The sequence below is a fragment of the Hermetia illucens genome, chromosome 3 (assembly GCF_905115235.1).
Source record: "Hermetia illucens chromosome 3, iHerIll2.2.curated.20191125, whole genome shotgun sequence".
Taxonomy (NCBI): Eukaryota; Metazoa; Arthropoda; class Insecta; order Diptera; family Stratiomyidae; genus Hermetia; species Hermetia illucens.
This window is the reverse complement of record NC_051851.1, coordinates 131,439,252-131,511,340: the sequence shown is the minus strand read 5'-3', so window position 1 is coordinate 131,511,340 and position 72,089 is coordinate 131,439,252. Positions and strand designations below refer to the sequence as shown.

The 72,089-nt window shown below is 43.6% G+C and overlaps 2 protein-coding genes across 2 annotated transcripts; both read left to right on the top strand.

The window, feature by feature from the left end:
• Positions 1 to 11,215: 11,215 nt before the first annotated feature.
• On the top strand, positions 11,216 to 12,659 carry LOC119652304 (odorant receptor 2a-like). The gene is made up of 3 exons (XM_038056314.1): positions 11,216 to 11,943; positions 12,006 to 12,366; positions 12,429 to 12,659. The coding sequence occupies exons 1-3, from the start codon at positions 11,216 to 11,218 to the stop codon at positions 12,477 to 12,479; spliced, it is 1,140 nt and encodes a 379-aa protein (XP_037912242.1). The 3' UTR covers positions 12,480 to 12,659.
• A 26,025-nt stretch (positions 12,660 to 38,684) lies between these two features.
• Positions 38,685 to 71,673, top strand: LOC119651601 (protein rhomboid). The gene is made up of 4 exons (XM_038055250.1): positions 38,685 to 39,299; positions 65,707 to 65,850; positions 65,924 to 66,103; positions 71,329 to 71,673. The coding sequence occupies exons 1-4, from the start codon at positions 39,015 to 39,017 to the stop codon at positions 71,605 to 71,607; spliced, it is 888 nt and encodes a 295-aa protein (XP_037911178.1). The 5' UTR covers positions 38,685 to 39,014; the 3' UTR covers positions 71,608 to 71,673.
• The last annotated feature ends 416 nt before the right edge of the window (positions 71,674 to 72,089 follow it).

Here is a 72,089-nt window from a genome sequence, read left to right as displayed (position 1 = left end):
CTACAGTGATTAGCAGGCTATAGTCTTTGACCTGAAAAGCAAGTTAAGCGGTTGAAAATCTGTTCGTCCAAAAATGAGGAGAACGTCAGATTGGTATGCAAAAGCAACTGATGAGCAAACATCCATAGATGTGTAATTGGTACTGGACACTATACCAAGCACACCCTCGGAAACAGCCACCCATATTACAAAGTGCATCGTGACGGGATGCGCTCGTCAATTCCAAGACATAAAAGCCTCAATTGCTGGTTTTATCTTCGGTTGGCCTGTCATAGGTAATGAGTAGGATTGACAAGGAGTTGAAGCTTCATGCCTATAAGGAAGCTCTAAGAAACCTGAAGCTGGGGCTGCTTCAAACAACTCTATGCAGAGGCGGATACAGAACCATGAGGAAGTGCCTACAGGATTGCTATGGGGAGATTCAAAGGTCAGGCAGCCCCGCAAGTTGTTTCCCCAGGAGAAATGGGTGATACTGGAGATTTGCGGTTGGCAGCAAGACAACAAACCACCAGGCCTCGACGATATACCGAACAGACCCCTTAAGCTTTCGGTTAAGTCCAGATCAAACATAGAGAGAGAGAGTTATCTGAAACGATTTGTAGAACTATCAAAAGCAGGATCGGCTCGTCATGATCAGTTGCGCCATTTATGTTTGTCATTTGCCTGATCTGGATGCAGTCCCGAGACTTTCAAATCACTATTCAGCGTATCCAGCCAAAGTGGTTTTGCCGGCCTTTTGTTCAGGCCAGTTGGAACATTATAAGGAGATTTCTGGCCACGATTGGTATACCCAGTTACTTTACTGCGCTCGTCGACAGCCATTTAAAAGGTGGAAAGTGCTGATACGACACAGGCAACGAACCCTGAGAATATACTATATTTGCGGGTTTTTCTCAGGGCTTTGTGCTGGTATCATAATTGTGGAGCGTCATAATCGGCTGCTGATAGCTGAAATAGTGAGGTCTATATGACATCAGTTTGGCATTACCTATCACATGCAACGCTTAAAAGATGAGCGCGGTTTATTGAAAGGTCGCCTTAAGAGTGTGCTGCGGTTTTAGAACTGTCACAGATGAAGCGGCCTACGTAGAAGTCGCAGTGATGCGGATCGCATTCTGGCCGCTCATCTAAGGCAGATTCGATTCTTTATCTCATCGGCACATGAAAAATGCAGAAGCGAATCGTTAAGTGGATGGCAACAACGGTACCCAATAGGAAAACGCAACTAGAACTTTTAAAAAGCAGCACGGAGCGCTTCTTTTCCACTTCCACTTTATCTACTTTTTATCATTGCGTGCCATTGCCGGTAAGCGTTCCTTTTTGCGCCAGTAAATAAGTGCTTCCTGAAAAGCATGTTATATCATACATGGAAGGGGAGCAGACTAATTTCACCTTAGAGAAGAATTGAATGCAAGCATATAAGTGCTGCTCGAGAAGCATTTTTGGAAATGGATGAGAAACACTTGCATTTGGTTTCCAAAAAAAGCGTTTCTATAGTTTACCATTGAGTAGGAATGGGGGGAAAGGGTCAATGGACCTACATATTCCCGACACAGGAAATGCATGGTATCTCACCTAATTGTCCAAGTTTCGACTGCATTCCAGGCAACCCGGAGCATGTTTCTTCCGTTGTCCTATCTTCGCAGAGGAAAGGAAGAGGCTAGAAGAGGCATTGGGAGGAATATTAGGACCACAAAGTCAAATTGGGAAGATGGTTGAGTGTCAATCGAACCAAAATGCAGTTAACTAACAGGTTGGGGGGGTTCCGCGGGGAAGAGGACAGGAGTTAGGGGGTGATTTTGGTGGAAAGTAATCCTACACGATGGAATATGTGGACCTTAAAAAAGTTAACTTTATTAACTCCATGAGACGATCTGAACGGACACTCAAAATAACTAAGATACTTCAATGTTATTTCAAATTAATTTTATAATAAAAGGCCCAAGAACAGACCAGAAGATCGATGAATCATTGAAGAAGATAATTACATAGACTGCGTGCAAACCGAAGCATGCGAGCCCCTATTAGTATTCATTCATTTTTGTAAAGGGCTCGCCTGACTGTAAGTTCAACCACACTCTGGTTTTATAGCCACACAAAATGCCATGAGCGGAATTGATTTGTTCATTCGATAATTACTTACCTTATCAGGAAACTTAAAGCTGGTTTCGATACGAATCAAAACCGGTTCGGCTGATTAATTTCATCTCATCGAACTATGAAAATGGCAACTATAATGTATGATGAATTCATGATGATCATCAGCGTGGATTGATGATCTTGTTTTCCCAAATTAGGCTTTACTATCAATCTTTGATATTTGGATTAAGGTTCATTGATCGGAAAAGATCCATTCCAGTACATCCAGACCCTTACAAACATATGAATGCATATGAACTAACTACTAAATATTCTTGATTAATATTGGAAAATTGCTTCAACCTCTTCGCAAACTATATATAGTTTTTGATGGCATCTTGTGAAGCTAGCGTTAGCGTTACCATTCTTGTTCAAAGGACCAACATATAAATTGCGTAAAGTCCGATATGGTTGGTAATAAATTATAATACACTGTCGCCAACAACCTTTAAAGATCAAGTATCATACTAAATCCCAGGAGATAACAATACGCATGATGGTTTTGAAACAACTTAGATACATAGGATGAGGTCGAATATTTACTGAAGAATTTTTTTTCCTAAAATACAATTATCAGATATCTCCTGAGAACCATAGCACACTTCGTCATTCTTCATAAACTCCTTTACCTATGCGTTGTCTATGCGTTCTTGTATTTCAGGATCATTTTCCAATCGCAAGTGGGTATACAATAATATTATAAATTAAACGTTGACCTGATTGTGTTGCGATATGGTGTGACGTTCACATACTTTTAAGTTGATATCAAAACTCTAAATTACTTCTCGAGTGTTGATAAAGCGTATTCCAGCAACCCTTCCTACTATAGAATGTATGCAATAATAATTTAAATTCAAGTTTTCATTATTTTATATAAATTCTTTTTAGATACTTAAATTCTTTTGGATTAAATATGATCTATTAAAATAAAAAATATATTTTATTAAATGTTACTCCTTCTTCAAATGGCAGGCGAAATATCCATTCCTCTTTTACGTTGATAATCTAGCTTCATATTTCTTCTTTTTCTTCAGCCTTTGTCCCGTTCACAAGCGGGGTCGGCTCGTCGTGATCGGCTTCGCCATTTGGCTCTATCGAATGCCTGATCTGGGTGCAATCTCGAGGCTTTTTAATTCCCATCCAACGTATCAAGCCACCCTTGCTTCGGCCTGCCTTTTGGTCGTTTACCATCGACTTCGATGTTCAGACCAATCTTGGCAAGTGAATTCTCGTTTGCACGAATTGCGTGACCATACCATCGAAGACGCCTCTCTCGCAACTTTTCCAGGATCGATGCAACCCCATAACGATCGCGGATATCCTCATTTCCGATGTAATTAAAACGTGTCACGCCACTAGTCCAACGTAACATGTTCGTCTCCATTACCGCAAGACGCCGTTCATTGTCTTTTATAGTTGGCCAACACTCAGAACCATATAGAGCGACAGGACGGACGAGATTGCGGTAAATTTTCGATTTGAGACGTTCGTTGATACATCGATCACAATGAACACCGGTTGTGGAACGCCACTTCATCCAGGGTGCGTTAATACGTGAAGCAATTTCATAACGCAGTTCTCTATTGGCTGATAGCATTGATCCGAAGATTGTGCCTGTTTCATGGGGATCGGTCGTCAAAAATTCAGTTTTGGTTTGATTCAATCTGAGACTGTGTTGCATGAGGCGATCATTCCATTTTTGGACAAGTTGCTCGAGATTATTTTTGCTATCAGATGCTGGGAAAACATCATCTGCATAGAGCAGTGTACAGGGCGCTAGACGTTGGATATCCCGTGTGGCGGTGTCCATAACAAGAACAAGGAGGAGTGGTGAGAGGGCGCTTCCTTGATGAATACCAACAGAGACACGAAGCGGTTTTGATACACCCGCCATACTCCGAAATTTACTTTTCGGATCCTGGCAGAGTGTTTTCGTAAAGCATACCAGATGAGTTGGTGTGACACACGGTGAAACGCGTTCTCTAGACCCAGAAATGCAATGTAAATAGGGCGATGCTGACAGTGTTTCTCCATGAGTAACCGCGCAGCGTGTATTGCATCAGTAGTTCCGCAGTTTTTGACAAATCCGACTTGATTCACGGTTATTTCAACGATTTCGCGAATACGGTTGTCAAGAATGTGTTCAAAAATCTTGATGGTATGGGAAAGTAATCGGATAAGACGGTAATTTGAACATTCTGCTGGGCTACCTTTCTTTTTCCGTTCCCATTAACGCAACAGAAGTGTTAGATATCCTGTGTACGTTCATTACGGCTTTTAGCAAGCCGATACAGATCTCTCTCGCCATCCCGAGTGCCCATTTTATCGTAAAGATTTTTGAAATGGTTCGCTCAAGTGACAGCGACCGCTTTCTTTACTTCCCGGTTGGCATTCTTATAAATTTGCCAATTAGCAGGCGTTTTATCGTCGATAAATTTGTGGTAGAGGCGTTTCTTTTCACGGACCTTCATTTCGTCATCATCATTCCAGTCAAGTATCTCGGTTGATGTACCGCTTACCCGGCTTGGTAATCCCGAGGGTTGCAGAGGCCGCTTTGTGGATCGTGTCTTTCATTTGGTTCCATGATTCTTCCACATTTGTAATGGTCGGCAATCGTGGGAGCGAAATCGTTTCTTCTTTCTTCTCACGAAATCGCCACCATTTAATGCGTCGCGGGTCAGTGCGTTCCTCACGCCGTTTTATCGGTGGCTTAATTCGCAGGGCGGCAACCAACGGCCGATGTTGAGGTGCTGTGGTCTCATAGGGAACGACTTTGCAATCAGTGGCAGTGGGAAATGTTGCCGTCTTATGAGAATATAGTCGATTTCCGTTTTACTATTCCCACTATAAAATGTAGGAAGATGAGACAATCGTCTGATGAACCATGTATTCATAAGTACAAGGTCATGGGTGTCCACAAAATCGATTATACGCTCGCCACCCTCAATGCGCGTTCCGAACCCCTTTCCTCCATGGCATCTGTTACCGTCTGCCTTTTCACCTACATGACCATTAAGGTCGCCGGCAATGATTATATAGTCGCTAGCAGGCACGTGACAAGTCTTTTCATCGATAAGTTGCCAGAAGGCATGTTTCTCGTCATCAGGTCGACCTGTCTGTGGTGCATACGCAGTGAAGAAGTGAATAATGCGATCAGCTGATATAATGGTGACCTTCATCAGCCGATAGCTGAGTGGTTAGAGCGCAAGGCTGTCGTACGGAGGGTCTCGGTTCAAATCTCCCTAGTGACAGTGGGATTTGTATCGCGATTTGCCGTCGGATACCAGTCGACTCAGCTGTGAATGAGTACCTGAGTCAAATCAGGGTAATAATCTCGGGCGAGCGCAATGCTGACCACATTGCCTCCTACAGTCTACTGTGGTGTACCGTTACGGTCTTGAATGAAGTGCTCTAACACACTTCAAGGCCCTGATCCAACATGGATTGTTGCGCCAACGATTATTATTATTATTATTCATCAGCCGATCATAAAATCGTTCGACTTCTTTGATGGCATCACGGAAACCCTCTGAGATGGCAATGCCAACACCATCTTGAGTGTGTGGATTACCAAAATAGAGAAGTTTGTAGCTATTTTTATCGCGTTCGCGTTCAATGTCGCAGCTTTGGCACCAGACCATCGGATTTCTTGCAGAGCGCAGATATCAATGCGGCTTTTTCGAAGGGCTCTTGCGAGTTCCTCCGTCCAACATTTAGCATGCAGACACGTATTTGTTTTGTTCGGACTAACTTGCTTACGTCCTGACGCCATCCATGCGTCAAGAACCCTTGCCCATTTCTCGACAGGACCGGGGCCCGACCTGCTGCGTCGACTGAGGTGGACGCCCTAGCATTTCTCCGAGGTTTGTGACACAATCCGATCATCATGTTTCTAACGACATTGTATGCATTTTTTTCGTCGGCCTGTCGCGGGACCTGAGAGAGGGGAGAGAGAGAGAGATCTGGTAGGATTTAGCATAGTGGAATAACTCCCACTATACTCTATTTATCTCTTTCCCTGTTCCCAGCATTTCATTTTTGTTTTACTGAGGATAGTACAGAGTACGTTGCCTTAAACACTCCTCCTTTACCTGGGCTGGGACCAGCATAATATGTTAATAGTGTACTGACTCCAATTAAAAATGAAAAAACTCAAAATATGCTCTGTAATGGATGCCTTGCAGCCGAATCTGACTTCGCTTCAACGTGGTTACCTCGCTGCAGAGACTGGACGTCAAAACGGATGCGGTTTTTAGTTTTCCTTCTAGTGGCGTCTGTTCTCCGGAGGAAAGGTTTTAGCCAGGTCCAAGGAGATGGTGTTTGGCTCAGTCAATGTATAGTCTAAGCGAGTGCTTTCCACGTTCAAGGACATTAAAGGTCTTCATATTGTGCTTGATGCTTTCCCCGGGTGGTGTCATTCCTCACCAGGACTAGAATGCAGACTTCTAGCCGCTTACAAGTGTTGACCACTGGCTGTGGGTGACGCAATGGTGGAAGCGACTTCAATTTGGCAACGGCTTCCTGTAGTAGGTGCAGCAATCCGGTCTCAGTTGCAGTTGTCCGATGACGTTTGAAATCTAGAAGAGAGCAGATTCGAACTGCATTCCTTGATCTTTGACACGGCTAGAACTCCGCAAAATCCATTCTCGCCAGAAAGGCCTAGCACATAACTGTGCTGTAGTGTACTCTAGAGGTATTGCCTTAGACGGCCACGTAAACCGATTAATGATCGCGGGTAATAGCTGCACCTATGCAAGTCTCGCCAAAGGATCCGACATCACCTGATGTGCAGATACTACTAGTGCGATTAAATGTGAAAACAGCAGTAATATGGGAAGCCCAGATAGCACCGACAAGATCAGTGTCATCTGATGCAAATCAGTAACGCGTTTGCCTGTTTTGACCAATTACTTCCATTTCAAATCTCACTGGTGGCAGTGGGATTTGTATCGTGATTTGACGTCGGATACCAGTCGACTCAGCTGTGAATGAGTACCTGAGTAATAATCTCGGGTGGGCGCAGTGCTGACCACATTGCCTCCTACAGTGTATTGCAGTGTCCCGTTACGGTCTTGAATGAAGTGCTCTAACACACCTCAATGCCCTGATCCAATTGGATTGTTGCGCCAACGATTGTTATTATTATTAATTCCACTTCGAAAGTATTCCGTTCCAACGGTACGGCTACATTGATTATGAAGCACGCTCTCTCACCCTTGAGAAGCAGATCTAGATCGGGTCTATTGTGATTAACGCTGTGGTCGGCAGCGATAGTGTGGTCCCACAGCAGTTTGGTATAATCATTTTTCAAGATACTCTGTGGAGTATACTTATAATGAGGATTATAGGTTGCCGTTAAGTTACTTCTCCGCAAGATTTTGATGGAGAATCTTGCAGACGGAGTTATGGAGACTGGTCTACTTGGTACTATTCAACATCTTGCATGCAGATATTATATGTCGGATGATCACCTCTTCACAGTTGCATAACCTGCAATTGGAGTTGGTGATTATGTGACTTCTGTCCACCAGAAACGACATATCTCGATAGCCTGCATCGATTATAAATCAGCTTTTTATTTCATATCACATTCGTGGTTACTACTACTAAATCAACCAGAATGTCGTCCCTCTGCTGAAAAGTGATGAAGAATTGGAGCACGGACCTACCGGTATCCACACAAACATCAGGAGAGATACCAATTAGGCGTGGAATCTTCCTAGGCGACTTTCCAAGCCCGCTGTAATTTTATTTGGCCTTGAATCTATTATTCCATCTTGTGCGTGAAAGCAGGTAAGTGCCCCAAGTCAAACATGGTATATTGTCGAAATTTGCATTAAGCTATTTAGTGTACAGTGGGTGGCCAAATTATTAAAGTCACTAACATTTTTCATCTAATCTGAAGAATATGATCGCAAAAAGAATCAAACGTCCATTCAGTACTATAGCCCGGTTAATGATTGGTAACAAAAGTACTGGGCGCCTATAAATTGTCCAAAATGGTTATGAAATGGAAACTTTACATTTGTATAAGACTTGGCTCCATGCCAAAGGGCCACCATTTTTTAGAAAAAAGTCAAACTAGAGCTTTTGTAATTCACTGGAACTTAACCCCACTAAAAAGCTTTTGGGGACCAATGAGAAGCACAAAATTTTCAAAAAAAATATAATGAATAAGATACATTCATGATATGCATTTAACCTGGGGTTCACAGAGAATTAAAATAGTAGAAATTATAGTAATATATTATTATTAACTTCATTTGGACAGATACCGGTATGGAGCGCGTTTCGGAGCCTAGGCATCGTATAGTGCCAGCTCCGTGAACTTCTTCAGATTTTTCAGTTGGGTGGGTTGCTGCTGCTTTTATCTGGCCTCGCACATTGGTGGGGGTCAGTTTAGTCAGGAATATCAATTTCTCTGACAGTCGCTTACAGTGTTGCCCTGGCTGTGTTATCATACGCGGCTCATATGTCGTGAGTTCTGTTTTTATCAATGGGACACATAATAACTCGTTGCAAATCGTCAGACATTGAGACGCCAACCGGCACCTTGAGTAGGAGTTCATTAACCGCTTGGTGTAGTTGGTTGCCTCCATATTTAACCAGTTCGACTCTAATTCCATCAGCCCCTGGCGACTTATGATTTATAAGCCGATGAATAGCACCGAATGTTTCTTCCATGCTTGGTGGTGGTCGCATTTGTCCGTCGACTTCTTTTTGCGGGACCTTTAACTCGCCGATGTTCTGGTTGTTGAACAATTCATCAAAGCACTGAACCCATTGTTCCAATACATACTACACACTATCGGAAATCAGATAAGAATCTTTGTCTCAGCAGGATGGATCAAGGTGTATAACGCTTCATCCTGCTGACTTCTTGGTAAAACTTTTGTGCCTGGTGCGGTTGCTCTTCGTACTTTCCTAGTTCACAGACTTGTTGGTTTTTCCACGCTTCCTTTATTTTTTTCTGTAAAGTCGCTTCTTCTCTCGACGGAGTTCGTGATAAATTCCTGGGCGTGCTAACGATATTTAAGAGTGCAGCATTGCTCTGTATGCGGCGTTTTTTCGTTCCGTTGCTAGCTTACATTCATCGTCGAACCAGCTGTTCCAACCTGTATTTTAGGGCTGCACCAATAGTAATGTTTTTCTATTGATCGTGAAGATCATTTTCTGATGCTTCATCTGCAGGACCTCTGTTAGCTGCGGTCATTGCGGTATCAATTTCCCTTTTATAGGTGTAACGGAGGACTCTGTTATGGATGGCTTCCACGTTCACTCTCATCTGGTTGTCAGAGGGGGTTCTAGGTGGTATTGTTATTGGAGCTCAGAGCATTATGCCAAGTGAAAGTGGGCTTGTCTGCCACCACCCATTTTGTGCGACACTGCTAGTTGGATAGTCCACAGTGGGTTACTATTGGTGTCCCTATGTAAGCTATAGGAACCAACATATCGCCTGAATACGGGCTCCGCGTCTACTTGGCTATTTAAATCTCCAAATATGATTTTTATATCGTACCTTAGACAGGCTTGCAGGGTTTTTTCCATTGCCTTGCAGAGGGTATCCTTCTCCGAGTCTGCAGCCTCCTCTGGGGGGCATGAATATTAATAAGGTTTAAATTTTGAAATTTGCTTCGGAAGAGTCGAGTGAATAGCCGGCTGTTTATGTTTTCAAATATTTTAATAGCAGGTTGCATTTTTTCGCTGACTAAGAAACTTATTCCGAACACATGGTTTACTGGATGGCCACGTTGATATATGATGTGGTGTCTCTTCTCCGGGAAACCGGCCCTTGTCCAACGCACCTCTTGTAACACTGTCATATTAGCCTTATATTGGGATAAGGTATTGGCTTACTGATTGGCAGTTCCTTTTCTGTACAAGGAGCGCAGGTTCAATGAGAGAATGCACAAATCGTTAGTCTGCTTTCGTCGTTGAATTTGTCATTGTGTTATCAATCCAGTCCAAGGCTCCTTTTGTGGCTTCGTAACTTTGGTTTTACTTGTAGGGTTGTCAGTCATACCCAACCCCCAACCTGGAGGTTCAGTTGTTACAATTTGTCCCGCTTTAGGCACGGTAAACTCGTCTTCATCTTTCTTCATCTGCAGATAGGGTTTGGTATTAGCGCTGTTGGTGTTGGTTCAGCACGCGTTTCCCAGGTTTTATACTCCAAGTGTAAACCAATCCACGATTCGCCTTGGGATCTATACTACCCTCTGACTAGAATTTTTTGGTTTTTGCCAACCAAAACAAACAACATGTTGAACAAACACTATCAACGGAATACACCCAGGATGATACATGTGTACATATATAGGTTAAATTAATCAAGACGAATCGTTATTTTTAAAAAAAATTCTGTCTTTATTAACATTATTAATAATGAAAAATTAATAACTGAACTGTTTGCTTAATCGAACGCTAAATTTATATTGTAACGGGGCTGATGCGGTGTTCAATTGAATGCGTGGTAAATGTATTTGCACCTGTCGATGACCTGGCTCGAGTTGCTGACGATATTGGTTATTTGTCGATGACCTTTTTTCTTGCTGAGAACCGTGTGGTTGGCTCTAGTTATTTCTTGATGAATCGCAATACACCCATAATGATATATGTGTATATATATATTTCGGAGATCTGAATAGCACGAAGGAATATTTCGAATATATAGATATGCAGGAATGGAAGACAATTTCTCAAATCTACAAAAGCTTCCAGCTTGCGACTTTTTTTAAAAGTACGCTTAGTCACATTCTCATCATAAACGGGTCGCATTATTTCCACACAACCATGTTCTGAGAAAATGTAATATCTGCAATCCATTGATTTCCCAAGTGCCAATCAAATCCACAACATAATTATAGAGTCCACTCCTAGCAAACTGTTGACATGTGAAAGGCATCAGTTGTTAACTATCTAATAATAGAAGACACCTCCAGAGTATCGTCCTTATTCTACTGGGGAAAATTATATAACGACTATTTATAATACATTATTAATGGACCATGGGACATGCCACAGCTTTTATTCTGGTGCAATTGCAAAACCTAATTCAGTTGACTGTTATTCTCACGATATGTCGAACAAAGTGGAAGTCTCGAAGAAAGTTGTAAGCAGTGATGCTTTCAAGGGTCAATTTAAGTTTTGGCGAATCCTGGGTGTCTATCCCGCCAACGGTTGCAGATTTTCATATATTTTTATATTAACTCTAACTGTCAGTTTATCAGTTGGCATGACAATTTTCCTATTCCATTTGGACCATCTAAAGGACATTTTGCTAAATCTGTCGGTGAATCTTACTTCCATCGCAATCAACTTGAAGTTCGCCAATATCCTATTTAGACGGCGAAATATTCTGGATGTAAACACTTGGGTTCACCAGTTGGATACTCGCGTCTCTTCTGCACAGGAGCAAGAGTGTATTCGTTCAGCAGTTCGAATAGCGCATAAAATGTTTTATTTGACATGTGTCATGTACAGCGGCTCAATAATTTTAGGCGAATTCAACGCTCTTCTTTCACATGAAAACAAACTGCTGGGCCCCGCCTGGTATCCTTTCGATTGGCAGCATTCTACCTGGAAATATTGTATTGTGCATGTGCACCAAAGTGTGGTCTCGGTATTATATATGTTGCAGAATGTTTCCAATGATACTTTTCCGGCGATCTACATGATTGTCCTAACGAGTCATATTAAAACCCTGAACATTCGTATCAGGAAATTGGGCGTGGAGTCAACTGAATCCTGGCAAGTCACCAATGCGAAATTGATACAATGCATAAAGGATCAGCAAATGTTAGTTAAGTAAGTTGATTTCATCAAATCTAGCCCCATAAAAGAATTTAGATTTAGTCATTAATATCTAGGTATTTTGACACAGTCCGAAAAGCCACTTCCATTGCAATTTTCCTTCAGTTTTTTGTCACTGGGATGGAAGCCTGTATCATTGCTGTTTGTGTTTTCTGTGTCGAGGGCAATTTATTTGAACTAATGTTCCTCGGAGAATACTTCTTTTGCGTAATCCTGGAAATATTTCTTTATTGTCATTTCGGAAATCAACTTGCAGATGAAAGTGATCGCATGACTAATGCTATTTATTCATGTAATTGGATGGAAAGAGACAAAACCTTTAAAAAAAATTTGATAATATTTATGCAATCAACACAACAAAGTATGACAATTGTTGCTGGAGGAATTTTTCCTGTCAATTTGGCGACATTTGTTTCGGTAAAGGATTTACTTTATTTGTATAAATTTTAGCGGCAAATTATCGGATTCGTGTGTTTCAGGTTTTGAAAAGTTCATATTCGCTATTCGCGCTGCTAATGAGTATGACATGAAATGCAATTTTCACCATTAATGTTAGCATTGAGTTGTGCAACAATAATGTCACACATTATCTTTTGGAGCATTCCGAATGAGAAACGTCACAGCGATAGGTTTTGTTTGGACAGAAAACAATAAAAAATATATTTACAAATGTAATCCTTAATAAAATTGAGAATATTATAAATCCCCAATATGCAATTTTGGTTTTATGGGATTGCAAACCACCACTTCTTGAAAGAAAATAGAAACAAGTCGTGAAACCGGAAGCGGGACGTTTCAGATATGAAAAGTTTCGTGTATTTCTTTTATAAAAACATGTGAGTGGACATTTGTCTTATTAGTAACTAGTACGTAAAATATGCGTGTATTATTTGAGAATATCCACTTTCGCGTGATAATAATATCCAAAATTTTGAGTGTGTAAAGAAACGACAAATTTAGTCTATTATAACTTTGTTAATAATAGTGTGATTCCCACCAAACTTGGTGAAATCATGCTCTATGTAATTATTATTATTCTGTTAAGGGAAAGTCGCACCGCGTCCTTGAAGAACTATTGTGCCCCTTTTACTGGTTATAGTGTACCTGTTGATCATAGTATCTCAAGCAGGCCAGTAACCGTTAGGAACTTTAGTATGTTCCCCACTTCCAGAAGTTTCAGCTTTGCATCTGGTATTAAGTGTTCTCCCAGATGTATCGACCTACTTTGCACAAGTGCTGGACACTGTCCCAGGACGTGCATAGAGGTTTCGTCCTCCTCCTCACAGAACCTGCAGGCAGTGTCCGTAGATATCCCTAGCTTCCCTAGGTGGTAGTTCAGCCGACAATGACCAGTGAGAATTCCCACTATGATTCGGAGGTTCTTTTTGGTGAGGTTTAAGCAATCCTTTGTGCGCATGGGTTCGTATCCCCCAATAAGCACACTGGACTGCTCCATCCCTGGTAGGCCCGCCCAATATAGTTCCCTCAACCGTTTTTCTTCGTTTCTTAGATTCATAGCCATGAAACCGTTTCCGATTCCACAGAAGGGTTCTGGCCCGTATAAAGGCATCCCTGCTCCCTTCTTGGCTAGTTCATCCGCTGCCTCATTGCCTTCCAGCCCAGCATGGCCTGGAACCCAAAGTATCCAGACCTTGTTGGACGAGCCGAGTGTATTCAGTCTCTCAAGGCATTCCCATACCAGTTTAGAGTTCACCTGGTTGGACCTAAGTGCCTTGATCGCTGCTTGGCTATCGGTGAGAATAGCTATGTTCTGCCCCCTGTAGTTCCTTTGCAGATTAAAGGAGGCACATTTGTCTATGGCGTAAATTTCCGCCTGGAATATGCTAGTGTACCTGCCCATTGGCTCAAAGTACATTTTCCTTGGACCAATGACACCGGCACCCGCTCCCTCTGCTGTGAGGGATCCGTCAGTGTACCAAGTAATCAGTTGCTGGTTTAAGCCTTATGTCGCAGCCACGCTTTCCCAGTTTGTCTTGTTACTCCAGCGTGTTTCTTATCGAAGTGAAACCTCGTTGTCATGTTGTCCCTCGGTATCAGTAATTCGGGATACCGCCTAGAAAGGATATCAATCTTCCTTCGATTTAGGCAGCTCCCCGCCTCACTCATGCTACCGGCCATCCTGAATATTGATCTCCTTGCCTGCATCTGTATGTGCAGATGGAGAGGGGTTAATCCCAGAAGGACCTCCAGGGATGCCGTTGGGCATGTCCTCATTGCCCCACTGATACACACGCAAGCCAGCCTTTGGAGCTTATGTAATTCCCTGGCTTGTGTGCTGAGTTGGGTTCTTTCTGCCCAGATTACCGCTCCATAGGTAATCATTGGTCTTACTATTGCAGTATATATCCAAAGTAGTATCTTCGGGCTACAACCCCATTTTTTTCCTGCTATGGATCTGCAAGTCATCAGAGCCCTCGTGGCTTTCCGACAAGTGTTTCCGACATGTGTCTTCCAGAGTAATTTTTGGTCTAGCGTGATTCCCAAGTATTTGACCTCTGTTTCTCGTTTCACCTCTATATCATGTAATGTTATGGCTTTCAGGTGATCCAGCTTACGCCTCCTAGTGAATGGTACTATGGTGGTTTTGGTTGGGTTGATCCGCAGTCCCACTTTCCTTGCACCAGGCACTAGTAACCCTTAATCCAGTTTGAATTCTATCACATAGGGGTATCTTCAATATTTGCCCCTACAGATAGAACAATGTCGTCCGCGTAGCCCTGGACTTGTATTCCAGTATTAGTTACACGTCCAGGAGTTCATCCACTACCATACTCCCAACGTCAGCGGCGATAGTACTCCGCCCTGAGGACAGCCTTGAGTGGTGTTCATGATAATAGAATTTGTACCGTTGTACCTCTATTTGTTGCTTTCTAGCATTTTGCCCCATCCAGAGTGCCAGGGTGTTTCCACTCCTTGCGGCTCAGGGCATCCTGTATCTCTGTGTGCGATGTGTTGTCGAATGCTCCTTCGATACCAAAAACGCGCCACAGTGCAATTTCTTTTGTTCAATGCGTCCCGTAGTACCTCTGTCAGCTGATACAGAGCAGTTTTCAGTTGGACTCCTGCCGGTAGGCGTGTTGACAGTGATGTAAGGATTACGCTTTAGAACGTTAGTTCTATATAGTTGTCTATGACCTTCTCCACCGTTTTGAGTACGAACGATGTTAGGCAGATTGGTCTGAAAGATTTAGGGTGAAAAGGATCCTTTTTACCCGCCTTCGGAATAAAGACCACTTTTGCCCGTCTCCATGCCCTTGGTATGTAACCCAGTGCCTATGCTCACCCATTACCACCCTCAGAAGAGACTCTAGGATAATCCTAGGCCTCTCTGGATAAGTGCTGAGAAATGCCATCTGCTCCGGGAGATTTCATTGGTTGAAAGGTTCCCACTGCCCATCTTAGCCTAGCTTCTGAGCATACCTCTTTTGCTAGTTTCCAGCTCTCTTCCTTCCCCTTTTATTCGTTGTTGGGGTGTCAGGCAGATCATTGTCGCCTGCCGCCGAGGGGTAGGACCCCGGGAAATGAGTTCTGAGAAGCAGGTGTACCCTGTCCTCCTCATTCCCGGTGAATGTCCCATCTTCCTTTTTCAAGCAGACAGAGGATATTCTCCCGTCTTTGGCTACAGCCTTGAACGCCTAGTTGCTTCTGTGATCTGTTCAATCCCTTCACAGAATTCCCTAAAGCTGTTCCGTTTCGCTTCCCTGATGGCGTTGCTATACGCAGTCAGTGCATTTTTATACCTCCGCCAGTCCCCGGTTCGTTTTGCCCGGTTAAAGAGTTTTCGTACCTCCGTTCTCATTCTGGCTAAGTTTCTGTTCCACCATGGTACATCCCTTGATGACTTGACTGTCTTGGCCGGACAGCTGGCCTCATATGCGTCAATGACGATTGTGTGAGGTCTTCCAACACCGTTTCTAATTCTAATTCGCTCCTGATGTCACCGCTCCCTTGAAGGTGGGCAATGTTGTTGCTCAGGTGCATTGTGTAGGATTCCCAATCCGTTCTCTTGGATTCCTTATTATTCTTTTTATTTCGGAGTTACCCTCAATGTCGAATCTGATTATCCTGTGATCAGACATTGAGGGTTCATCCGACACCCTCCAATTCCTGACCATCCCGTTCATTAGGGTATTTCCTAGAGTATATCTAGTACTCTTGTCTGGTGCTGGTCACAAATGTTGGAGTGTTCCCTACGTTGTATATTTCTAACTTATTACTAAGAATAAATTCGAGAAGGTACTCACCTCTACGATTAGTGTCACTGCTTCCCCACACTTCGTGGTGGGCGTTGGCATCACAGCCGAGAAGAAGTGGTAACGCCCTCTCCTCGCAATACTCCGTCAGCTTTACGACTTGTTCCGGTGGAGCCCGGCTCTCGTCTCCTGGAAGTATCCTGATGCTACCACTACCTTTCGAGTGCTCCTCCCGGCTTCCAATGAGACTTGGATAGTCACAAGGTCCCCGGTTAAGAACTCTGAAAGACATATGTATTTTAGATTACGTTTGAGAATTATGCAAGCTCTTGGTTTTTCACAAGAGGAGTCCCAAATTACCTGCATATCTCCTCCTTGCAGACCGCGAATCTGCCCCCGGTACACCCAGGGCTCCTGAGCCAGCACTATTCCAATGTTCTCCTTGGAATTTGCCCTTGCAATCACTGCAGATGCAGCTCTCGCAGTGCTCTCGCTCTCCTATTGCTGGCCATTGGCTCCGTTATTGTTTGGAGCTCTTCTCCACTGTCGGAGTGTCACCCTCTCCTCCGACATGGCGCTTTCCCGCGCGTCGCTGTCCACCCCGAGCCCTAGCAGTCCTAGGTCTAGGTCGTCCAGCTTCTGCTCTTCACTGGGCAGCAGGTCTATTTCCCTGGTTGATCCCGTTCTTTCCGCCTCTATGGCTTCCGCGACTTCTTTCAGGGACCTCGGTAAGTTTTCCACCCGATGCTTTTCCTTGTGCACATGCACGGGTATGTTGCCAAATCGGTAGTTGATATGACAACTCCGACGTTTAATTGCCTCTAGGGATCGGTCATCTACCCCAATCGTGAGGAGTTTACCCTTTCCCTCCACCTTGCTTCTGAAGACTCTCCATAGTCGAGTATGGAGATCTTCGTTCTGAGCAATTAGGAGTCTCATGAGGTCTTCTGTTACTATTGCCCGCGGCCTTTGGGAGAAAAGCTGTCACCATTGTGGCTCCTGTATATCATCTCCAGCACATGTGTGACAGTTCACCCCTTCCCAGCCTGGCAATCTAGGAATTATGGTTCTGACCCATTCTGCGGTACCTTCCGTCGCGCAGTCCACCAGTATAAGGCCTGGTCGAAAGCGTATCCCGGTGAACACCAGTTTCGACGTCCATCCCTTGATCATCTGCTTGACGACAAGTTCTTCAATGATCTCCTGTTCCTCCCGAGTGAGTATTTGCTCGGGAAACCTTTTGGCAGTATGCCAGTTCGAATGCCCTTGACCGCACTAGCATAGCTAATGCCGGGCTTCCTGGTCCTGCCTTCACTCCTGACCTGCCCGGGTTTTCTCCTCCCGTGGGTTCAGGTCTGGGTTTTTTTGGAGCATTCCCTTCATGCGGCTGATCTCTGCTGCTCCCAGCTCGGCTCCGGTAGAGATGGCTTAGGTCTGTCCTGAGCCTTCTTAAGGGCCTCTTCTGGTTTCAGGCCTTCCTTCAGATAGCGCAGGTACCATTTAACCCGGCGCCACTGAGACCTGTCTCCTTCCTGACGTCTGTTATATTTCTCTCAGACATGCTTTTGCTGGTCCCTGCTCTTTGAGCAGTGGTGTTCGTTGGCTGTAGTCCATGCAGTATACCAATGCTCACCTTGGATCCACTGCTTGACGTCCCAACTTCTCCCTTCTTGGGTGTAGTCACCTGGCTTTCAGTATTCGGAGACGTGCCTCCACCTGATTAACCAGTTTTTGGTGCGGTACGGGGCCCCGCTTTTTGGTTTTTGTTTTTTTTTTCCAGTTTTGTACTCATTTGATTCCCACGAGTAGGGGGTTAAGAGGTCCGCCGTGCCATAGCCCCCCCCGTTAGCACGGTAAGATCTAACTTACTCACTGAGGCGACCAGGTATCAGTGAGGCTCCGTTCGAATGCAGACAGTTACCCCCGACTGCAAACTATCCAATGGGCACGGTTCGCATGACACCCCTGGATTGGGGGAGGTGTTTTTCGACTCCCCAGTCTAGATCCGTAGCGTTTTGTTAATAGTAGGGTCACCTCGTACAGGGTGTGGCTATCACCACTCACTAACGGTCTTGGTAGACGAGAGGCTTGGCCCCTGAAAAGGCACACACCGTCCCAGAGGAGAGACAACTCATCTTTAGAGAAAGATAGGTTGGGCCTCAGGGAGCTATGTTTCCGCATCAACTCTATCCCTGCAGTACACTGCTTGACCCCTGCTCTATGTAATAGTCAATTACTAAAAATTACAGTTATATGTATTATTAACGTTATACGAACAGATATCGGCATGGAGGATATTTCGGAGCCTAGGCACCATATAGTGGCAGTGGATTTTTCAGGTAGATAATTTCTGAGAATGAGTTCGTGGAAAAAAATTGATCATTTTCGACCTCCGCCCTCCCCACTCTCCCAACAAGACCAAACTAAGACCGGTTTCGGACAGTATTAACCAAGACCTTTCATTTAATACGAATTACTATATTTGGTGAAAAAAAAGTACACCCCCTTTGCATGTAACATATGAGGACCCGACCTTAAATTCAACCTAGATAGATATAATTCACTGTATGCGTGAGCGTTTCCAGCAAATTTGGTGTCAATTGCTATAACTGTTTCCTACAAAAATGTGCGTGACAGACAGGCAGACAATAAACCCTGTGGGGAGTTGCCAGATCTCCATCAGGCGCAACCCCAGGTGGCGGATAGGGCATACCTATTGATGTCTAAGTATGTGTTCATGCACTTTTCTTTTCTGACTGTGCAAGAGCTAGCGTTTGCTCATCTTTGGTGCGTGGACCAAAATGGCTACGGGAAGGACACCCAGAAAATAAAACCAACATGGACGAATTCAGAAGAAGTAAAGTTACGGGGCAGGGGCTCGGAACCCCAATACCGGCGGCTTTTGACACTGAGCAAGCGGGCTCCCGGTCGTTGATATTCCTCGACCGCAATGCCTCAGTGGTGGACAACTTGGGCACCGTGGCATCTAATACTACAAGTGTTTTAGATTCGGAGAAGGAGGTGTTTAAACGAAGCACAATTCTGCTAAGAACACCAATTGTAAAGACAAAGAATGATGGGCTAAAAGGAGATAGCTGGCCAAAAAAGGCGATTTCGACACCCATCGGATTTCATCAAGAGGTACTCCAACAGCAGAAAATAGAACCAGTTAGGAGAAGCTTTTACGATCTCCTCCAATACCAAAGGCCGGCAAAAGAGAAAGCTCATGGGAGCTCATCAATTAAACAAGGTGAAGAAGTCAGTAAAAGGAGTAATCTGGCCAAGACTCATCGAGAACAGGGCCCTGACCCAGTAGAACAACCTTGTATGCAGCTTGGACTAAAATAGTTGAGGACAACGACAACGTTCACCAAGCCATTAAGAACATGGTAAGAGCCATCAGGGTGCTCTACAATAGGTCCCAGGTAAGAAGTAAGAAAAACCTAAGGAAAAGCCGAACATCCCAGCACCAACAGGATCACTGGCGACCCAAGCGACACAAAATCACAAGGTCGATCAGGTAAGCGAGTGCGAGACAAGGGGGGGGGGGAAGCTTTGGGGAATCAACAGGCACCAAAAAGGAAACAAGTCGGATACCGGAAGCTCACGTTTCGGGTATAAAGGTTTTGTGTTCATTATATGTAAGAAACGCACATTTTTCTATCTGTATATAGCTACAAATCTAACATAATCTTTGATATTTTTACAAACTACAAGATATACGTACATATTATAGCCATAGATATTATACTCACCCTAAACAAACAAACCGCCTACATCCGAACACCGTGCATATATATGCACGTATGTAAAATCATACCCATATTTCCGATTTACTTCATGCACACAAAAACATACATACGTACATATGTTATATAGTACGTATATTAAATATGGCTGGTTTAATGTACAAATATATCTATCTGAATTAGACACTACCCGCAAACTTCATTAGCACGCATATCATTTTGTTTATGGTATTGATGAATTGATATGTGATGATGACACAAATTGTGCATTATGTTCTTCATTACTCCCACGCATTTTGTACTTCTGCGATGAACATAAGGGCGGTTGCTGGGTCAATTTCTAAATGTAGGAATATACTTTATTTGTGCAGATATTAAAACCGAATGTATTTGAGGCCTAGATTTCGTAGAGATGCATCACTGTGATGTTTTTCAGATTTTTCGGTTGAGAACGAGACCTGTTACACTTTTTGTGGGTCATATTTTGAGTCTCATTCTCCCACCTTCCATCCGATATCAAATATGGAACCAGGTTTGAAAAGTACTAATTGAGACCCGACATGGCCACCTTTTATGAGAAAGAAGTTTGCACCCTCCATTCACATGTGTAGCTTAAACTTATCACAAAAGGGCGCCACTTACTGCATATAAAGGGAACAGCAGATCACATACTCTTACCAAATTTCGTGACAATCGGTCAAGCCATTTCCGAATAAATCGACTGTGACAGGCAGACAGTTTGCCAGTATTATTTAGAAGGCATATCGGCCTGTAGGACGGAGCTTCACCTAAAGGTTTGTTTGGCTTGGTGACTAGAATTAATTTCTGCTTCTTCCATTGTGTAGTAAATGCCCCTTCTTTAAGGCATGTGGTTAACGCCTCGGCAAACATATTTGGGGGAAATTTGACTGCTGCCTTAAGAGCTTTATTGAGAATGCTATCCAAGTCAGGTGCTTTATTTCCAACAATTTTATCCGCAGCTTCGAGGACCTCCTTTTCGTTACCATGGGAAATTCGGCGGTCGGCGGTACCTCGACAGGGGAAGGTTAACTGTACTCACATTCTGTGGGAAAAGATCTGTTACTATTTCATTAAGCAGAGTAGGATAAGAAATCGGTGGGGAGCATTCGCCTTTAACTTTTGATATTATCGTTTTATAAGCGCCGTATCGTGTCAGCTTCATGTTCATGTTCGGTTTTACTTTTTATTATTTTTTTATTTACTTTTTATTTATTTCCGAGTTATCACAATCTTGGCACTAAGTGCCAAGCATTTAGGCTCGGATGATCCTACCTACTTAAAAACTAAAGGGGCGCTGCAGGTGGTGGCCGATGGTAGGTCAGTGGGAGAATCCGTCGAGTACTCCCCGCAACATCGAGCACGTATGCAGAATGGTGTACTTCTGCATGGTTTGAACCAGACTGTGCGAAAGTCCCAGGACATCAAGGGAAGCCGTGAGGGATTTAGGTACAATACCTGTAGCTGACAATATTATGGGAACTACAACCACCCGCTCGAGACCCAAAATTTCTTTGATTTCCCGAGCCAATGGCTCATAGTTCACTTTCTTCTCCACGTATTTCCATTCCGGGGGATAGCAACATCAATAATATACGCGGAGCGACCCGTCTTGTCAACTGACTGTACGTCAGGCTTGTTATGTGGAATATGTCCGATGTCACGAGGCAGATTCATCCGCTCCACGGCAGACTTTGAGTGATGCATTCGGAATTTGGACATAGTTGTCCGTATCCGCCGCTGGACGTTTTCCAGATCGGTTTTCGTCCAAGGCAATATTCCGAATGCATAAGCCAGTGAAGAGATAGCGAATACATTCAACTCACCTATTTTATTCTTCCCCGAGAGATGCGATTTCAGCACCAGCTTTACACGTCGCAGGAATTCGGACAGCGGAGCATCCTTCAGATCACCAACTCGAGCATGGGTTCCTTGCAGCATTCCTAGGTACTTGTAGAAGTCTGTCTCGGTCATAGCTTCGATGCAGAGGGGACCAATGCTATGTCCGACATGCGACTCGTGATGACCTTTGCGGATGACTTGGATTCACCACTTGTCTAATCCAAACTCCATCCGAATATCACGGCTGAACATGTCTATTATTCGCAACAGACTTCTAAGATGGTCGTCAGTCCGAGCATACAGCTGGATGTCATCTAAGTACATCAAGTGTGTCAGTTCGTACTTAGCACGTAGGCCATATTTATTTTATTTGATGCTCCTTCTTGTACAGATGGGCTCTGAGGTATTAGCACTCTCAGATGTACGGACTGATAAGGTGGTATGCCACCCTTTCATGACTGTCGCCAAAAACTTTATTAGTTTCGGATCAATGCGATACAGATGTAGGATACCGATTAGCCAGGTATGCGGAAGGCTTGGTATAATCGATATAGCAACTAAAGAGGTTTCTTTGGCCTCTAGTTGCTAGCCCTACAAGTACCGAGTCGATAATGAGTTGCTCTTTGCAACTTCTTGACCCAACTCGACAGCCCTTCTGCTCCTCGGACAGAATGTTGTTGGTCTCGAGGTGCGCATTGATCCTTCTACTAATAATGGACGTGATGAACTTGTAGAGGGTTGGTAAGCAAGTGATCGGTCTTGTGTCTGCGGGGTCCTGCACCGTTGTTGCATTCTGGACACGTCTGGAATAACTTTCGCCATACTGTCGTAACCGACTGCATATGACAGAAAGTTTCTGTTTTAGTGTGTCCAGAATTTCAACTACGGGTGTCTCACTGGGGATGGCATAGTTCCGGTAAACCCTCTGCACTTTATTTCTCACCCGTCGGCCGGCATAGCCAGTGCTCATCTGAATCAGTCTAGCAATGTCTTGCCTTAGTCAGTCCCGCCGACGTTCCAGACTAATTTTCCATGGTGGATCTCTTTAGTCACCCAAACCAATAACACGAAAGCAAATCTTCTGGTCGTGCAATCTGATAGCCGCAACTGCACCACAATACACAAGTGATTGTAGTTGCAGCAGCGACATATCAGCACACAGTCGAGATGCAATCTCGTCATTGATTTCAGATAGAACTCCCGGAGTTGCTGGAGATGCATACAGCCAGGGAATACCTGCAAAGGATCCATATCCGAGGATTCTATACATGCTCTTTGGAATTCGTGCCGAACCTCAGCGGGAACCTCAGCTGGACGGTGGAGAAGAGTGCTGCGGCGAATACTGAAACTGTTACCTGAAGTGCAGCATGGTGTTGTTGATGCCACCGCCTCTGCCCCCATCGATTCTCGGTCACCAGTTTCCCCGATGACTTCAAGTCGAACACGCTCCCTGATGGTGGCCAGGATTGTATCGCTGCGAGTAACAAAGCGATACTGGTCTGTGACTCGCTGCACAGTCACGTGCGCGAATTGCGGGAAACGCTCGACGAATCTCTGGTGCAACAAGGGGCGGTAAGATGTTGTACCCGCCCCCGCCGTTATTTCGTAGTAGGAGCGGATGATGAAGAGGTTCATTTCTTCAGTTCATTTCATCCGCTTCCTACGCGAACCTGCTGGAGTGGTCGCTACAGATTGTGGCGGAACAGCTGCAGCAGGCGGAGCTCCTGGTCGTCGTCGCGCCTAGACGTCGAACCGCCCCACGACTAGCGGTTTCGACGCCGTGCTGTCCATTACGAGAGCCCGACCCAGTCACCAAGTCAGACGACTCCCGCCGGTTATCCGTACCGGACCTCATTTTTGGTGGTGCATTTTATCCCTAGCTGCCAAGTGTTAAGATAGCTTCCTTAGTGAATAATCTGCAAGACTACAAAGTTCCTGTACTTTCCTCACCTACCCCCTGAGACGCTGCGGTGGCGTACAGCCATTCAGACTGAAGCTATCTATCCCTCCTCCTTTCACAACCGGGCTTGGGACCGGCTTCGGCGGAATTATTTATCATTATATTTTTATTATCTATTATTATTTACCATGTTCGGTTTTACTTTTTATTATGGCCACATGTAATTTCTTCCGAGCATTTTTGTATTCTTCACGTAATTGCTCGTATCCAGATCGGCTTCTATTTCGCTTGCTGTGGCTTCTGGTCTTCCAAAATTTCGGAACTCGCTTCTGGGATACAACATACCTTGGCATGGATGATTCACATACACGTCGCATATTTTCGAAAATCTGTAAGGTTTTATCTTCCGCGCTTCCTTCAAGTGCTGTATTTTGCTGCAGAGCTTCTTCGAAAATCTCCTCGCTAAAGTTATCATTGTTTTGTGAATATTCTTCACTGATATACCACTGCAGATCCTTAGCTAAAACATCGCTAACAAAAGTGACATCTATCACTGACCCCACTTCTCTCTCACGGAAAGTTTTCACGCATCAAGTGGTAGCAACCGCAAGATTCAGACGAAAAAGAGCTACGAGTAATATACGTCCTCTTGCGTACGTTTCTCGGGTGCCACATTCTTCAGCCTATGCGGTGAAATCGAAGTCACTATCTATAGTTTTTGCATCCAATGCTAGTATCTCCACAAAAAAATGGAAATCCTCTCTCGTAAGGCTTGCAGCCGCATAACAGCTGTAAATAGATAATCCGTTTATTCTTCCTCTAGTGAAGCCACTCACGTGAATCTTCGTGGAGATAGAAGCGTTTAAAGTTCCCAAGATTCGTCGAAATTCGAGAAATTTTCCGGCAACCACACCCCCGACCTATATACCGTTTTGAAGATCAGATCCCCCACCAATGGTAATGATCGCAAATTGAGCTCTTTTTTACCAAATTCTCAATATTAACGGAGATATAAGCGTTTAAAGTATCATATTTCCCAAGAGTCCAGAGTGTCCAAGTGAAATTCCAGAAACTTTTCCGGCACACAGACCCCCAACCTATATACCATTTTGAAGATCAGATCCCCTACCAATAGCACTAATCACAAATTAAGCTACCCTCCGCGAAATTCTCAATATCAACGGAGATATAAGCGTTTAAAATTTTCCCTAAGATTTCTCGCAATTTCAAAAAATTTGCAGGCACCCACACCCCTATACTATATTCTATTTTGAACCTCAGAACCTCCGCCAGATGTAGTGAAATTAAGCTCCGTTTTGCAAAATTCTCAACATTAACGGATAAAGTTTTTACCAAGATTCGTCGAAATTTCGGAAATTTCTCCGGCACCCAGACTCCCAACCTATACACCCTTTTGAAGCTCAGACCCTCTACCAGTAGTAGTGATCACAAATTAAGCTACTTTTTGCGAAATTCTCAATATTAACGGAAATATAAGCGTTTAAAGTTTTCCACAGATTCCTCCAAAAATCAGAAGTTTTCCTGGCACCTAAACCCCACAACCTATATACCATTCTGAAGCTCAGACCCTCGACCAGAGGAAGTGATCACAGGTTAAGTTCCTTTTTGCGAAATTGTCAATATTAACGGAGATATAATCGTTTAAAGTTTTTCCCCAGATTCTTCCAAAAATCAGAAATTTTCCTGTCACCTAGACCCCAAAACGTATCTATCGTTTTGAAACTCAGACCCTCTACCAGTAGAAGTAACCACAAGTTAAGCTCCTTTTTGCGAAATTCTCAATATTAACGGGATATAAGCGTTTAAACTCTTCCCCAGATTCCTCCAAAAATCTGAAATTTTCCTGACACCTAGACCCCACAACCCATATATCATTTTGAAGCTCAGACTCTCTACCAGAGGTATTGATCACAAATTAAGCTCTTTTTTGCGAAATTCTCAATATTATCTGAGATATAAGCGTTCCCCCCAGGTTTGTCGAAATTTCTGAAATTTTTACGGCACCCAGACCCCCTAACCTGTATACCCTTTTGAAGCTCTCTACCAGACGGAGTAATCACAAATTAACCTCCTTTTTTCCAAATATTAAAGAAGATATGGGTGTTTAAAATTTTTTCCAAGATTCGTCGAAATTTCGGAAATTTTTCCCGCACCCAGACTCTCCAACCTATATACCAGTTTGAAGCTCAGACGGTCTACCAATAGTAATGATCAGAAATTAAGATATAGGCTTTTAAAGCTTTGGTTGTGGATAAAATCGGGCTCGACAGGCTGCGGTGTGTGGGTCACTTAGTCCGTATGGATGAGGTTGATCCAGTCCGGAAAGTTTATAGGGTAATATCTATTGTAGAAAAAGAAGACGAAGCGGACCCTGCCTGGACGAAATAGCCCTAGATCGGATACTGGTTTTGCACTGTTGATGATGATGATGATGATTTGCCAGAACTCGCGGCAAGTCTTTTCGACGAACCTACGATGGTACTCGTCAAAGCTCCCGACGGCCTACTGCCCGATCACCAATTTCTTGAGGCGTCTCCAGAGTTTCATCCAGTCCTAATTTCTGGACGCAAAGGAGCGATTGCCTCTGCCAATTCAGAAGCGATGTCCGTTGACGCTGCCACCTTGTGCTGCAGCTGAACCACCTGCGGAACACCTCGCCCACCACGGGTCGCACCTCACTAATTCTCTAAATCTGCACCTGTTAGGATGGACTGTGTGCTCTCCGGGAGCCTCTGCAGCTAAAAAGACTGTTGCATATCAGTGCCGACTTTGGCACCACCTAACTGCCTCGTTTCACGCGGCAGCTGGCTTGGTGCACGGTCACCTAGCATTAGCTCTGGCAATAAGTGGTTAAATTTAGCCATCTCACTCACGGACAACCGCCTTATGAGCTGCTCTTTTAATATTTTGAAAGGGTTGTCCTCGAGAATGTCGAAGAAAAACCCAATTGTCTCTTCATCTAGCCCGACCAGCGCGTGATCCACGCCAAAACGGCGCGACTCACGCGCCCACGAGAGTTACCGAGGGCTTGCCTTTATTCTATCTATCAATAATAACGAAACTGACTGTTAATTTACTTAACGATACAGACAAAAAATGTACTGAGGGCTACTCATTCTTCGGCCTTAGTGAACCTTGTGTAGATAACTTTCGAAAGATATTCAATAACTTGGTTCATTAGAAACTTCTCCCGGGGTTCTTGAAGCACCGTCTTTGCCAACAATTTTTTCAACTGGCCGCGATCAGCAGGATACAGGAGCTATCTCTTGGATGTGCGCAATAACAGAGGCACTGACATCAGCTTCGGAGGGGATCACCATCTGATGGTCGCGTACGCACTCCATCTGCCCCTACTCGCAAGGTTAGGGACTTGCGATCCTCTAAGTCCAACATCGACCACTCGTATAACTCAGCTATCGCTGGATAGTGGCAAAGCTATCTTGGTGTTCGGACGGCAGATATACTGAGTAACTGAACATTAGGTCGCGATCAAAAATGCTCCTTCCTCGAATGCCACACAATTCGTCGGCATCTTCCCGGAGGGGCATCATAAGATCTAGCTGACTGCGTAATCGTGGAAGTGGATCGATGAATGGAATGGTTTAAATGCTCTACTGGCCGCGGCGAGTGATGGCAAGCGTAACGCACTCGAATGCCGATACCGAGCTAAATCATGGTGTAGTCAACGTAGTGTACGCCGTGACAGGAAAATTTGCCACTGCGTTGCTTAGGGCAGCGGAAGATGCCACAGAACGCAACGATTTCAAAAAGGTATACCCTATCATGAAAGAGCATGGATCTGGTTGCAAATGATCCTGTGAAAGACGTCAGCGATCGACTTCTCATCCACGATGATGAACAACTGAAGTGAAGTTCCTCCTCTTATGGGTAAAATGGCTAGTCACCGTAACGTGTTACGTCGATATAATTTTCCTGACCACGTTCGAGGTTTGGATATTCAAATTTGAAATTTGAAATTTTAGTCGTCAAGCTTCGGCCACGCAAAGAAAATTTATCGTGGTGGCTGCCCTGATCTGCTTTGCCGCGTAACATAACTGGGGAATTTTGGACCCGGAAGGAAAAAAAGAGTGTGAAGACGGGTCAGAAGAAGAGGAGAAAGGGACCGCGACCAGTAAACATCGATGAAAAACGTATCTGCGCTAAAGATGTGCAATTAAGAAGAGATAATCTGGATTCGACGGTGAATGATGGAGTGCCGGAAAATGTGGAAACGATTGATAAATTCAATTGCAGATAGTGTAAAAATGATTTGTCATTGCTCGTTGTTTCGGTAGTTTTCAAGACTGTAATTGCACGCCTGATGAGTGATAAAACTGCATCTCTCAAACGAGAAACGATTTTTCGGGGCCGTGAGGGGTTGTGTCACTCTAAAGTTGAAAAACTAAAATTGGGAAAGGATATGAAAAATTCGAATATCAGTTATACCTCCACTCTTGTTTCAGAGGAATTGATAAAAAAATCTGCTTCTTAGTTTATTTAATTTTCGACGTGTATTACCGTATTAGGTCAGTTGTACAAACAGAAGGAATTGGAATAATAAGTTTAATCATGTATTGACCTAAGGTATTTGTGCTGTAACCCACCCTAGGAAGACGGCAACCTTCCAAGTTATCAAGGGTTCTCCCCATTATATTTAAAGAGGCAGGGGACGACCCATTAGGTTGGGGTGGCCCCCAAAAGGAGGAAAGGAAGACAGGGGCCATTCGTCGCGTAGATGTCAGAATCGGCTCAGAGCTAATCATTCTCCATCCATTTCGCACGTTAGGTTTTTTTGTAATTGTGTCCCCTCCCTTATTAGGCCTTTTGGCATTTTAGCTCTTTCGCGATTGAAATTTCGGTGGTATCGGTCGGCCTCGAGAAATCACGTCTCTATTAGAATAATTTAAACCGAGTGCGTTTAGCTTTTTTTTTTTTGACCATTTGGTCAAGAATCACGTGCCTTGACTCAATAGTCACTTGTGTCCTGATAGGGAGATAATATTTGAGAACCAGGAACCACAGCCCTCATTTCGACAAACTGCTAGCATTCAAGTTAGTTCGAGCACGTGCCGTCTAGTTCCATATATTATATCGCGCAGTTGGTGTTCACAACTGCCAAACCTGTTAGGGGAGTCGGGTTGGTTGACAGCCTCGGTGATCGTGTTGGTGCCAAGGTGATGCAATGCTGGACTCTTACTGTAACAAGCATGAGTATACGGGCTGTTCCTCCAAGCAGAAGAGAAATAATTTCGGCCTTGAATGCACTGAAACGAAGTAAAGCCACTGGACTTAACGGTGTCCCCGCAGATTTATTTATCGCTGCACCTGCACTTAATGCAAATCTGCTGCTTCCACTATTACTGAGAAATTTTGAGACTCCAAGACCTTTTCCATAAAGTGGAATAATGGGAATGGCAATTAGAGGGGTATCTGCGTACTCCCAGTCGTCGCAAAGGTTACTCGGAATAATCATCACATCAACACCCTATGAATTATTTTGGAACAGTGCGCGGATTTTATCTTCGTTGCACCTGCTTTTCATTAAGAAAGCTTATGGTAGCAACTGTAATGATATTTGGAGATTCAGTTGGTCAAATGACCATCCTGAGTGGCGAAGATGACCCAGAGGGAAGGGCTATCCCAAAACCTAAATGAAATTGAACAATTGGACGGTGGTCTGCCCGGAAAGACTGAAGCTACATCAAAGCACTCGGTTGACACATTCTTGCATGCATCCGCGATCGAAGGGTGAAAGACCCACTATGTATCACAGCCTCAATCCTCAGGTCATCATTTGAGATGATGCCCCTATATATGTCAGTTTTGCGCGATTAAGGAGGAGAAGTGCGGAAGGAAGTCCTCAGATGAAGGGAACCTAGTTATACTTCATAATCCCATATATTCTAAGTCACAAATGACAAATGATAAATAAGATAATAAAGTAAAATAAATATTAAAATAATAAACCGCCGTAGCCGGTCCCAAGCCCGGTTGTGAAAGCAGCAGGGATGGACAGCTTCATTCTGAATGGCTGCACGCCACCACTATGTTTCAGGAGTAGGTGAGGAAACTATCTCCACACCTGATAGTTAAGTATAAAATGCACTACCAAAAATGAGGAGAAGGAGGATATTAACGTCCGGTACGGATGAAAGGGCGTTCCACAACTGGTGTATTTTATGATCGTCGTATCAACGAACGTCTCAAATCTAAAATTTATTGCAATGTCGTCCGTCCCGTCGTCCTCAATGGCTCTGAGTGTTGGCCGACTATAAAAGACAATAAACGGCGTCTTGCGGTAATAGCGACGAAAATGTTTCATTGGACTAGTGGCGTGACACGTTTCGATCACATCCAAAATGAGGACATCCGCGATCGTTGTGGAGTTGCACCGATCGTGGAAAAATTGCGAGAAAGGCGTCTTCGATGGTATGGTCACTTTCTGTCATATGCAGTCGGTTACGACGGTAAGTCATTTTATATGTGTCCAGAATGCAACATACGCGAGGAGCCAACGGAGCTTTTTCAGATCTCTCAACAAATCCCAACAGAGCGTTCAGACAGTACAGTTTTCGGTGACGGAAGCGCAAGAGTATTGGGGTGGACTTTGGGGGTTACCCGCCCAGCATGCTGAGTGGATCACCGCCGAAGGCACCCGCCATGGCAATACGCCTGGCATGAATTTTGCGGATGTTACCGAAGAAGTTCGATGAGCCAGCTCGAAGAACTGGAGGCACCCAGGTCTGGATCGAGTGCAGAATTTCTGGTATAAGAAATTTACCAGCGTTCACAGTCGGTTGGCGCACAGTATAAATGAGTCGGCCGGAGGTATTTCTACCCTTCCTCACTGCGGGGATTACCTACCTTATACCTGAGAAGGACACGGTGCAGGACCCCGTGGACACATGACCGATTACTTGATTACTAACCCTCTACAAATTCATAATCTCCATTATTAGTTGAAGGGTCAATCCGTACCTCGAGACCAACAACATTCTGTCTGAGGAGCTACAGGTAGTTGTAGGACAAGCAACAGCAAAGAAACCTCTTTAGTTGTTATATCGATGCCAAGGCTTTCCATAGAGTCCCGCATATCTGGCTAATCGATGTCCTACATCTATACCGCATGAAACTAATAAAGTCTTTGGCGACAGTCAACCTCGGATTGTTATCTCAAGTTGGTGCTGAAAACGCAGGAAGAATAAGATAAGTCCATTGAATGTATACGCCATCCCTTCACTGGCTTATACATTTGAAACATTGTCGTGGACGAAGACCGATCTGGAAAACGTCCAGCGGTGGATACGGATAACTATATCCAAATTCTGAATGCATCATCCAAACTCTGCCGTGGAGCGGATGAACCTGCCTCGTGACATCGTAGGTAGGGGCGTGGTTGACGTAACGGGACAACATCATCGCCACGTCGGTTCCCTGCGCACTTATTTTTACAGCAAAAGGCATGCGTCTGTTTGTAAAGCACTCTGGACTAACTCCACTTAACTTGAAGGATCGATCTTTCAATCCTCTGAGTGGGTGAAGTCGGGCCGGTGAATCGATGAAAGGAAGTCGAAGGCAATGCACGGTAAACACGTGAACTGTCTTTGGCAGCCATTTGTCTATTTACATTTGTCGGACAGATGGCTGTGTGCTGAGGACCTCTTTGCTGAGACAGAGGGGTTCATGTGTGCCATTCAGGACGGAGTAGTCGCTACCCGAGCTTATAAAAAGCTCATCATCAAAGAACGCGTGGAGAACGACTAGTGCAGAATATGTCGTTCGGCGTTAGAGACGTTGGATCATCTCATTTCTGGCTGTGCTGCTATGGCATCGGTGCAATATATCACCAGACATAATGCTGTATGTAAGGTGATTCATCAAAACATTGCATACAAGCAAGGGCTGATCACGGGAACATGCCCGGTTTACCGATATGAGCCGCAAGCAGTACCCGATAGTTCTGCTTACAGCATTTATTGGGACCGGCAAGTTCTGACTGATCGCCATACTCCACACAACAAGCCTGACGTACTGTTAGTTGACAAGACAGGTCGCTCCGCGTATATTATTGATATTGCTATTCCTCGTAATAGCAACATTGAACGGAAATACGTGGAGAAGAAGGTTAACTATGAGCCATTGGCTCGGGAAATCAAAGAAATTTGGTGTCTCGAGCGGGTGGTTGTAGTTCCCATAATATTGTCAGCTGCAGGTATTATACCTAAATCCCTCACGGCTTTCCTTGATGTCCTGGGACTTTCGCAAAGTCTGATTTCAACCATGCAGAAGTGCACCATTCTGCATCCGTGTAGTTGGGAGTTCTCGACGGATTGACCTACCACCGGCCACCACCACCAGCACTCCTTTAGTTTTTAAGTAGGTAGGATCGCCCGAGCCTAAATGCTTGGCACTTAGTGCTAGTATTAAGTAAAATAAAATAATAATAAGTAATAACGCTTTTTCAGTAACAACAAAAATCACTCTCACAATCCCACCCACAGCCCGGCGTGATTCATTTGTGTTGATGTTTATATATGTATATATATAAATTATTTTTACGGCACAAAATATATTTCCTTATCACAATCCGCATATATTTCCTTCAAAAAAATGAACACCGGCATTTGTTAACTTTTTTTTTTGTTTGTTCTTCTCTCCTTTTGGTCTAACTAACATGCTCACTTTTAATTATCATACTCGTAAGAGACTTCATTAACTTCCGACCGAAACCGATAATCTGGAGGATTTCTCGCATACTTTGCTATGCACCCACAGAAAGGGCGGATCATAGGCCGCTTACGACTGTATTCTTCAGACTGTAAATTCAGTTTAATTCAGATTCAATCTGAGACCGTGTTACATGAGGCGATCATTCCATTTTTGGACAAGTTGCTCGAAATCATTTTTGCTATTAGCTGCTAAAAAAACATCATCTGCATAAAACAGTGTACAGGGCCCTGGACCTTGGATTTCCCGTGTGACGATGTCCATGACAAGAACAAAGAGGAGTGGTAAAAGGGCGCTTCCTTGATTAACACCTATATAACCCCGAAGCGGTTTTGATACACCCGCCACACTTCGAACTTTACATTTCGGATCGGGGTAGAGCAATTGAACCCAGCGCACGAGCTCTTCTGGCACTAAGTGCTGTCGTGAACCACAGTGTTGGTTCCCAGCACTTCGCTTTTTGGAGATCAGATGCGATGTCCTCAGGTCCTGTTGCTTTCCCCGATTTCATCCTCGACTTCAGTTGCGTTGACAGGTGATTTTGAAAGAAGAGATGAGCAAATTCTTCAGTTGAAATCTGCTCGAAGTATTCTCGCCATCTATTCGTCACAGCTCAACGGTTGGTAAGCAAAATACCGTTCTTGTCATTAACGCAACAGAAGTGTTCGATATCCTGTGTGCGTTCATTTCGGCTTTTGGCAAGTCGACACAGATCTCTCTTGCCATCCCGAGTGTCCAGTTTATCGTAAAGATTTTTCAAATGGTTCGCTCGGGTGACAACGACCGCTTTCTTTGGTTCCCGGTTGGTATTCTAATAAATTTGCCAATTAGCAGGTGTTTTATCGTCGAGAAATTTGTGGTAGAGGCGTTTCTTTTCACGGACATTCCAAAGCCAAGTATCTCGGTTGATATACCGTTTACCCGGCTTGGTGACCCAGAGGGTTGCAGAGGCCGCTTTGTGGATCGTGTCTTTCATTTGGTTCCATGATTCTTCCACATTCGTAATGGTTGGTAATCGTATGAGTGAGACCGTTTTTGCATTCTTCTCACCAAATCGCCACCATTTAATGCGCGGCGGGCCAGTGCGTTCCTCACGCCGTTTTATCGGTGGCTTAATTCGCAGGACAGCAATCAACGGCCGATGCTGAGGTGCGATGGTCTCATAGGGAACGACTTTGCATTCAGTGACAGTGGTGAAATGTTGACGTCTTATGAGAATATAGTCGATTTGCGTTTTATTGTTCCCACTATAAAATGTGGGAAGATGAGACAATCGTTTGATGAACCATATATTCATAAGTACAAGGTCATGGGAGTTCACAAAATCGACTATACGCTCGCACCCTCATTGCGCGCTACAAACCCCATACCATCGAATACGCCTTTCTCGTAATTTTTCTACGATCAGTCCAACCCCAGATCGGTTCCCCTATGGCACCTATTACCGTGTGCCTTTTCACCCACTTGGTCGTTAAGGTCGCCGGTAATGATGATATCGTCGTCAGCAGGCACGTTGCAGGTCTTTTCATCGAGAAGTTGCCAGAAGGCATCTTTCTCGGCATCAGGTCTACCTGTCTGTGGTGCATATGAGGTAAAGAAGTGAATAGTGCGATCGACTGTTATAATGGTGAGCTTCATTAGTCGATCATCAAATCGTTCGACTTCTTCAATAGCATCACGGAAACCCTGTGAAATGGCAATGCCAACGCCGTATTGAGTATGTGAGCCACCAAAATAAAAAATTTTATAGCCATTTTTGTCGCGTTCAGGTTCAATAACGCAGCTTCTGGCACCAGACCATCGGGTTTTTTGCAGAGTGCAAATATCAATGCGCCTTTTCCGAAGCCTTTCCAGTTAGGGTGCATTTAGCGTACAGACACATATTTATTTTGTTCAGACTAATTTACTTAAACCTGACGCCGTCCATTCGTCAAGAACCCTTGCCCATTTCTCGACAGGACCGTGGCCCGTCCTGCCGCGTCGACTGAGGTGGACGCCCTAGCATTTTTCCGAGGCTTGTTACTCGATCCGAACATCTTGTTTCTAAAGACATTGGATGCATTTTGTTGGTCGGCCTGCCACGGGACCTGCCACCAAGAGAGATCAGGTAGAATTTAACATAGTGGAATAACTCCATCAGCATTTTATTTTTGTTTTACTAAGGATAATACAAAGTACGTTGCCTTACACCCTTTACTTGGGTTTGGGACCAGCATGGCGCAGTTGGGACGGTAATTACACATTATAGAATGCGTTATTTGAGCAAATTAATCCAGAAAAAAGAAAATGAAATTTCCCTTCCGTTGCGTAGTCGCGGCCACTACGCCCTCTCACCGTGTAATGGACTTTGGCCAAATGGCTCTGGATTTGAAAAGAGAGACCAATAGAGTTGGACTGAAGATAAACACCAACAAAACCAAGGGTTTTAGTCTGACGGATCATCGCGCTCTCCCCTATCTGCATTAATGGGCAGAGCATCGAAGGCATCGATCAACTTGTATATCTAGGAAGCGTGGTTTCTACCGGCTGTGTCATCGAAGTAGATATTGCCCGACGAATTAATAGCGCTAGCTGCACTTTCACTATCTTGACTAAAATCTTGAAATGCAGTTATCTCAACACCAAGATCAAGTTGAGCCTGTTCTATCCTAGTGTCCTTTCTATGTTGCTATAGCACATGGAAAGTGAACTCCACTGTTACTCAAAAACTCCAAGGTTTCGTCAATACCTGCCTGCGTCGTTTCATCGGAGTTCGCAGATCTGACAATACCTTAAACGAAGCACTTCGTCGGTGCTCAGACATGCCATTCGTACGTACTATGATCGGAAGACAAAAGTGGTAACAGATAGGCCACACATTAAGGAGAGGTGACAACATGGTCAACGAGTGAGTTGCCCCAAGGACACTTGGTGCAGAACAGTAGAGGAGGAGTGTGAGCGCATCGATAAGTCGTGGAGAAAGTACCCCACCAAGAAGTAAATGGCAACCAAATTATCATCATCAACGGTGCAATAACCGGTATCCGGTCTAGGTCTGCCTTAATAAGAAACTTCAAACATCCCGGTTTTACGCCGAGGTCCACCAAATCGATATACCTAAAGTTGTCTGGCGTCCTGACCAACGCCATCGCTCCATCTCAGGCAGGGTCTGCCTCATCTTCTTTTTCTACCTTAGATATTGCCCTTACAGACTTTCCGGGCTGGATCATCCTCATCCTTACGGATTAAGTGACCCGCCCACCGTAACCTGTTGAGCCGAATTTTATCCACGGGCAAACAGTCATGGTATCGCTCATAGATTTTGTCATTGTGTAGGCTACGGAATCGTCCATCCTCAGGTTGGACGCCAAAAATTCTTCTGAGGATTCTTCTCTCGAACGCGGCCAAGAGTTCGCAATTCTTCTTGCTAAAAACCCAAGTCTCCGAGGAATACATGAGGAATGGAAAGATCATTGTCTAACATAGTAAGAGCTTTGACCGTATGGTGAGATGTTTCGAGCGGAACAGTTTTTGAAAGCTGAAATAGGCTCTGTTGGCTGGCAGTAATAAATTAACAAGCGCGGTTTGACCTTGTTCGTTGGATGGTTTTCGGTGCTGACGTTGCCACCATACACTTTGTCTTGCCTGAATTGATGTGCAGCCTAAGATTTCGGCCAGCCTGCTCGATCTGGATAAAGGCAGTTTGTACGTCTCGGGTCGTTCTTCCCATCCACGTCGATATCGTCAGCATAGGCCAGTAGTTGGGTGGACTTAAAGAGGATCGCACCTCTTGCATTCACCTCAGCATCACGGATCGCTTTCTCAACGGCCAGGTTAAAGAGGACGCAAGATAGGGCATCCCCTTCTCGTAGACCGTCGATGATGTCGAGTGGTCTTGAGAGTGACCCTGCTGCTTTTATCTGGCTTGCCGCAGAGAGAAAATCTGATCTGTTGCTGATTTGCCTGGAATGAAGCCTCTTTGGTATGGGCCAATGATGTTGAGGGCGTAGCCGTCCTAGCAAGATAGAGGAGAATATTTTATAGATGGTACTCAGCAATGTGATACCTCTATAATTACTGCACTGTGTGATATCTCCCTTTTTATGTATGGGACAGATTATGCCAATCGTCAGGCATTGATTCGCTGTCCCACATCTTGAGCACAAGTTGATGAACCACTTGGTGTAACCGGTCGCCTCCATATTTAACCAATTCGGCTGTAATTCCATCGGCTTCTGGCAGCTTATGATTTTTAAGCCGATTAATTGCACGGATTGTTTTTTCTATACTCTTTGGTGGGAGTTTATGTCCATCTTCTTCAGCTGGCGGGACATCCGATGTTCTGGTTCTTCAGTAGTTCATCAAAGTACGCAACCCATCGCTCCAATATGCCCATTCTGTCGGAAATCAGATTTTCCTCTTTGTCTCGCCAAGATGAAAATCGTGGTGTGTAAAACTTCATCCTGTTGACTTCCGCGCCTTCAGACCTGTTGTTCTCCCAAGCTTCCTTTCTCCGTCTGTAAAGTCGCTTCTCCGCTCGCCGGATTTTGTTGCTAGCTTATATTCATCAAACTAGCCGTTCCGGCTCTTTTTGCGGTTGGGGCCAAGTATGTTTGTAACCATTTTTATGATAACGTTCTTCAGGTGATTGTGAAGATCATTTGTTGATGCTTCATCTCCAGGATCTCGGTTGACTGCGGTTATTGCGGCATCCATTTCCTTCTCATAGGTTTTGCGGAGGGCTGTGTTGTGAATCGCTTCAGTGTTAACTCTCACCAGATTGTCAGAGGGGATTCTGGATGGTGTTATTCGAGCTCCGTGCCAACGAGATAGTGATCCGAGTCTATATTGGCCCCCCTATATGTTCTGACATTCGTCAAGGCTGAGAGGTGGCACCGTTCGATCAACACGTGGTCAATTTGGTTGAAAGTGGTCCCGTCTGGAGAGGGACCGCTTTCCGCGAAAAACCAGGTACTTCCCACAACCATTTCGTGTGACATTGCTAATTGAATAGTCCGAAGTCTGTTATCATTTGTATTTTGATGTAAGCTATGGGAGCCAACGCATCGCCTGAATACGGGCTCTATCCCTACTTGGATGTTAAAATCCCCAAGTATTCTTGAAGGGTTCGTTCTACTGTCTCGTAGAAGGTATCCTTCTTCGACTCTGCAGTCTCCTCTGTAGGGGCGTGAACGTTAATGAGGCTTATATTTCCAAATTTGCCTCGCAAGCCCAGAGTGCATAGCCGTTCGTTTATGTTTTCAAAACTAGTAGGTTTCATTTTTGGCTGACTAAGAAACCTACTCCAAGCACATGGTTTGCTGGATGGCTGCTATAATATATGGTGCAGTGACTCTTCTCCAGGAAACCCGTCCCTGTTCAATGCATCTCCTGTAACGCTGTTACATCAGCCCTATATTGGGACAGGGTTTCAGCTAGCTGCCAAGCAGCAGGGAGCGCAGGTTCCATGAAAAAATGCGCAAAGCGTTATTCCTTTGTAGTTGCCGGGTTCGTCGTTGCGTTATCCGTCCAATCCGAGGCTTCGTGACTTCCGTTTTTCGTGCGGGGTTGTCAGCCCCACCCAATTCCCAATCTGGAGGACCAGTTGGTACAATTTGTCCCGTTTTTAGGCGCGGGAAACTCGCCTTCAACCTTCTCCGCTTTTCGTTAAGAAAGAGCTCCCAGTGGTCATCACGTGGAGGTGGAGATAGGGTTTGGTGGTAGAGCTGCTGGTGTTGATTGAGCAGGCGTTTCCCCGGTTCTTTGCTCCATCTTAGGTACAAATCTACGTTTCGCCCTGACCCTTTGACCACCACAACCAAATACATATTTCTAAAATTTAAATAATAAGTGGAGTGTGGATGTCTACTCCTCTGAATCTTTTTCGCGGCTCTGTTTCATCAAAAACAATTTTCTCTGTCAAAAATTGTTTCCCAATGTCATGACCAACGCGATTCGCGATTGCGTGCGTTCGACACACAAATTCCTCGCCCCGCTACACTAACATCGGCATATTTTACTATATGTTCAGAAACAGAAATGTTTTTCTTAAATGTGAAAGATTCTTAAACTGCTGGTCTCCCCTACTGTGACCTACAATTGCAATTCATCGCTTTACATCCTAAACCTTATCAGCACTAAAAGCCCTGATCAAATACTCAAACCAGTAACTAAAGCTCCACTGAGGATCTGAATTGGAACTTTTTCATTCATAAATTCGCCTAGTAGAAGGCAGAAAAGTATCTACGAGTGCAATCTCATAGGCACAGAATGGGTGACTGTGCGTGGTTTGTGGGTATCCCCATTTGCGAGAACGTGAAACCAAACATAATATGATGTTAACAGCTCCAGCGGGCAGCTTCCGAACATGCCGTCAGTCGCGTGTATGACTTGGAATTCGCGAAATTAGATTCTAATTGGCCCCTGACTGGTCACGGCAGGTGCTCGATGTGGGAAGCAATCTGCCGCGAGCGCGTTGAGTTGATTTCCGCACGAAAAGAAACATTTGGATGTTTTGTAGTAAATTTTTTTGCGGTAGTAAGACAGTGAGAAAGTGGTGGAAGAAAGTGATCGAAAGTGATATTCGTTCTGAATTGCGTGCTCGGTATCTGCACTATGCTCGTGAGTGGTTCGCCGTTGAAAGTTCGAAGTCCTAGGATAATACCAGCAGAAGCGTCGCCCTATGGTCAGGATGCATGGTCAACAAGCGGCGGGAGTAGCTACAAACCTCTCACCCAAAATGCCGAATCAGATACTAGTCAATTGTCCGTTATATTCGATGAGGTAATAGATGGCCAGTCGGACCCGATAGTGCCTCAATTGCGAAACTCTACTAAACCGCCAAAAACTAAGTGTCCTTGGAAGATTCCGTGGGTGGCCATCACAAACTGTTGTGTGCAGGTAACTATGACTGCCACCTTACAGCACATACTTAACCGTAATTGCTTCTCGGCACGCATTGTAAGCATAATGATATGAGGTTTCGATTTTGTAGCCTTCAGTAATCCGATCCGGGGGAAATTATAATCAACTTCAGATTTTCTCACAGAAATTCGAACAGAATTAAATGGAAGTTTCCCTCCATGCCCAAAGTGAACTTACGCCACTTTGCTTAGGAGCACGAGGCCTTACTTTAGGAAGCAGCAAGAAATTGGAACAACATGCGCCAATCTTTTAATTTTATTGTTTTCTTTGATGTGGTTTGCTAAATATTATAGCAACATTTTACGCCAAGCATTTTTCGCGCATCCGACACATTGCCGGCTATTACTCGATTTCAATTTGAGCTCTCAATAGTGGCGGCTTTTCTTTGGTTGCTTCATTTAACTTTTTTCAGCGTTGTTTATTTTGAGATATTTTAAGATCCTCATCATGGTCGGGTGTAATGGAATCTCACAAAATGGAACAGATTAAGTACTTCTGCTACTTCTTAAAGACTTTAAATAATCTCGTGGGGAGAACGGATGAATAAGTCGATGGCTGTGGGGCTGATTACAAATAATTTGTGGAAATCGTAATCTGTGTAAGCTGTTTGTTTTTACTATAACGGCATACACACAACAACTAGGAAATAATAATAAATTTTATTGCAACATACTTATTTACTTGATTAAATTACATTTGGAAAAATAATTTTTTATAGACGTGTAAAAATAATCTCTTGTATGCTACGCGTTAATTATGTGTGTGATTATGCCCTTCACATTTTAACAATTCGAATTGAGAACAGAATATTATCATCAACGGCCCAACAACCGGTATGCAGTCTAGGCTTGACTTAGTAAGGACTCCAGGCATCCCGGTTTTGCGCAGAGGTCCACCAATTCCATATCCTTAAAAGCTGTATGGTGTTCTGGATCACACCATCGTTCCATCTCAGACAGGGTTTGCCACATCTTTCTCTTCTACCATAGATTATTATTATTATTATTATTATCCTGTTAAGAGTAAGTCGCACTGCGTTCTTAGAGAAATATTGCGCCCGTTTTACTAGTTATAATGTACCTAATAACTGTAGTATCTCAAGTTTGGCTTTAACCGTTACGAATTTTAGTATATTCTCTACTTCCATCATCATCATCATTCAGCTTTGCATCTGGTATTAAGTGTTCTTCTAAGTGCCTCGACCTACTTTGCACAAGAGCCGGACACTATCTCGGAACGTGTATAGAGGTTTCTACATACCCAGAACAGAACCTGCAGGTCATAGTATAGTCGGCAGTAACCAGTGAGAATTCCCACTCTGATTCGGAAGTTCTTTTTGGAGAGGGTTAGACTCTCCTTTGTGCGCTTGCCAATAATCACCCAGAGTAGCAATGTTCTGCCCCTTCTACCTCCTCCTAAGTTAAAGGAGGCACATCTGTCTAATATTTCCGCCTGGAATATGCTAATGTGCTTACCCATTCCAAGTACATTTTCCTTGTACCAATGACCCCGGCAGAGGATTAGTCAGTGCACCAAGTAATCAGCTGGTCGTTTAAGCCCAGTTTGTCTTGTTACTCCAACGTATTTCAAACTTCTTATTGAAGTGAAACCTTGTTGTCATGTTATCCCATGATATGAATAATTCGGAATATATATCTTCCTTAGGCAGCTCTCCGCCTCACTCACCTCACCTCCTTGCCTGCATCTGTATGTACAGATGGAGAGGGGTTTATCCCCTCCGGGGATACCGCTGGGTATGTCCTTATTGCCCTAGTATTCTACACACAAGCTAGTCTTTGGAGTTTGTGCAATTCCCTAGCTTGTGTGCTGATTTCAGTTCTTTCTGCACAGATTACTGCCCAGTCGGTAATCATTGACCTTACTATGGCAGTGTGTATCAAAAGTAGTATCTTCGGGGTGCAACCCCATCTTTTTCCTGCTATGGACCTCGAGTCATCAGAGCCCATCCCCAGCTTTCCGAGAAGTGTTTCTGACATGCGTCTTCCAGAGTAATTTTTGGTCTGCGTAATTCCCGAATATTTGACCACTGTTTCTCGTTTCACCTCCATGGCTTTCAGGTGATGAAAATTATGATTGTGATTGTGATCAAAATACGTTTCCTAGTGAATGGCACTATGGTGGTTTTGACTGGATTGATACGCAGCCCAGCCTTCCTGAAGAAGTCACTAGTAACCCTTAATGCAATTTGGATTCTATCACATAGGGTATTCTCATAGTTGCCCCTACACATAAAACAATGTAATCCGCGTCACCCTGGACCTGTATTCCAGTATTTGTTAATTCATCCAGTAGTTCGTCCACTAAGACACTTCACATTGATACGCTGCCCCACCTTCCTGCAGCAGGCAGTAGTAACCCTTAATCCAGTTTGGATTCTATCACATATTTGCTCCTGCAGATTAAAACAATGTCGTCCGCGTAACTGTGGATCTGTATTCCAGTATTTATTAGATCGCCCAGGAATTCGTCCACTAGCATACTTCACATAAGCGCCCTGTGGACAATTTTGAGAAAGCCAAGGTGTTTCCCGCTCACTTATGGATCAGGGAATCTTGTATTTCTGTGTAAAATGTGTTATTGAATGCTCTATCGACATGCAAAAACGCAAACAGTGATATTTCTTTCGTTTCTATGGCATCCCGTAGTACATCCGTCAACTGATACGGAGCAGTTTCGGTTGACCATCCTGCCCGGTAAGCGTGGTTTTTTTGTTTTTCTGGAGTAGGCTAGGTGAATGTAATCTGTCGTAACAGTACGCTGTCCGACCACCAGCTAAACACCTCCCTGCCATCAAAAAATTAGCCTGGAACCGCTTGACACCTTACTTGGGGTAGCCCTCTCACTCTCCCGGCTTTAGGAATTTTCCAGTCAAGGAATCCCCTTCACCAACAGGAGGGGACGGGAGAAAGGGAGTTGTTGTTAGTTCAGGGAACCCTTGCCAGGCGGTCCCTCCGCCGGTCGAGTTCAATCTTCTTCACAATAAGCAGAGTCCGAACATAATGCGCAATGCGACTTCAGCTGTCAGCGCTCGTCAGCATTTCTCTGACAATGTTGTCTGCAGAGAGCTCTCGGTGTCTGTATAAAGCTTCTGACGAAACTCCGTCCCACCTTTGACAAGAGAAATCACGTGTTGTTCAGCATCGTCCGCCACTCCATTCTAGAACACATAATGAGGAGATCGCACCTTCCCAATTCTGTGCAGGTAAAACTAAAAACCTCCATGCCCGCACACCACTCGTAAAGCTCCCCGTCTCTGCACTTGAGCAAGGCGCTTACGATGCACGTGCTTATCAGGGTCACCATCCCATCCCCCCGCGCCATAGAGCAGAACCGACTATGTTGCTCTCATAAGAAGACGTCTCATAGTAAATATAGGGCACCAACATTCGCCAATAGCCGATTCAAGACTGAGGCTCCAGCTGCAGCCCTATCCGCTGTGGCTTTGATTTACTGAAACAGCTCATCTTCGAGTCAAGCATTAAACCAAGGTATTTAACTACTAGCTTTGACTCTATAGTTATATCGCCAATCGATTTAAGACGCATAGTCGGGGTTCTCTTTCTGGTCAAGATGACTACTTATCAAGATGACCACTGCATCTGGCAACAAGTGCAGCAATGTCGTCTGCATACCATACCAAGCGCCAGTCTTCAGGCGTATCCACTCTCAGTAGACCATCATAGGAAGGGTTCCAGAGGTCCGGCCCTAGGATAGATCCCTCCTCCCCTGGAGCATCTCATAGAGCAGGGAGTGGTTTTTCAGATAATCCCTCAATGTCCGCAAGAGATAGATTGGCACGTGGAATGAGTTCTCCATCTTATGGAATTGAAAGCATTTCTAGTGCTGTTATGAGGAACACTATCGTCGAGATGGGCCGCTGTGTGCCTCAGCTCGATGAACCGTATCCACGACCTCCATAACAGCATCTACCATGGATTTCCCAGATCCGAACCTGAACTGCCTTGGAGCTAAGTCCACAGCAGCACGGATTACTTCAACGAGTCTACTCCTGATGAGCTTTACGAGTACTTTCCCAGCTGTGTCAAGCATACACAGCGGTCGGTATGCAAACGGCAGCTCCGGGTCTCCTTTTCCCTTGCTGATCAGCGCGAGTCCGGGCACCCTCCAGCGGCAAGGAAAAATGCCCTCCTTGAAGCAAGCGTTGAATCCTTCAAGCAGCAAGTCTGGCCGTTGACGGAACACCAGTTTGTAAATTTCCACCGGAAAATCATCAGGAGTTGGCGCCTACTTGTTTTTCATGGTAAAAACTTCCCATGCTATTGACATCAACCCGTGCAGGATTTCCGAGGTACTTACTACGCAGGGCTTCCGCAGAGCCCTGATTTTCCTGGTGATGAGCTTATAGCCAGGGGGTCCTCATTAACCTCGTTAAACAGGTCCTGCCAACCGCGAGCTTTGCTTTTATTTATCCCGCTGCGGAGTTTCCCTTTTGCTGTTCTATACCCTGCCTTTATGTCGCACGCCTCCTTCTCCTCCTCGTTGTGTCAAACGGCGAAGTTTATGACAGTCCCTCCGTAAGTCGGCAATATCTGCCATCCATCAGTACATTGGAGGATTGTCACGGCTAGGGTCGCTCCGGGGCATGGAAGCCTCACACGTTGTCATTATCAGATTCATCACTGAGCTTACGACAGTGTCAGCTGCAACGCTGGAAGCGCCCTTCAGGACGACTCTGCCTGTTCCAAGACCTTCGACGAACTTCCCGACCCTCGCGATATTCCGCACATAGGAGGAGCGTCCGGCTGGTGTATGCCGGCAACTAGCGAAAATCATTTCGAAGTTGACGTACTGGTGATGACTTGCCGAGAAATCTTCCGAAACTCGCCACACGTCCACTGATGATGTCAGGGTTTCCGACGCAAAAGTGATATTAGGGATGCTTCGCTCGCAGCCTGGGTGCCGAAACTTTGGCGTGGATCCGGTGGCCCAGTTCTCGCCGCCATTTCCAGAATCCATTTCCTTCTGAAGCCTGGCCAAAGGCCCTAGCATTAAAATTACCGTCTACAGGGATTTGCCCTTCCGTGCCCGAAGCGGCGTCCAGAGCATCAAGCCTGCACCGAATATCCGGCATCGTCTCATTCGACGTCAGGTAAATGCTAAAAAACGTTATCCTTTTACACCGAATCCAGGCAAAGCTATTCCCTCGGTCTTAGGCAAGAACACGAAGTCGAACGTCTTTCTGAACCCAGATGACAGCGATACCCGATATGTTGAGATACCATGAAACCGGGTCCTTGTCTCGGTATTGCTCGCTAGGTTAGAACTTGATCAGCCTTTACCTCCGTAACTAACAGCGCTAGCAACTGGTGAGCGATTGCACTCCCGTGCTTGTCAATTTGTAGCCCTTTTCAATTCCGCCCCAAAGACTGGACACCGTCTTGAACCCACAGTGTGTCCGACGCTCTTCCCAAACGCCCCACGATCCCTACAGAGAACACAACTCTCGCTTTCATGGTAGGTTTTCGCTTGGTAACCTAGTGACTGCATCTCCAACATGTTGTCCTTATGTCCAGTCCCTTTCAAGATACTGGACGTGTTTCCCTAGTCCAGAAACGTGTAGCGTTTGCTGGGCACTATCAGCATTCATACCCTGTATACTACCGATCCAATTTTAGTTTACCCGCTGGTGAGGAGTTTCTTCGCATATTACTCGGGGACTTCTACCGCGCCGAGCATTTACATTTACAAAGATGATACCCATCCGGGCATTGGTTACCTCTGGATCTCCACGCTTTACGGCCTTGTCCGCTTTGACTTTTTCTGTAAGGCAGTTATCGGATCGGAATCGGATTTTTAGGGAGCACATAGGCTCTACACTAGAAACAAGAACCTTCACCCTGAGTAAACCCTTGACCGCAGAACGTATTCTTACTAGTCGTTTTCGGGCTCAGTTCGACGAGGGCTCCACCTCCCTTCATTTTCCGTATGGAAAACACCTCTACTCCGTTGTCTTTGGGTTTCATCCGGTAGCGAATTTCGGCTTAATGAGCAGAGTCAACAGTCTAGCCCTTCTTCGTTTTCTCGTCTCTTCTGCTATTAATTTCTGATTTGTAACCTCTTTATCTTTGGACAGACGAGCCTCTGGCGGCGTAGTCAGTTGTTTCCTTTTATCCTTCTTCTCCTTCTGGTTTTGGGCCCTGGAAACCACTTTAATAAAGTCTGCTTCAGGCACGTTGTCCTCTTTCCGCTTTGCAATGGGCTAGCGGCGGTCCGTTTGGTGCTAGCAATGCTCTCAGCTTTCCACGTTTGCCTGTAGAAGGAGATGCGATCCAGCAGCTCCTCCAGTTCCATCAGCCCATTTTTGATGCCTTTGCTGACGTTCCTCTAGAAGAAGGTTGCTGATCGCATACGCATACTGTTTTGAGCACGAATGATGCTAGGCAAATTGGTCTGAAAGATTTAGGAAGAAATGGATCCTTTTTACCCGCTGTCAGAATAAAGATCACTTTTGCCCGCCATCATGCCCTTGGTATATATCCCAAGGCTAGACTGCCCCTAACCGTCCTTAGAAGTGACTCTAAGAAGATTTCTAGGCCTCTTTGGATTACTGCTGGGAAGGTGCCATCTACTGCGGGTGATTTTGAAGTTGTAGCACATAAGTACCAAGAATCTGACGTCTGATGCCCCCATAGGCAGAGCACTCACACAGAAAATGTTCTGTGGATTCCGTTTCCTCATTTCAGGATGGACACGTATCACTTTGGAGAATTCCTATTCTGAGCATGTGCCCAGCTAGTGAGCTGGCCTGTCAGAATGCCCACAATACTTCTGCAAGTCTTCCTGCTTTTCGACAGGATAAACTTCGCCGAATTTTTTGCTTGATTTTGACTGGAAAAGCTTGGTGTGTCTAGCAGCATTAACGCTTCGCCACCGTTTATTATAGGAAGCTTCTTCCCAGTTTTTGATTGCAACATTAGCCAAAGCTACTGACACCCCAATTGCTGGTTCCGGTCCGGATTGGGAAAAATTGGACGCTTTTTTGCTAAAGCATCCGAGATTTGATTTCCCTGTGCGCTACCGTGACGGAGTACCCAGAGTAGTTCCACCGTATTAAATCAGGAAACAGAGTTCAATTGATTTCTGTGTTCCTAAATGACTTTTGAAGCGCTATCAATACAGCTACAGATTACGATGCGCCTGCTCCTCAACCTCTCGTCAATCATTCAGGTTGCCTGGAGATGAAGCATCATTAAAAAATCTTCACAGCCATCTGAAGAATGTTATCATATATATCACGATCACAAGCATACTGGGCTCAGCCCCGAAAAAAGTCGGAACGGCTGGTTCGACGGTGAGTGGAAGTTAGCAATAGGAAAGAAGACCGCTACATACTGGGTAATGCTGCACTCTTAAAGAACGCGGGTATGCGCGGGGACCTATTACGAACTTCGTCAAGTGGAGAAGCCGAAAAAGGAAGCAAGTGGTCTGCGAACTCGAAAAGTACAAGGAGCAACCGCACCTAGCGCGGAAGTTTTTGTCATCAAGTCCGCAGGATGAAGTTTTATACATCTCGATACTCATCCTCCCGAGACAAAAAGGGAAATCTGATATCCGACAGAATCGGCATATTAGAGCGATGGGTTGAGTACTTTGATGAATTGGTCAACAACCAAAATATCGGCGCGTTGGAAGTCCTGCCAACTGAAGACGTTCGACAAATGCTGAAACAGGTTGCAGTGGGCGAGCTACCTGATGCGTATGGATGAGGATGATCCAGCCCGGAAAGCCTATAAGGGCAATAGTTATGGTAGAAAAAGAAGACGGGGGTGACCCTGCCTGAAATGGAACAATGGTGTAGGTCAGGACGACAAACAGCTTTTAGGGATATTGAATTGGTAGTCCTCTCCGCAAAGCCGGGATATGTGGAGTTCCTTACTATGGTAGGCCTAGACCGGATACTGATTGTTGCGCCGCTGATGATGATTATCTCATAGTGACTTACATCTAGACATGATTTAACTTAAGTTTATGACTAACTAAAAAACTATCTTAATTGGTTTCAAATGGGTGACTATTACATAGTTGCCAACGGCGGGGGAGAGGCAAAGCCTCTGAGCACTCAGACCATAGTGGTTCGTTATACCTGATTCCCCCATCTAATGGAATATCCCGGATTCGTTTATGAATCGCAGGATTTCCGTTAGTGGATGTGATGCTACCTGCTGTAGCTGGGGCACCAAAAATCTGATGTCTGATGCGTCCATACCCGGGGCACTCACATAGAAAATGTTCCGTGGATTCTGCTTCCTCATTACAGGATGGACACATATCATCTTGGAGAATGGACAGATAAATTTTGCAATATGTTTCTTTGCTTCTGACAGGAAAAGTTTGGTGTGTCTAGCAGTATTGAGGCTTCCCCACCTCTCATTATGGGAAGCTTCTTCCCAGTTTTTGATAGCAGTATCAGCCAATGCTGCTGACATCCCAATTGGTGGTTCCGGTGTGGGCCTTGGAGAAATTGAACTGACGAATTTTTAGCTAACTTTGTATTGACTTTAGCTAACTTTGAGCGCAGATTGCTGGCTTTGAAATCGCCCGAAATAATGGATACGAAAACAATCGTAAATACTTGATCAGAATTATTTATACATGTTTATACTCTCTATGCACAAACTAAAACTCCATTAATTGTAACGAAAGAGTTTAAATTATCAAAAACTGCACCGCAAGACAACCGACTATCCAAAGGTTAGAGGCAGAAGAGAACGATCCGTCTCCATATGGTTCTCTCTGCCCCCAACTCATTGCACACTTTCCTCGCTAGTCCTCCACTTCCGTGGCGAGCTCTACAAAGTGGAAAGTTCCGCGCCATCTATTTGTTCGCATTCGCAACATTCAAAATAAATTTCGAATGCTGCGAATCCTGCCGCGCCACAAATTCATTTCCCTATACACCACATTGACCAGGCGCCGAAAATACTTCCACCGTATTGAATGTAGAGTTCAATCGGTTTCTACATTTCTGAACGATTCTTGAGTGATCAAAGCACTACGCAACGCCCTCAATGCAGCTTGATTATCGCTACAGATTACGTTGCGCTTGCCCTTCAACCGCTCGCCAATCATCCAGGTGGCCGTCCCTTAGATCGCATACACTTCAACTTCATGTATTGTCTCAAAGGAAAAGCCCACTTCTCGTTCTTATTCTAGAAGTGCACTCCTGCTCCAGAACCCTGTTCTGTTTTTGAGCCATCGGTATAGAAGACATTAGTATATCCTGACATGCATTCCTCTGGTTCGTCCCAGTTTTCTCTTCGTTTCAAGATAACATCATATCTTCTACCAAACTGATGTATGCGGATCTGAGAATCGGAAGACATTAGAATTAGTCTATGAGCTGCTCTCATTGCAGTGCTCTGAATAAACAAATCCAAGGGCTGCAAAATGAGTAATGCATTCAGAGCTGCGCTGGATGTCGTGCTTATTCCACCGGTGATACCCAGACATACAGTTTTTTGCAGTGTGGCAAGTTTACAGTGAAAACTCTTTTGTTTCACCTTAATCCACCACACTACGGATGCATAAGCGAACATCGGCCTAATGATAGCAATATATATCCACATTTCTATCTAAGTCCCCAGGCAAAGGTCCGCCGATACAACCCATAAGTCGAGATAACTCATTTCATCTTTATCTCTCCATGTTTGTTCCAAAGAAGTTTCTTGTCTAGACTAACTCCCAGATATTTCACTTCTCCGGAGAGTTGAAGGGTTGCACCCCTCATTTCTGGAAGGAAAAAACCATTCAGTTTCCTCCTTTTTGTAAATAATACCACTGTGCCGAAAGCACCAACTGTCAATCAAATTAACACACAACAACATTCCGAAATCTTGACCAACAGCCAGCACAGCTACATCCGCATAATCTTAAACATGTGTTGGCAGATTTTGCAGTTCGCATAGTAGTGAGCCTTTTGTCGCTTCTGTTGTTTGGTAGCGAACGCCCATCTTCGTTAGCATAGTGTAGATCCACTTTATTAACGTTTCGGCAACACCATACTCTGGCGGCATCACAGAGCTTTTGGAACTGCGCTCAGTCAAAAGTCCCTTCAATGTCCACGAACACCTCCATCGTGTACTCATCCTTCAAAATTGCACACTCTATCTTTGAAACCAAAGAATGAAGAGCCGACTCACAGGACTTTCCACGTTGATAATCTTGTTGGTTTTCATTTAGTGGGTGTGACCTTAGCGTCTTCTCGCGAATGTGACGTTCAAACAGTCTCTCCAGAGATTTCAACGAAAATGATGTTAAGCTGATTTGCATGAAGTTCTTTGAATTTGAATAGTCATCTTTCCCAGACTATGAAGACTACCTTCACCTTCTGCAAAGAGGAAAGCGCGTAGCCCAGAGGAACACATTCTCGAAAGATATTTCTTAGAAGTTGCTCTAAATGCTCTATACCCTCCTTTAGCAACGCTGGGTAGATGCCATCCATGCCAGGTGCTTCGAAATGTTCAAATGATAGTAGTTTGCTTTACTTTTTGTGTATTTATTACATGGATCTTAACATTTTTTTTTAAAGAAACTTATGTACTTCGAATAAAACTGCGCCCGTATTAAAGACGCTAGAAGGTTTATGTTACACGATGTCGCGCCTGATCTAGCAATTCCTGACAGGCCTGTCTGTCTGAACATCTCTCACACACACTATTTTTAGAAAACACTGATAACTACTTACACGTTCCACCTTCAGCTTACGCAAGACCCCCGTAGGTAATTTTTTTCAATAAATATGGTAATTTGAGGAGTGCCAAAAATAACGTTTCGATTAGTTCATTCAGAAGCAGGTATTGGATTTGACATCCATTACAAAGTGCTAAAGTCGACGGGTTAGAAAGAGCTCACATAAATTAAGTGGCCATTTTCAGGAGTAACCCACAACAAAAATCTGAAAAGGATCCTGATGATGTCCTATATGACAACTAGCTCTCATAATATGTGGAAACCTCCCCACTAAGTTCATACTAAAAGTGCAAAATTTTACAGGAATATAAATGACAATGAAGAACCTAATACTGGGAAGAGGATGGTACGCTGACGAATCCTCGGGGTCGCCTTTGCCCATGTTTATCACCACAAGCCCCGCAACCTGCCAGCGGTTGTCAAACATACGTTGAATGCACTGAGTAGTAAGTCCGACTTATAGTTGCATACAAGTTTCAGCACTTCTTTGGGAATACCAATCGGTCCTGCTATTTTTTGGCCTTTATAGAGGGGACCAGCGCCCCTAGTTTCTTTATAGTGAAGAGTAGGCATTCTTCAGTTCTTCAGTACTTGCCCTCTCATCAATAGCGTTAGCTCAGATGGGATGGACGAAAAACTTTGTGGTTTTCGATTTGTTTGGGCTGTGCTCAATTAGATTCTTCCACCCCACTCTATTGAACCTGATTTTTAGGTCATATTGAAATCACCAATCATCTTTACCAGTCCCAAACTGTTATCACCTAACTTCTTTTGAAACCAACTTTGGCAACGCTCTCGTAAAAAAAAAATGAACCGCTGTTAATGTTAAATTAAGAGCAGGTGAAATGATTATTAATGGGAGCAACAGTAGCCTACAATGTGAAAACAGTAAGGCTAAACAGTAAGGATACATTAAATCAGTCCTATCAATTCAAATTTATTGATTATCAAAGTTTTAACAGCTTCATGTTGTGTGACCAGAAATCATAATATTACACTCGAAAGTTGTTAGTAATAATTACTGCCGAAATGAGGTATACCATAGATGGCATGACCACAACCTGAAAATGGCGCCAAGTATGGTAGACTACTAGAAGTGCTAGCACGAGTCGATTCATATTCGGCTTGCGTATGATAACTTATTTTGACTTAAATTATTCGCATTATGATCATCAAGATTAGGAATTCGCGATTGAAGATATAAACAAAAAACATAATGTACTACCTAATAAACATAAATTTAAATATTTATTATACTCTGAATGAAGTATTCCAGGATAAGCCCACTTTGTCCCTCTTGAAAAAAACAACTTGCATTTGAATAGTGATAACTCATTCTTCTGATGCGTATCGTAGCGAAAGATATTTGATGTGTTCATGTACAGGAAATGACCTCCATACATGAATACTCGTGCATGAGATACCACACCTCGTTATGTTGCTATTCAAAAGGCTTAACCTCCTTTCATTGTTGAATGAGTGAATTCAGTTTTAATCGATTTGCACAAAACAGGCACTCAAGGTATTCAACCCGTTCAGTTTTGAGGTCGACGCCACTCTATACAAGGAGCAAAAATTAGCTCAGAAAGCATGAAATGTGAACTACAAGAGGCTTTGAATAAATGGATGGGGATTTTCCGTATGTAAGGATACGTTTGTACCCTCATGTACTCAGCTATGAGTTTAATATTGGTGGAGTTAGGTTTCTGAAAAGTTAATGTGCAGAAAAAAGGTAACTTTGGCTTGCGAAAACAGAAGTGGAAGCGAATTTATTCCATTCCACAAACAAGTAGTAATCGTACATGAATACAGAATTACAATTGCAATTCAATCTCTCCCATTCCAAAAACCAGTTAAACTTTTCACAGAGTCAGTCAACTTGTGCGACACATCAAACCGCTTTCATTGCCTAACTTTAAAATGTTTTTGTTACCCAGTTTGATATGCAAACTATTTGGAGCCCAACTTTTTTCGGGTTCACTCTTCACTACCTCTAAAGAAATACAGTTTTCTGCCGTGCGTGGGTAGATAGCTTCAGATATTCCTCTCAAATCGCTTTCAAATTCGCCAATGTTAAATAGCTACTAATGTCATGGCCATGTACGGTTTTCCCTTATCATTTCATATCAAACCGCGATGATCTTTCGCTAGCAACTACTAGACCCGAAAAAAAATGAAAATGAAAAACGAATTATGAATGGTTTCAATTGCCCGAAATCGCGAGAACCTGCGATTGTAGCATCTAAAAATAAAGTATGTACTATTACTACTTTCACCTAGTTTGAACCATGGCTACCAAAGTGGGCATTGCATTTCCGCACTGCATTTGCACGTATGTGAAAAAATCACCCTCTCCACCTTTTAATAAACACAAATTTACCAAAGAAAAGAGTTATCTTTTAATGCATTTTCTACTTTACCGTAAAGAGAAAGGTCACCATACATGGTGTGATGAAAGGCTGCAAATTTCGTTACGAACTTCGACGTGTCTCTCCTTCCTCAAAATATTATTTATCGCCTTGATTAATTTTTCCATGGCCATCTTAGTTGTTTCGAAAGCCAGCATGTGGTTCAAGACATTCCCAGGTAATAACAGCGTTCCGGAGACAATTTCCACATCTGCCCTGTTCCCCATGCTGTCGTTCAATCCACTTTGATCCATCTGGAATAATTCGGTGAATCTAATGTCCTTTAAGTGGATCGTTCCTTCTTTTCTGCCACTCCCTTATAGCTTCTAATTGCCATTAAGATGTCGATGAAACTATGCCTGCTATCACACATGCTAGTTTGTCTGATATTGTACGGTAGGTTCATGGTATCCACAATACATTGAATTGGTATATGTTTGCAATTATTTTCCTATTTGCTTTATTTTTCAATTCTCAGATGCATCTCGAAATAAGCAGCCAACCACTTTGCCTTGGAGTAACTTTTTCGCCGACCCCTGAATGCCTTTCTTCTTAAATTTTCCGGATTTGGCTCGAAGTTTAGTTTTTCGTCACTCCTAGTTATTTGAACGCTGGTTGGAAACATATTATTTGTTCGATCAATCCCAATTTTTATCAATGTTTCCTTCTTTCGTTCAGCGATTAGAATTGTTTCCGTTTTGTGCCCTGCGAGCGTAAAACCAACGTTTTCAAACTAAAATTTAATTTCCCAAATTTTCTCGTTTATGAAGATATCAATCCCTTTAAATCCCAGTGTCACTCCGACGTCATCTGCGAAGCCAATTACGACCACTCCTTTGGGAAACCCAAAGAGATCTTTCGATACGTTTAGACCCAAAAATCGATCAATGATTTAGCTAAAGTCTCAATTATTTTGCTCTATTTCGCAAAATTTGAGACATTCTTATTATTGGACTCCATTGCTGCCTCCCCAATTTTTGCTGATTGACGTAGACGGACAGTAGATTTTGCCTTTTCGAACCACCTATCTGAGAAACCACACTGCCTTTTGGTGATCGGCAAGCCGATGTTGGTTACTAGAGATATAGATGAGGCCTTCCTCGTGCACGGTAACTCGCAACAATTTTAGTCCTACGCTCGCTATTCCCGTAAACCCACCCAATATTACCCTTCTCCCATTAATTTTACTCACTCCACTATCGACTCCCCACGAAAATGCTGTGGCCTACTTGTTTTTTACTTCTCTTCCGTGTTTGCTTGCTCAACCATTACATGTCTTTGAAGCGCAGACTACTCCGAATCTCTCACCACTCTTCTTCAGATCCCTGCCTCAGTTGACTTCCTTATTGTTAATATTGATACCAATGTCGGACCTGGTCCCGATGAGATTCCTAACCTCTTGCTTCTCAACTGTTAATAATATACCTCCTTTCCTATATACATAATCTTCGAGAAAAGTCATAAAGAATGATATTTCATCATCTTTAGAAAGAGGCCCTTATTACCCTATCCTCAAAAGCAGAGACCCTACTCAAGGTGTTAGCTACCGTCCCACCACTTTCTTCTTCTTAATTCAAAATCTTCGAGAGACACGTCAACGGCTGGCTCACCGCACACGTTGGACACTTCATAGCGAAAGAGCAGCATGATTGCGTGAAACATCGATCTAGTCTTTACCAATTTCTTTGCTAAATATCTTAATTCACGACAGGGGGTACTTGATATTTACACCGATTTCTCCAAAATCTTTGATTAAGTTGACCACACTCCTCTCCAAACTCCCTCTACTCAGCTTTCCCTCCCATCTTCTTAGGTGATGTATGTTCTCGCAGCTGGGTGCTCACTCAGCCGATATGGATTTTACCAATAGCAATAACTTTTTTCGCCGCTTCGATTGAGAGGGGTATTGGGGCAATTTGAAAATGACCGTATGCATTTGGATCATCGGTACCGGATTTTATCCAGAACCTAACAGTCATGGTATCGCTCATAGATTTCGTCGTAATGTAGACTACGGAATCATCCATCCTCATGGAGGGGGCCAAAAATTCATCGGAGGATTCTTCTCTCGAACGCGGCCATGAGTTTTTTTCTTGCAATTTTTCTTGCTAAGAACCCAAGTCTCCGAGGAATACATGAGGACTGACAAGACCTCTCGTACAGTAAGAGATTTGACCCTATGGTGAGACTTTTCGAGCGGAACAGTTCTTCTAAGCTGAAATAGGCTCTATTGGCTGACAATAACCGTACGCGGATTTCATCATCGTAGCTGTTATCGGTTGTGATTTTCGACCCTAGATAGGAGAAACTCTCAACGGTCTCAAAGTTGTATTCTCCTATCCTTATTCTTCCTGTTTGACCAGTGCGGTTTGATGTTGTTGGTTGGTTCGTTTTCGGTGCTGACGTTGCCACCATATATTTTGTCTTGCCCTCATTGATGTGCAGCCCAAGATCTCGCGCCGCCTGCTGGATCTGGATAAAGGCAGTTTGTACGTCTCGGGTGGTACTTCCCATGATGTCGATATCGTCAGCATAGGCCAGTAGTTGGCTCGACTTAAAGAGGGTCGTACCCATCGCATTTACATCAGCATCACGGATCACTTTCTCCAGGGCCAGGTTAAAAAGGACGCATCCCCTTGTCTTAGACCGTTGTTGATGTCGAATGGTCTTGAGAGTGATCCTGCTGCTTTTATCTGGCCTCGCACATTGGTCAGGGTCAGCTTAGTCAGTCTTATCAATTTCATCGGGATGGCCGTGTACAGTTTTACCCTGGCTTTAAAGTCGATGAATAGATGGTATTCCAACAGTTTTTCCATCGCTTGCCGCACAGAGAAAATCTGATCTGTTGCTGATTTGCCTGGAGTGAAGCCTCTTTTATATGCGCCAATGATGTTCTGAGCGAATGGGGCTATCTGGCCAAGAAAGGTAGCGGAGAATGTCTTATAGATGGTACTCAGCAACGCGATGCTTCTATAATTGCTGCACTGTGTGATATTTCCCTTTTTATGTGTGAGACAGATAATGCCTCTTTGTCAGTCGTCAGGCATTGATTCGCAGTCCCATACGTTCACCACAAGTTGGTGAACCACTTGGCGTAATTGGTCGCTTCCATATTTAATCAATTCGGCTGTAATTCCATCGGCTCCTGGCAACTTATGATTTTTAAGCCGATGAATTGCACGGACTGTTTCTTCTATACTTGGTGGTGGCAGTATTTGTCCGTCCTCTTCAGTTGGCGGGACCTCCAACTCGCTGATGTTGTGGTTCTTCAGTAGTTCATGAAAGTACTCAACCCATCGCTCCAATATGCCCCCAGACCTGTTGGTCCTGCCAGGCTTCTTTTTTCCTTCTATAAAATCGATCCTCCGCTCGCCGGAATTCGCGAAAAATCTCCGCGCGCCTGCGAGTTTTGAGAATGCAACATAACTTGGATTGCAGTATTCTTCTATTCCGTTGCTAGCTTACATTCATTGTCAAACCAGGGATTCCGACTCTTTTTGCGGCTGGGGCCAAGTATGTTTGTGGTCGTATTCATTATAATGTTCTTCATGTAATTGTGAAGATCATTTGTTGATGCTTCATCTCCTGGATCTCGGTTGACTGCGGTTATTGCGGCATCCATTTCCCTCTTATAGGTGTTTTGAAGGGCTGTGTTGTGGATGACTTCAGTGTTAACTCTCATCTGATTGTCAGAGGAGATTCTAGGCAGTGTTATTATCCGAGTTCGGAGCACCATGCCAACGAGATTGTGATCCGGGTCTATATTGGCCCCCTATTAGTTCTGACATTCATCAAGGCTGAGAGGTGGCGGCGTTCGTGGAAAAAGCAGTACTACAGAAAACTGGGGCTTGAAGGTAATGAAAATTACGATTACATGATACACAGACAAATTAACTCGGTCCACCCGCTAATCAAGCTAGCGTATGATCTGTCAGTGCAACAGGAGGTATTCCGGGGAGCCTGAACTAAGGTTCCTAGTAACTGACGTGGATCTGTCTGCCGAAACGACAAGCGTTGGTACTTTTAGGTTAAATTGAAGAAACTTTAGGTAAAATGGAGGCCCCCTGGCTAATGGTAATTGAGAATTGCCTCTCAGAGAGACTTTCTTGCAAGAAATGAAGAATAGCTGTCTCCCAAGCTAGCACGTAGTGATGGCCAGGTCATACACGAAAATAATTTGGATTTAAGGATTTTCAAATATGCACGAATTTGCCTCTAATGAGTGACCGATGAAATTTCTTTCTTGTATTGTGAATTATATTTCTGTTTTCTCAATATGATAAGGTTGTTATAATTCAACTGTAAAATTACACATAAAATGAATGCGTCAAGTTTTGGAAAACGCTAGCAACTCTTGAACGGTTGTGAACTCACTGCCAACTTCAATTATTTTTTACAATTTTTTCTAATCATATGAAGACCTACTCCGTCGCGGAGAACACCGGTGGTGGCATCTGTCAGTCAAATTAACAACATTCGAAATAAATTTCGAATATTATTAACCCTGCTGCGCCACAAGGGCTTGACCATTGTGTAAGTAATCTAATCATCCCCGCGCCTCGTGAGGAGGCGGCGGTTCTGAATCAAGTGCACCCGGGGGATCTGAAACTATATACATAGATGCAAGTAAAACCATTCAACCAAAAAATACCAATGATATGTGGTACACCAATAAGACCAGTATACCAATGAGGAGTAAAACTACTGAAAAACTCCGTTTCACTTATTTCCATTTGTTTCGCATGAGTTCCTTGTTACAGCCCAGACTTTTACACTTTGATCATTTCGTGAATATGATGCAATGGAACAGATATATTATCGTATTGCTTAGTATTGTGTTTGATTTGAACCACAAAAGTCAACCCAGTTTGAATTTCCGATTAAGAAAATGCAACTTGATATTGGAAAACGATTATCTCTGAGTGTGCAATATTGAACTTGCAGCCCTTATATATGGCATTAAGCTTGAATGAACAATACTCGTATTATCGAAAACCGCAAATCTGTAAGAACAAGTGCTTTTCAGCCGTATATTTTCTTGTTTGATTGGAGCTCAAATTTCATTATAAATTTGTAAACACAGATGTATCCATACATATGTCGGATATATATGTACATTGGGTAAAAACTGAAAGTAAACTTAGTTCCATTAATATCAAACAATCACTTGCATCTGTTGGCCCACATGTCTGCACTATAATGCAATTGCAAATGAAAATGCCTCTGCTTTCGAAATATCCTATACGTGTCTGGGATTATCAATCATTAGCGCACTATAAACACGCATTTCCATCAACCTTACATTATAAAGACAAATTAAACATTTTCTCATTCTACATGACACAACAGACGAGTCTTCCCGTCATCAATTAACAGACAAAGATAAATGCATAATTAAATTCTTAAGCAAAATTCACATATGCACTTACGTGAGAGGTCAATGAAAGTTTGAAGGAAATTCAATTGTTCTGGTGTGGGTCGATGCAAAAAGAGAGTGCAAGTAAAATGAAATTATCAACAATGATGAATGACAAAGCAATAAGAAAAATTAACGACTTTATTGTTCTCTTTATCACCGAAAAAGGTATAGAACAACGACTTCTTGGTCATCACATTCCAGAGAAATAGAAGAATCATATAATATAAAGGTAATAATCTATTCCAAACAGGGTTTACAATTGAACGTATAATGAAAAAATGTGTCTGCGATTGTCCAAACGGCCAGCCTTAGTGACCGGAGACGAGCAAGAGGGGAGAGCTGTCCCAAAAAACCTAAAGGGATGACGGAATTGACCGCGGAAATCTGCCCGCAAATACCAAAGCTCGATCGAAGAGTTCCATCGACACCCGCTTGCTTGGCTCTATGCTAACCAGGCTCGGAAACGTGGTAGGGTCCTTTGAGCACTTCGATCTGCTACGTGTCATTTAACAAAGCTTTATGTGCCTGCGTGTTTAAAACTCCGAACTCGAGTGCCATGATCGTTAGTAATACAGCGATTTCCATGAAGCTCGGTAGTATACTCTGCAAAATTTCGTGGTTCCAGGATAAATTTCAGAGGGGTACTGCAGCCAAATACTAAAAATATGGTAATATACTATTATTAACTTTATTTGAACAGATATCGGTATGGAGGGTATTTCGGAGCCTATACAGTGGCAGCCTCCCGATTTTTTTCAGAATTTTTGGATGGGTAGTTTCTGAGAATGAATCTATTAAAGAAATGATCACTTTCGTTCCCCCGCATTCCCCACCTTTCCAGCAAATGTTAAAACTCGGACCAACTTCGGAAAGTACTAACCAAGGCCTTTCAGTTGGTACCCCGCATGGCTATATTTGGGGAATAAAAAATGTACAAAACCCTCCCCCCTTTTGGATGTACTGGGACCATTTTATATTCGACGTATTAGGTTGTTGCAAATGAAATGGCCGTTTTTGTACAAAAATTTGACACGACTGTAAAGCTTACAAAAATTTATTTATTTAATCAAAATAAGTGCCAGTCGATTCAAAACACTTCTCCCAGCGAGATTCAAGAGCATTTATACCAGAAGTAGAAGTCCAATTTTCAGGGGTTGATAAACTCATTGAAGGCAATTTTGATGACCTCTTCTTTCCTCAAGTATTATTCCGCCAACAAATTGTCCAAATGCTTAAAAAAGTGGTAGTCGGTTGGCGAATGGTGCAATGAATATGGTGGATGAGGCAGAGTCTCATACTGCAATTCGTTCAACTTTTGAACCGTTGTTCTGGAAACATGAGGTCGTGCATTGTCGTGAAGGAGTATCACACCATCTCTGTTGACCAATCTCGGCCGATGAATACTCAATTTTTGGTGCATTTCCTCGAGTTGGGCACAGTATTTCTGTGCTTTTATCGTTTTTCCAAGTGCCAAGAAAGAATAGTGGATAACTCCAGCTGTAGACCACCGAACAGTCTCCATTACCTTCTTCGGATGGAAGCTCGATTTCGGCATGTGCTTCGGTGGCTCATCAGCATCTAGCCATTGTGCTGATCGACGACGATTGCCGTATAATATTCTGTTCCAAATGGGATCGCTTCTGTTGCGGGAGAGTAAAGAACTGCAAATTTCCATTCGAAGCGCCATGTTTTGCTCCGTAAGGGCATGCGGAACCCATTTGTCGACCTTTTTCACCTTTCCAAGTTGTTGCAAATGCCCCGAAACTGTCGAATAGTGTACGCCCAATTTCTCTGCAATGTCTCTCACAGACCCGATTCGACTAGCAAACGCAGCTCGTCGTTGTCCATCGATGGTCCTGGATATCCACGTGGCCCACTTTGAAGTTTTACGTGCCTTGACCGGAATTTTTCGAACCATCGCCGTGTGGTTCGTTCGCTTACCGTATCAGCTCCAAATGGGCTGTTAATGTTTTTGGTCGCCTCCGCCGCTTTATGACCGAGTTTGAACTCATACAGAAAAAGTATACGTTCTTGGCTCTTTTCCATCCTTTTTAAGGTTTTGTGTAAACACAAAACCTTATTAAAATCGGTTTACTGTCTGTCTGTCTGTCTGTCTGTCTGTCTGTCTGTCCGTCTGTCTGTCTGTCTGTCTGTCTGTCTGTCTGTCTGTCCGTCACACGCATTTTTCTCGGAGACGGTTGCAGCGATTGACACCAAATTTGGTGGAAAGCTGGGAACTGTGAACGCTCACGCATACAGTGAATTACATGCTTTTACAACGAATTTAAGGGGGGGGTCCCCATACATGCAAAAGGAGGGTGTAAATTTTTTTTTCATCAAATATAGTCATGTGGGGTATCAAATTAAAGGTCTCGGCCAGTACTTTTCGAAGCTGGTCTTAGTTTTTACATTTGTTGGAAAGGTGGGGAGTGCGGGTGGTTGAAAGTGACCATTCCTTTACGGGGGCCATTCTCAGAAACTACCCAACCGAAAAATCTGAAAAAAATTGAGAGGCTGCCACTATATAGTGCCTGGGCTCCGAAATACCTTCCACACTGATATCTGTATAAATAAAGTTAATAATAGTATATTACTATAATTTTTAGTAATTCGCTGCAGAACCCCCCTTAAATTCATGCTAGGACCACGAAATTTCGCAACAATATAGGGTATAATATAGAGCATGATCTTACCAAGTTTGGTGGAAATCCCACTATTACTAACAAAGTTATAATACGTCAAAGTTGTCGCTTCTTCGCAAATTCAAGACTATAAATGTCAATATCATCCGAAAGTGGATATTCCCACATAATATATGCATATATTACGTGCTGCATACTAAGAAATACACAAAACCTTTCGTACCTGAAGCGTCCAGCTTCCGGTTTCCCGACTTGTTTTAAGGTTTTGTGTAAAACAAAACCTTATTAAAATCGATTCAATGTCTGTCTGTCTGTCTGTCACACGCATTTTTCTCCAAAACGGCTAAACCGATCCAAACGAAATTTGGTGGACAGATGGGAACTTTGAAATCCCACGCACACAGCGAGTGGCATAAATTTAGGTGGAGTTTAAAGGGGGGCTCCCCATACATGCAAAAGGGGGATTCACAAATTTTTTTCACCGGATATAGTTGTGTAGGATATCAAATGAAAGGTCTCGATTTGTACTTTCCGAAAATGACATTAGTTTTGGCATAAATTGCAAAGTGCGTGAGTAAGGAGTCAAAATGTACGCACTTGAAGTGAGACAGGACTCGTTTTCAGAAACTACCCAACCTAAAAATCTAAAAAAAATCAGGATGGTGTGCCTCGATGAAATCTAGGCCTCAAAATATGTCCCATTCCGATATCTGCTCAAATAAACTTACTAATAGTATATTACTACTTTTTAGAAATTTACTGAAAAACCCCCCTTAAATTCATTCTAGGACTTCTAGGAATTTTGTACCAGCATAGAGGACAATATTTTGTATATATGTGCTAAATTTCATGGAAATCAGGCAATTAACGCCAAAGTTATAGCAATTCAAACTTAGCAATTTCGCGCGAGTTTACTGCTTCCAAAGCCATGCAAATCAGATGCTGACGTCATAATTACCCGGAATAATTGACATTTGCGTAGAATATTAAAGTCACATTTATGAAGAATCTATTTATCTGCAGCCCTTTTTAAGGTTTTGTGTAAAACACTTATGTGAAATCTAATCTTCGAGAGACGTCCCATTCCGGTATCTGCTCAAAAACTTTACTAATAGTATATTACCAACTTTTAGAAATAGACTAAAAAACTACCCTTAAGTTCATCCTAAGTGTACTAAATTTTGCACCGACATAGACGACAGCCTCGTGCATACACATGCCAGGTTTCATGAAAATCCAACTATTAGTGGGAAAGTTATAGCAGTTCAAACTTATCAATTTCGTGCTAGTTAACAGCATTCTAAGCCATACAAATAAGATGCTGACGTCATAATTAACGAGAATAATTGACATTCGAGTGAAATATTAAAATTCTATTCAAGAAGAATCTAATTCTCCCTAGCCCTTTTTTATATTTGATGCTGGTTAAATTGTTTTCATTCGCTAATAATATTAAACTGAGAGCGTGAAGCGTATGAGGTTGATCATTATCAACACAGGGCTTTCCATCAAATGATTTATTTAAATCGCTTTCTAGAAAATAGAGGGCAATGGAATTTTTAGCTATATTACACGGAGCTGTCGTGCACTCGTCGCTTCTCACGTCTTTTTCTTTTTCTTCAGCCTTCAGTTCACAAGCGGGGTCGGCTCGTCATGATCGGTTTCGTCATTTTATTTTATCAAATGCCTGATCAGGATGTAATCGCGAGACCTTTAAATCCCCATCCATCGTATCAAGCCACCATTGTTTTGGCCGGCCTTTTGGTTGCTTACCATTGCTTTCGATGTTCTGATCAATACTGGTTGTTGAATTCTTGTTCGCGTGAATTACGTGACCACACCATCGAAAACGCCTCTCTTGCAGTTTTTCCACGATCGATGCAAACCCATATCGATCGCGGATATTCTCATTTCAGACGTAATCAAAACGTGTCACGCCACCAGTGCAATGCAACATCTTCGTCCCCATTACCGCAAGACACCGTTCATTGTCCTTTATAGTCGGCCAACACTCAGAACTATAGAGAGTGGCAGACGGACGACATTGCAGTAAATTTTAGATTTGGGACGTGCGCTGATACGTCGATCACAAAGAACACCAGTTGGGGAATGCTACTTCATCCAGGTCGCATTAATGCGTGAAACAATTTCATTACGCAGTTCTCCATTGGCTGATAGCGTTGACTCGAGATATTTAAATCCCTGAGTTCTGGCAATGGCAGTAACCTGCCCTTCGAGATACTTAAATCGCTCAGTTCTGGCAATGGCAGTAACCTGCCCAGAACTGAACGATTTCAATATCTCGGGTCAATGCTATAAGCCAATGGGGAACTACGTTATGCTCCTCACATAGGGAAACACAAAACCTTTTATACCTTAAGCGTCAAGCTTCCGGTTTCCCGACTTGTTCCTTCCTATTCCCTGTTATCCCAACGATGGTCAAAACTGAAATGACTCCTTGATTAAATGTAGGAGCATTTATACTTCAATATTCAACACCAGCAGCGCCAACTGTGTGACACACCAAAATCGCTATTAACTTCACTTGATTGCCAAAACGGCCATTTAATATGCAACAACCTAATAGAATGATGTGCATAAGCGTTTCCAATTCTCACAACGCACAACATCTTTATAAAGTCAGCACAGTAATAAATGTTGTTATTAACATACGTTAATTTTTGGCACCGTGTAAGTCGAACGTACATAAATCAAATTAAGCTCCACTGAGGGCATTACAGTTGACAACATCCCGTGAAACCCCTTGGCCAACTGCGCTTAGTCTCTGAAAGTTGTTTATAAATTTTAAATTTAAAAATTTACGAACCACTTCCGATTAATTATCTAATATATGAACTATCCAATATACTTAGCCGCTATTAACTAATAGCTACACATCAGCAATTTACTAGTGACTTTCACGTTTCTCGATGATTGCACGAATGCCCATTAACTCTTCCACACTCCCTAGGTACAATTGATCACTGGTCCATCTTCCTCAGCCGGCCCAGTCCCCAAGTTTTGCTATCACTGACCTCGACCTTCAACTTTAAATTTCAAGTCGGCGGCAGCAAAAGAAAAAATTACCTAAAACTTTTCTGATGACCAGGTAACTTCCCATTCGCCCCAGCTAAGGAAAACAATATACATATGTGATATTACCAGCCTGAGAAAAAGTCAAGGTGCATATTATATTAGGGAATTTTTATAGTACAATTGAAATATTTGCATGGAAATGGCTTTTCGGGTTTGTGGGCAAAAGTATCGGCCCTGCTGACTTGTTGGTAAAACTTCCGCGCCTGATTCGGTGACTCCCTGTACTTCTTGAGTTCGCAGGTCTGTTGGTTCTCCCGTGATTCCGTTTTCAGTCTCTGAAATTCCACGAAATTCGTGTTAGGTCTCTGCGCATGCCCGCTTTTTTGAAAGTGCAGCATTGACGGTTTGCAGTATTCTTCCGTTCCGTTGCTAGCTTACATTCATTCCCCTTTATGGGTGTGATGAAGGTCTCTGTTGTGGAGTAGACTTCAGTGTTCACGCATTCTCACCTGCGTATTGGCAGAGGGAAAGTAGCTTCACGGGAACGAGTGAAATGGGCATTTAACTCGTTTCATAGATACAAGTCTACAGGTCCGGAAGGCATTATTCCTGCTCTAGTAACAGAGGGCATGGATGCCCTGAGTCTACACATTCGTGCTTGCCGCTCATATTCCAACCAGCTGGCGTAATATAAAGGTAATATTTATTCCCAAACCAGGCCGATCAGTCTAATTTCCTTTCTGCTAAAAGGACCGGAAAGACTAGTTGATCGGTTCATAAGGGATACATAAATCCCTAGTGTGGCCACTTCACTGCTGCCAACATGCCTATCAGAAAGAAGACAGCACCCCATGAACTAACGGCAAAAATTGAGAAAGAGATAGGTAAGACCTGGGGAGTTTCACTGGAACGGATTCATTGGATGTATACATCGATAATAAAACCCATTTTGATGTATACGTGCATCGTCTGGTGGCCGAGACTAGACTCAAACTAATAGTAGGAAGCTGGTGTCGCAGATTCATAGGTTCGGTTGCCTAAGTTTACTGGAGCAATGAGTAGTACGCCGACCGTAGCACACGAAGCTATTCTAAATTTACACCCAATCCATTTCGAGGTAAGAAGGAAAGCTGCTAACAACGCATTTAGGTTGCGTCCATCTGGAAACTTCTTGACAAACATCAGGTGCCCTGACGTGCATATGTCTTCAAAAAGACATATGCCGTCGTAACCACCAAAAGAGAAGAATGGTCGATAAATGGCCACGAATCTTTTAGGTTTGCAGACTTAATAGTCTTCACCGACGGGTCAGTTATAGAAAACGGATCGGGCACCGGGGTGTTCTCGGGAAATCCGATTATAGAACTGGCCCGACCCCTCGGAAAAAATTACGACCATATTCCAGGTGGAAATTTATGCCATTTTATGGGCAGCAGTAGAATGTTTGGACCAAAAATTGAGAGGTCGCATCATTCGAATCTGTTCCGGCCGTCGGTAAGCATTATCAGCACTAAACAGCAACGACATATCAAGCCAGGTGGGGTAGAGTTGTCATCAGGCCCTGCGCTTCGTATGCAGCTGCCCGGCCTCCTCAGACCTCAGACGAAGATACCTTGGTAAGGTTTTCTTCAACGAAGAATCTGCCCATTCTCTGTCTGCGAAAATTTTTGTCAGATTCGCGAAAGCCGTCGGCGAGAGGCCGATGAATAGGCGATCTCCGGGGATAGTACAATGGGTCTTTCAAAGGTCTGAGTTCTTAGAGCTGCGGCTCCCCATACTAAACTAAACTAACTGTGTTGGCTTGATAATAAAGAATCGAACAAAAATCAACAACAGCAACAAGATTGCTCTCTAAATGCTTTTCAGGAGGAGGAGGATTAGTAGTGATTCCGTACTATCTAGGGATAAAAAAAAATTAAGTAAATTTTACATTGAAATAATTTCATTCCCAATCTATTCATGCTTCTGGAAGTTTCCCGAAATTATACCTAAAACTTTCCAGAAAAGAAAAATATGTGGAAAATAAAGAAATCCTGCGCGAGGTTAACAACTGTTTAAGCTGCTTCTAAGTTAACTATTTACTTTGGGGGCCATGAGGCCATGGGTACCTCGTTCATTTAATTTAGATATTTTTTTTCTTTTTGTAGATTGCAATATTTGCTTTACAAAGTAAAAGACTGTCTAATCTGCTCATCTACACGCCCTACAAAAAATATGAGATCTGGCGATTTTTCACATATTCGTTGCTACATTCAGATGCTGTGCATCTTGTAGTGAATATTTTTCTGCAGGTAAGTGCATACATGTTTGTAGATATCAAAGTTATTCTGAACTTTCTAACTGATTAATAATTTGTCTCCGTAGGTTATAACTGCGTTTGCCCTGGAGACAGAGCAAGGATATCTCAATGTGTTCATTATATATAATTGCGGAGTTTTTACCGGATCTCTGGCAACCTCAATCTTCCAAAGAGAGTTATTGATCGTTGGATCGTCAGCTGGAGTTTACTCCTTGCTTCTAAGTCATGTACCACATTTAGTTTTAGTAAGTCCTTAATAATATACAGATTATGGTATTAATGAATTTAGCATACTTTATGACCTGCATGGAAGCATTTGCTTCAAATAAAAAAACAATATAATCGGACAGAAATGCTAAGCGGGCATTTCCTGTAATCTAACGTTTCGAAATTAAGAGATGCAATTGAAAGATTTTTTGAAGCACAAAATAATAATTTACTAATATCTTTTCTTGGCTGTGCCCATGCATCTAGTTCAAATTCCATGCATGAAATATATGGGTATATACGTGCACCCTATAAACATAGATGCATGGGTAATAGTAAAGAATGTTTATTAAATATAGAGCAAACTTTCTTATGATGCTAGCACATTTTCGGTTCTAACGGGAAAGCACAGTCTAACCAAAACTTGTATGGGTAATATTGGAAGTGATGTGAATAGCTTTCTGCTTTTCAAGTTAGCAATGTTAGGTTTGGGTAGCTACTAAGGAGGTATTAGGTGCCCCTGGTTATGTTGTTTCACAGTAAATGCATTATAATTTGTCCAGGCCATAAAAAGTAACACCCACAGTTTATCCCTACAATTACTCCCAAGCTCTGTTTGAGTTGGAGTGAAAGGACGTGTTCCTGTTCCTTCTTTGCAACGTGATTAACTTTATTAATCAGTGAATTAATTAACAAAACGACAGCGCAGTGTGCAGTACGGCGTGTATGAAAAGTGATGGTGTACAATTTATTGCAAAAACCCAACAAAGTGCCTTTCACTACGAATCTTTTACCATCATCCATTGTCTTTGTCTATTTTTTCGTGAATTGAACATGCAGTTATTCTTCAACCGTGTTATCGATACTCTAAGCTTAGTCCAGACAAGGTCCCTACGGATTCGAATTCGATTCTCAGCTGGTGCATTTTTCCTTTTATTTCAGACAGGATTAGATAGGTACATCCCAGTCACCTTCAAACACTTCAGAAGCCTTAAGCCTAACAAAGACTCACAAAAGTGATTCAACATCCTTCCCAATGAAGACAATGGAGATTCTGCTGAAAATTAAGATAGTGGACATTCTGCTGAAAATACAAAATTACCCAAGCCTCCGCCAATCTACTTACGTAAGCGTAACAGTTCCAAGTTCGTTAATTCCTTAACCCAGAAAATTAGATGCAACAACTTGCATGGTGTTCCAACGAAAAAAGCAATGTTGACGAGACAAAACTCCAGGTCTACAGCGAAAGCGACTATCGTAAAGCCATCAAAGACCTTGATTTGCCAGGGAAACTTTACTACCCATTCCAGCTTAAAAGTAGCAAAGGGCTAGTCTTCTTTTTGTTCAGCCTTTGTCCCGTTCACAAGCGAGGTCAGCTCGTCGTGATCTGCTTCGCCATTTGGATCTATCAAATGTCTGATCTGGATGCAATTTCGACACTTTTAAATCCCTATTCAGCGTATCAAGCCACCGTTGTTTCGGCCTGCCGTTTGGTCATTTACCATCGACTTCGATGTTCAGACCAATCTTGGTAACTAAATTTTTGTTAACGCATATTGCGAGACCACAGCATCGAAGACGCCTCTGGCAATTTTTCCACGATCGGTGCAACCCCATATACCCCCAGACATCCTCAATTCGGATGTGATCAAAACGTGTTACGCCACTTGTCCAATACAACATCTTAATCTCCATTACCACAAGACGCCGTTCATTGTCTTTATAGTCGGCCAATACTTAGAATCATAGAGAACGACACGACGGACGACATTGCGCTAAATTTTAAATTTGAGACGTTCGCTGATACGTCGATGAAAAAGAACAGCAGTTGTGGAACGCGACTTCATCCAGGTTGCGTTAATGCGTGAGCAATTTCATAACACAGTTCTCCATTGGCTGATAGCGTTGACGCGAGGTATTTAAATCGTTCAGTTCAGTTTCATTTAGACTCAATCTGAGGCAGTGTTGCATAAAGCGATCACTCCATTTTTCGAGAAGTTGCTCGAAATCATTTGCTAGGATAATATCATCTACATAAAGCAATGTATAGGGCGCTGGACGTTGGATGTCCCGTGTGATGGTGTCCATAACTTGATTTACGGTCATTTCAACGTTTTCGCGAAGACAGTTGTGAAGAACCCGTTCAGGAATCTTCATGGTATGGGAAAGTAAGTGGACCGGTCGGTAATTTGAACATTCTGGGGGACTACCTTTCCTTTTCTATATTGGAACTGTGGTACTTTCTTGCCAGTCAGAGCTCAGATGCGATGTCGCCCCGTCCTGAGACTTTCCTCGATTTCATTCGTTCTATTGCCTCCTCGACTTCAGTTGCAGAGACAGTTACGCCACCGGGCTTAACATGAGTACCTGTCTCGTGGACTTAATCCCACGGTCTTCTTAAGACACGGATTGATTTTGTGACCACAATCAGAGCCCACCGCACCAGTCTATACCGAGTGCATGGCTCAGCATTCATACTGGTGAAAACAAGATCTACCAAGATCTCTACCGAACTAAGGTTGAACTAGTGTTGAAACGCAACACCACGCTGAGACCCGAAGGTCTCTGTTCGCTTGAACACAACCACAACCCCCATGAAGCTCGCACTAAAGGGCCAACCACAAAACGCCGAGCTGAACGAACATACAATTATGTAAATTCAGAGGCTATCCCGGTTCCAAGTGTACCAGTATACCTCTGGTAAGATTTTGTGACTATTGCCACTTCAGATGAATCCTCGTACAGACTTGGGTCTGATCGCCCTAATTAGGCCTTGAGAGCATTCGCCTACTCCATCAAGGCCGGCAAGCCAATGCGATACAGCGTCTCCTGGTGTATTAGTGGCACCAGGAGGAGGTTCTCTTCGGCCACTTGGTTCTGGTTCAGTCGACAGGGTTGCCGTCCGGTTTTCCTTTCCGCCACCTCTGAGCACCAGTTGCAGAGATAGGTGGAGCTGCTCCAAATGTCGGTAATGATTGTAGAAGTGAAGGATGCCAGTGGATTCTCGCCATCTATTCGTGGCGGCTCGACGGCTGGTAAGCAAAGTGCCGTTCTTGTCATTAACGCAACAGAAGTGTTCGATATCCTGTATACGTTCGTTACGGCTTTGGCTTGTCGATTCAGATCTCTCTCGCCATCCCGAGTGTCCAGTTTATCGTATAGATTTTTGTAATGGTCCGCTCGGGTGACAGCGATTGCTTCTTTGCTTCCCGGTTGGCATTCTTATAAATTTGCCAACTGGCCACCGTTTTATCGTCGTAAAATTTGTGGTAGAGGCGTTTCTTTTCACGGACCTTCATTTCAACATCATCATTCCAAAGCCAAGTATCTCGGTTGATGTATCACTTACCCGGCTTGGTGACCCCGATGGTTTCAGAGGCCGCTTTGTGGATCGTGTCTTTCATTTGGTTCCACGATTCTTCCACATTTGTAATGGTTTGTAACCGCGTAAGTGCGATCATTTCTTCTTTCCTCTCACGAAATCGGCACCATTTAATTCGCCGCGAGCCGGTGCGTTCCTCACACCGTTTTATCGGTAGTTTAATTTGCAGCAACGGCCGATGTTGGGGTGCCGGTGGTCTCATAGGGAACGGCTTTGTAATCAGTGACAGTGGTAAAATGTCGGCGTCTTATGAGAATATAGTTGATTTGCGTTTCACTGTTCTTAATATAAAATGTAGGAAGATGAGACAATCGTTTGATGAACCATGTGTTCATAAATACAACGTTATGGGTGCCCGCAAAATCGATTATACGCTCGCCACCCTCATTGCGCTTTCCAAACCCCTTTCCCTCATGGTACCTGTTACCATCTGCCTTTTCACCCCATAGTCGTCAGCAAGCACGTGACAAGTCTTTTCATCGAGAAGTTGCCAGCAGGCATCTTTCTCGGCATCAGGTCGACCTGTCTGTGATGCGTGCGGGGTGAAGAAGTGAATAGTGCGATCAGCTGATATAATGGTGAGCTTCATCAGCCGATCATCAAATCGTTCGACTTTTTTAATCACGGAAATCCTCTGAGATGGCAATGCTAACACCATAGTGAGTGAGCGGGCTACCAAAATAGAGAAGTTTATGGACATTTTCACGGGGTTCGCATTTAATGACGCAGCTTTTGGCACCAGATCATCGGGTTTCTTGAAGATAGCAACACACCTTTTTTGAAGGGCTCTTGCAAGTTTCTCGATCTTTCCAGTTAGGGTACCAATATTTAGCGTGCAGACACGTATTTGTTTTGTTCGGACTAACTTGCTTACGTTCTGACGCCATTCATGCGACAAGAATCCTTGCCCGTTTCTCGACAGAATCGGGGCCCGTCCTGCCGCGTCGACTGAGGTGAACGCCCTAGCATTTTTCCGAGGCTTGTGGCTAAATCCGATCATCTTGTTTCTAACGACCTGTCGCAGGACCTGTCACCAAGAGAGGTCAGATAGGATTTAGCATAATGGAATAACTCCAACTATACTCTATTTTTCCCTGATATCATTTCCCTAATAGCATTTAATTTTTGTTTTACTGCGGATAGTGCAAAAACTGTTTCGGCCGAAACGTCTCCCCAATGATCTTGCCAGTCCTTATGCATTCCTCGGGAACCTGGGTTCTTAGCAAGGAAAATTGCAAACTCTTAGCCATGTTCGAGGGAATATAATAATAATTTTTTGCCCCCTACATGAGGATGGACGATTCCGTAGCCCTTATAACGATGAAATCTATAAATCATTCCACCGCTGTCTGGTTGTGGAGAAAATCTGGCTCAACAGGTTACGATGGGCCACATCCGCATGGGTGAGGATGATCCCGCCCGAAAAGTCTATAAGGGAAATATTTACGGTAAAAAAAGAAAACGAGGCAGACCCAGCCTCAGGTGGACTGATCGCGTAGGTCAGGACACTAGACAGCTTTTAGGGATATCGAATTAGTGGTCCTTGGCGCAAAACCAGGTGTTTGCAGTTCCTTACTAAGGCAGGCCTAAGTCAGATATGGGTTGTTGCGCCGTTGATGAAGATGGTGATGCCAAAAAAGGTAATACCCACTGTTTATCCCTTTATTTATTCCCAAACTATAATCATATATATGTCTCAGCCTCTTTACATCTAGTGCTAATCATACTATATATTGTAAAATCAATGAAAATGCTCGGAAATGATTGCACACAAAAATTCAGTTTACGTACATACTCCTATTTATTGAGGGATGTTAGAATAGAACACAAAATTTTCCTATTTTTATGTAATAATTCAAATAAGATCATTTGCTCTTTCAGAATTTTTCTTCACTGCCATATCGTTATTATCGAGTTGTATCTGTGATCGTCATATGCCTTAATGATGTACTTCTAACGACGTTCCATTGTATAAAGGAATCTAACACGCAACCAAAAATCGGATTAGCAGCACATATAAGTGGGGGTTTGAGTGGTTTACTACTAGGATTTGCCTTGTTCTCTGGAGAAAAGACGTACACCTTTCAATTTATTCGACTTTTTGCTGGAATGTTTTATTGTGCTTTTGTGATAGTCATGATATTGTTAAATTTGAAATAGAATCGACACCGTGAAATGTATATAAAAACGAATTGATAGAAGAATAATAAATTACAAATACACAACGAACAACTCAGATGCTATTATATTTGCTGCTTATTTGGCCATACCTTCCTCTTCTGTATGGTGCAATGAGCCAAATCATTCATCTATATCACCCAACCATGATATCTTAGAGTCCAGATAGCTTAGTGTTTAGTATTAGTGGTACAAACCTTAGAGCTGACGGAGGGGTTTATATCGTGGTTCGATAATCTCGTATGCTTCGCAGCGGTGCCTAGTGCATCTCATAAGCTGGGTTGAACTGATTTACAGCAATCGCAAGAATGAAGTTCGCAGTATGGAGCTACATATATAAAAACTGCTTCATAAAGGAATCGCTCTCCCGCCACTTCTATTTGTCTTTGGCGTGGACACTGCCCCATTGTACTTTCAACGTAGAGCGCCGTCTCAAAACAAAACTAACCTCCAACAAGTTGTAC

Coding starts and splice junctions, on each gene's coding strand:
- LOC119651601 (XM_038055250.1), top strand. CDS start 39,015: ATGCTCGTGAGTGGTTCGCCGTTGAAAGTTCGAAGTCCTAGGATAATA. Junction 65,851..65,923: donor TAGTGAATATTTTTCTGCAG/GTAAGTGCATAC, acceptor TTGTCTCCGTAG/GTTATAACTGCGTTTGCCCT. Junction 66,104..71,328: donor ATGTACCACATTTAGTTTTA/GTAAGTCCTTAA, acceptor TTGCTCTTTCAG/AATTTTTCTTCACTGCCATA.
- LOC119652304 (XM_038056314.1), top strand. CDS start 11,216: ATGTCGAACAAAGTGGAAGTCTCGAAGAAAGTTGTAAGCAGTGATGCT. Junction 11,944..12,005: donor GATCAGCAAATGTTAGTTAA/GTAAGTTGATTT, acceptor ATTAATATCTAG/GTATTTTGACACAGTCCGAA. Junction 12,367..12,428: donor ATTTGGCGACATTTGTTTCG/GTAAAGGATTTA, acceptor CGTGTGTTTCAG/GTTTTGAAAAGTTCATATTC.